Consider the following 64,271-nt stretch of genomic DNA (forward strand, 5'->3'; position numbering starts at 1 on the left):
TCCTGACTACATGGGGAGCAGTGTCAAGATTGTCTGGGCCTTGGTGTCACCCTTACTCCACAAGGGGTACCACTTATACGTGGGCAATATTTACTCAAGCGTGGCCCTCTTTCGGCACTTACATCTAGTCGGAATTCAATGCTGTGGCACCGCGCGACCTAGTCGCCGGGGCTTCCCCCAATGGCTCGTTAATACCCGACTTGCACAGGGGGAGAGGGCTGCCTTGTGTGACCAAGAACTGCTCGCGGTGAAGTGAAGGGACAAGAGGGACTTTTACCTTCAGTCCACCATTCACGCAGACACGACAGTGCAAATTGAAAGGGCAACTAGAGTCATTGAGAAACCCCTCTCTGTCCACGACTATAACCTTCACATGGGAGGGGTGGACTTCAATGACCAGATGTTGGCTCCCTATTTAGTGTCCCGCGGCACCAGATGCTGTTATAATTAGGTGTTTGCATATTTAATTCAATTGGCTGTATATAATAGTTTTGTTCTCTACTGTAAGGCTGGGAGAACAGGATCCTTCCTAAAATTCCAGGAAGAGATCATTTCAAAAATCCTGTATCCAGGAGGGTCCGTGCCCCAAGTCCCTGATGTAGTGAGCCAGCTACATGGCAGACACTTCCCCAGTGTCTATCCTGGTACCCCAACTCAACGTTCCCCAAGAAAAAGATGTTGTGTCTGTAGCAGGGGTGGAATAAGGCGTGACACCACCTTTTTTTGTCCTGACTGTCCTGACCAGCCTGCCCTATGCATAGGGGCGTGTTTCCGCAAGTACCACACACAGGTACACTATTAGTGTAGGGATTGCGTGACACAGGACAGGCACACAGGGGTCTTAGGGCCCTTTCACACAGAGCTGCCACCAACCTAAGTGCATAATGTACTTCGCCACATCTCTGGGCGATTTGCGCTTTGCACATTGTCCCATGGGGAAGGAGAGGTTTGTCCTCTAAAGGTAAAAAAAAATAAAAATCACAGGTAAGCAAAAAAGTTAATGTTCTGTTTCAAAAGTTCAATAAAGTTTATAAAAGTTAATGTTCTGTTCAAATGTTATATAAAGGTAATGTTAATACATTTATTGTGTTGCGACCTGTTTTTTTTTTTGTTTTTTTTTACCTTCTAGGTGGACCAAGCGATCAACCAGCTGCAGCACTGATGTGCATTCTGACAGAAGCATTGCGCTGCTGTCAGATTACACAAAAGTCGGTGTATGCGGTGCTGCAAGACGAGATTTCCCCTCTGCAGTAAATAAAATAATAATTACGGCAATGATTTATTCATCCACATCGATTGATGTGAATGGAGAAATCGGGTTTGCCAGGGCATACGAGCTAAGTGGGTTTGGAGACGCCTTTCCCCTCCTTGTTTTTTTGCACATTTTTTGGCAGAGATTTTTTCATCCACATTGATCGATGCGAATGAAGAAGGCTGAACGGAAAAAAATATCTCATTACCCGTATGCTCAATATAAGGAGAATAGCAGAAACTCCTAATGCTGGCCATACATGTAATGATTGTGGAGACCTTCAAATGCCAGGGCAGTACAAACACCCCACAAATGACCCCATTTTGGAAAGAAGACACCCCAAGGTATTTGCTGAGGGGCATATTGAGTCCATGAAAGATTGAAATTTTTGTCTCAAGTTAGCGGAAAGGGAGACTTTGTGAGAAAAAAAAATAAAAAACTTAAATTTCCGCTAACTTGTGCCAAAAAAAATAATAAATCTTCTATTTATACTGCCCTGGCATTTTAGGGGCCCTAAAGCGTGAGAAGAATTCTGGAATCCAAATGTCTAAAAATGCCCTCCCAAAATGTACTCATTGGAATTTTGGCCCCTTTGCGCACCTAGGCTGCAAAAAAGTGTCACACATGTGGTATGGCCGTACTCAGCAGAAGTTGGGCAATGTGTTTTGGGGTGTCTTTTTACATATACCCATGCTGGGTCAGAGAAATATCTCTGTAAAATTACAACTTTGTATAAAAAAATGGGAAAGGTTGTCTTTTACAGAGATATTTCTCTCACCCAGCATGGGTATATGTAAAAAGACACCCCAAAACACATTGCCCTACTTCTTCTAAATACGGCGATACCACATGTGTGAAATTTTTTTGCAGCCTAGGTGCGCAAAGGGGCCCAAATTCTAAAGAGTACCTTTAGGATTTCACAGGGCATTTTTTGCACATTTGGATTCCAAACTACTTCTCACGCTTTAGGTCCCCTAAAATGCCAGGGCAGTATAAATACCCCACAAGTGACTCCATTTTGGAAAGAAGACACCCCAAGGTATTTCGTGTGGACAGATTTTTGGTGTAAGCTAGAGGCACATTTACACTGCACAACTGTCAGGGCGATTATCAGGAATGAACATAAACGCTCATTTACGATAATTAACCCGTGTAAAGGTGGAACTCATCACCTGGTGAACTGCGATCTGCTGCCCAGGGTGGTAATGTGTGCAGTAAAGTGCACGGTAGTGGTATGGTGGGTAGGGGGGTGTATCTCACCCGGTTTTTCAGTTTAGCTGGGTGAGAACTGAAATCCAGAAATGGTATAGCTTCAGCAAGGAATAGTTGCTGGAGCTGTTTTTTATTTAAAGTTGTATGAGCTGGAATTCTTTGCACTGGGAGACAGGTTGGTAGTGGAAGTCTTCCAGTCCACACCCCTAATCCATTACAGGTTCCCTGGCCACAAGTGAGGCCAGCTGGGTTAACCACTTCAAATCCGGGCCATTTCCCCCTTCCTGACAGAGCCTAATTTTTCAAATCTGACATGTTTTCTCTTGACACATTGTACTTCATTACAGTGATAAATTTGAGTCTATATAGTTCACCTTTATTTATGAAATAATCCAAAATGTACCAACAATTTTGAAAAATTTGCAATTTTCAAAATCTCAATTTCTCTGCTCATAAAACAGAAAGTGATACCTCATTAAATATTTATAACTTAACATTCTCCATATGTCTACTTTATGTTGGCATCATTTTGGAAATGTCATTTTATTTTTTAGGATGTTAGAAGGCTTAGCATTCCAAAACCCACTTTTTAAGGACCAGTTCAGGTCTGAAGTCCCTTTGTGAGGCTTACATAGTGGAAACCGCCCATAAATGACCCCACTGTAGAAACTACACCCCTTAAGTTACTCAAAACTGATTTTACAAACTTTGTTAACCCTTTAGGTGTTCCACAAGAATGAAAGGAAAATGGAAATGGCATTTCTAAATTTCACTTTTTTGCCAGATTTTCCATTTTAATCCATTTTTTTCTTTAACACATCGAGGTATAACAGCCAAACAAAACTCAATATTTATTACCCTGATTCTGCGGTTTACAGAAACACCTCACATGTGGTCGTAAACTGATGTAAGGGCACACAGCAGGGCGCAGAAGAAAAGGAGCACCGTATCGGGAGGCAGGTTTACCTGAACTGGTTTTTAGATGCCATGTCCCATTTGAAGCCCCCCTGATGCACCCTTACAGTAGAAACTCCCAAAAAGTGACCCCATTTTGGAAACTAGGTGATAAGGTGCCAGTTTTATTGGTACTATTTCGGGGTACATATAATTTTTAATTGCTATATATTACATTTTTTGTGATGCAAGGTAACCAAAAAATGGCACTGTTTTAATTTTGTATTTTTTACAACATTCATCTGACAGGGTAGATCATGTGCTATTTTTATAAACCAAGTAGTTATGGACGCAATGATATCAAATATGTCTATTTTCTTTGTTTGTTTGTTTCAGTTTTACATACATAATAAAGCATTTTTGAAAAAAAAAAAATGTTTTTGTGTCTCCATATTCTGAGCGCCATATTTTTTTAATTTTTCTGCCAATCATCTTGTGCAGGGGTTCATTTTTTGGCAGGAAGAGTTGATTTTTTTTTGGTATAATTTTTGGGTACATATGTATTTTTGATCATTTATTATTTCACCTTATGGGGCAAGGTGACCAAAAAATTGGTTGTTTTAGCACAGTTTTTATTTATTTGTTTTTACAGCATTCACCTGAGGTGTTAGGTCATGTGACATTTTAATAGAGCAGATCGTTACGAACGTGGCAATACCGAATATGTATTCTTTCTTTTTTATTTAAGTTTTACACAATAATAGCATTTAGCATTTTTGAAATTATAGTCTGAGAGCCATAGCTTTTTTTATTTTTTGACCGATTGTCTTAGTTAGCATCTCATTTTTTTGATCGCTTGGTGTTGCACTTTATGTGATGTTAGGTGACAAAAAATAGCTTTTTTGGCACTGTTTTTATTTTAGTTTTTACTGTGTTCATCTGAGGGGTTAGGTCATGTGATATTTTTATAGAGCTGGTTGTTACAGATGTGGCGATACCTAATATGTATACTTTTTTAAATTTATTTCACTTTAACACAATGATAGCATTTTTTAAACAAAAATATTATGTTTTAATGTCTCCATGTTTATTTTTTGAGCGATTTTCTTATGTAGCGGCTAATTTTTTGCGGTATGAGGTGACGGTTTTATTGGTACCATTTTGTGGGACATACGCCTGTTTGATCACTTGGAGTTGCACTTTTTGTGATGTAAGGTGACAAAAATGGCTTTTTTTTTACACAGTTTTAATTTTTTTATGGTGTTTATCGGACGGGGTGGATCATGTGATATATTTATAGAGCCAGTCGTTACGGACGCCGCGGCAATACCAAATATGTCTATTTTATTAAAAAAAATATTTCTAACATTTATTTTTAATTACTTAATTGGGGATTTTTTTTTTACATGTGAAATCTTTTTTTTTTTTTTTTTTTTTAAACACTTTATTGTTTGTTTTTTGGGTTTGTTTTTTGCCCTTTGTGTCCCCCATAAGGTCATACAAGACCTCTGGGGACATTTACCTTCACTTTTTTCTTTACCATTTATTTCTTCTGTAACTGGGGCTGACACAGTAGCCCAAGTTACAGGGGAAATACAGCCTCCAGAGAGGCTGTACAGCAGAATACAATGCTGTACAGCCTCAGTGCAGGGCTGATCGAGGTCGGTAGAAGACCCGACAGCTCCTGCACTCTCCCGGCCCTGGCAGTCAGATGACCACCGGGCCAGGACAGAAAGCGTATGCAGCGATCTAGAAGGCAGGGACACCTGGAAACTGTCCATGCCTTCTTTCTGGGTTGCCCTGCTGTCACAGAGAGCAGGCCCTCCGCTCGGCAGCTGCACGATTAGCGTGCAGCTGCCATCTCTGAATGGATGTTCCACTTTGCTAAAGTGCCAAAATAAAGCACAATTTGGATTGAAACCCCGTGGTCAGAGGAGAAATATGTGATTGCAACCCCCTGAGAGAAAGCGATCCCTTACACCAGAAAAAATGAACCATTATGAGGACGAGCAATGGCAGTAACTAGGGATGAGCGAATCGACTTCGGATGAAACATCCAAAATCGATTTGCATAAAACTTTGTTCTAATACTGTACGGAGCAGGAGCTCTGTACAGTATTAGAATGTAATGGCTCCGATGAGCCACAGTTATTGCTTTGCAAAGTCTCGCACGACTTCGCGCAATAACTTTATAAATTAATTTGTACTGTAAAAAAACATTTCCAGAACTTGGGTTCAGTTCCTTTACAGTACAAATTAATTTATGAAGTTATTGCGCAAAGTCTTGCGAGACTTTGCGAAGCAATAACTTCAGCTCATCGGAGCCAATACATTCTAATACTGTACAGAGCTCCTGCTCCGTACAGTATTAGAACAAAGTTTTATGCGCTCATCCCTAGCAGTAACCATTACTCGTCCCCATACAATGGCGATGATCTCTGCATGCAAATACAGCTCTTACCTCTTATGATGAGCAGGCAATTATCGGGAAGTATCAGTTCCTTCTTGATAATTTCCTGCTCAGTCCATGCATGTAAATGCGTCTTTAGTTACCATCATAAAGATTTGTTTGCCTGATGAACGAGTACTTTACTTGTTCATCGTGTGATCGGTAGTACTTTTATATAGACCTATTAGTAGGAATGATTGATACTAAAGTTTGTTCTCAATAATCGGCTCCACAGTAGGCCTAGTAAATCTGCCTTAAAGGCTATGCACACCTTTTAGAGGCAATTTTTTGTTTATGGCTGCATTTTACTCATTTTTGGCTAAAAATCATATTTGCAATTGGCCTTTATTAAAAATATGGAGCAGTTCTGTCACAAAGGGTTACCTGTTTTTCTAGCTGTGTGACTGGTACTTTCACCACTTTGTGCCAATAAACCTTATCTCTAAATTACTAACAGGTCATAAACACTTATTTAAAGGGACACTGACAGGGCCAATAAGCATATTGAGGTCTATATATGTCACTACAGGTTTTATAATGGGTATTACAATCATATAAGTATCCCCCCTGTCCACATTATACAAATAGTAAACTTTAAGTTTTATAACCTGCTCCAACGGTCTGCAATCTGCCCAAGGGGCGGCGTTTCACTTCTCTTGCGCCCAGCCAGCCTCCCCAACTGCCGATTTGAAGCGCCGCCCAGCTCATGAATATTCAGTTTGCTGGGCGGCTTCTGCGGTCCCCGCTCTGAAGCGCTGCGCTGAACAGTGCCCTGCATATGCGTCGGATCTTGTAAAGTCGGGGACAGTAAGCGCCGCCCAGCGAAGTGAATATTGATGAGCTGGGCGGCGCTTACTGTACCGGACTTCACAAGATCCGGGCGCATGCGCCGGGCACTGTTAAGCAAGATAAGGATTGAGCTATAATTAGTGTTTAGAATGTCATAAAGCAGAGATAAGTAGTCCGTCTGTTCCCCAGATGACGGAAAAGACAGAAAATCCATAAGCTGCTACTAGAGCATCTCAGCTCTGTGCAGAAAAAAAGGTTCCATATTTTAATAAAGACCAATTGAAAAAAATGATTTTTAGTTCAAAATAAGTACAATGCAATAATAAAAAAAAATGCCCCCATAGCCTTTAAATCTTGGCCAATGTACATAGACGACTTGTCAGACATTGGAAAATACTGTAGGGTCATTACATTTTCCTAGCATTCATGGGTAATTGATATTCCTGCTTAGCCCAGTCATTTGGAAGAGGCAATAGCAGACACAGTCTAGGGGCAAGAGTTGGCACTGTTTTTGGAGAAAAAAAAATTGCTACATGAGACATTGCCCACCATCACCAATCCAGGAAGCAGAACAAAAAACATCACAGAATTCTGTTTGGGCTTTTACATTGTCACCAGGGTTTATTGCAAGTAGGAAAATTCCCATTTTTATGTTACAGTTTATTTTATTCCACATGCAAATGACCTTATATATATACTTCATTCTATAATAAGACACACATGCAAATGTGCTAAGAGCTATGCATGCTGTATGTATGATACGGAGTCCTTCTCTAGTTTTTTAAAACAACCAAGCTGCTTTGACAGTCAAGGGTTTATTTACCGTAATATGTCCTGACTTGCCATAGTTGGAATATACTGTATGTGCACAAGCTTAGTTCGCTAGATGCAATAGTTGGGTTTCAGCACTCGTTCCAAGTCATGGTGCAGGATGAAAATTTTTCCTTCCTGCTTCTGTGTCTGTGTAGGGAAGAAGGGGATGGGGCTGCAAGTAGGAGCAGGAAGAAAGATCACAGCATGTAACCGGGATAGAGGAACTTTTCTTCATTTTCTCATCCCCTATCTCCAATCAGTAAGGCAAGATTTTTCACCTTAAAGGGGAGGGTTTTTTTTTGTTAAAGGACAAGATGAACATTTTTTTTTTCAATAGACGATGGAGCATAATCAGGTAATTTGTTCACTCTATGACCCAGATGTTCTCAAACTGTGGAAATGTTTGGTCTCTTCAGCTGGTAATCTCCTGAAGAAATGCGTATGTAGACATAGGTAAAAATATTTTGTGTGGACATTTTTTAAGATGTGCATCTCAGGTACCACCAGACTTTTAGCCACAATTTTTTGCACAAAACATAACACAAAAACAATATAGCTCCATCTATGAGTTCTTCTGCTTTGCAGCCTAGGAAACATGAGCAAATAATCACTAGGGTGTCACTCTATGATTAGTTTAAAAAGGAGGCGCTTTCAAGAAAGATTCTTAGAGTCCAAAGTGGAGAACCCTCTTTAACAAATCCAGATACCTTTACATATGTAGGTTGCCGTGTTAGAACATGGGAGGTCATTCCATGATTGAACTCCTCCCATAATTTCTGCACAGTGTTCGTTATTTCGATCATTGTTCGGTTCACCTTCATTCCAGTTACTACAAGATAAGAAAAGTTGCCTATTATTACATAAAAAACTACAATCATGTTATAGGGGTTTGAACAGAGCATATGAAAAGCGCAGGGTACATAGTATGATAATGATGATAATATATATAATGAAAAGCAGGAATATTATAATATAAAAAACTTTTTGACATCAAGCCTTAGGAATTTAAACAGCACATGTAAAAAGAGCAGGGTACATAGGAGTAGTACATTGTACAACAAGACCAATGAGTATAAATGGTCCCTAAATATATAGCACTCTTGGGTATTATAATGTCCACAGAGCTAAACGACACATGCCAAGTGTGCGGGATGTTTCAACCGGAATTGAACCCCCCACTTCCGGTTCACCATTAAAATTTATAAAAATGAGAGATTCCATATATCATAATATAAATACAACAAGAGGGGATTGTACCATCTCCCCCTACCTATGGATAAGCATCTGTTTGTGGGGACATCGCTGGATGCTTTAATGGGGGATCTAAATTATGTATCTGGCTGTGCGTTCCAGCGTGGAACACACCGCCATCTTCTTACTGTATTAGGGCTGTGACCTCCACTGAGGGACAACACATCCTCATGCTTCCCTTGTGCGTTCCACCGAGGAGAGCCACACCCCCCACATTTCCTTTGTGAATATCCTGTCTTAAAAATGGGTATGCCGAGGCATACATAAAAAGGATAAAAGAATATAGAAAGTATATCTTAATCTATAGATGACAAAATATATATATATAGATATATATAGATAGATATATATATATATATATATATATAGCCTCTGGTGTAATATAATAAAATGAATAATGTATAGGCTTATAAATATCCATATTATATAACAATAAAAGATGAATATATAAAATAAAATATATTTTAAAAGATATATATAGAGAATATGTATCCCTGTCTACACTACATTGCCTGTTGTTGATTAGATAATCCGTATTCTATTATGGTGAAGAAACAGCATATGGAATATGTACCTCAGTCAGCACTCTGTTGTCTATATTCCTTCGGAGACAAGATTTTTTGTATAGAATAGACCAATTAGTAATTGGTGTACTCTAATGATTAATTGAGGCCAAAAGGCATCAGGGTATTAAAGCGAAAAATCCAATACATTTCTTTGCGACACAAGGACTGATAGGATTGTGTATCACATTCAATCGGAGTGACTCGTAGGCCTGAAGGGTCCCCATCATGAGATATTCCAAAATGTCAGGAAACACTGTGAGGTATTACTTTTCTGGTGATATTAGAACGATGTTCATTAATCCTTTCACGTAAGGATTGAGTTGTACGCCAAACGCAGAGAAGATTACAGGGGCACTGCAGGAGATAAATAGCGTTGGTGGTCCCACAGTACATTGATGGTGAGACTAACACCACTGGACGGAATTGTGATCTCCTTTACTCTGTGCGTAATCATATTACAGCATTTACATCTGTTTGTTTTACGCTTCAAAATCCCAGGGGTTTTTTGCCGCACGGTTTTCCCTGATACCTTTTTAAGTTTCGGGCATGAAGGGGCTAAAAAAATGTCAGGGTCTTTGCTCTTCGGAAGATAATAATGGGGGCTGGAAGGCTTAATTTGCCCAGGATGGGATCTTTTATTAAAATCGACCAATTTTTTTTTATTAAAGTTTTTCTGATCAGAGCATGTTGGGGGTTAAATCTAGTAACCAGACTGAGGTATTGGAGTACACTCTTACTTTCGTCCCTGGGCATTTTAGTTTTAGGTAGTAGACTTTCTTTTTGGGAGACTTTGGAGATTCTCCTAGTTGAATCCTTCAATAGTCTCCTTGGATATACCTTTTCTCAAAATCTATTCTTGAGTAAGTCTATCTGATTTTTCATAGTTCGATCGTCAGAACAATTCCTCCTGATCCTCTTCATTTGACTATAGGGGATATTGTGCTTCCACTTCGGGTGGTGACAGCTTTTGTAATCTAAGTAACTATTGGCGTCCACGCTCTTGAAGTGTGTCTTGGTAATTACCTTTTCTATTTTTGATGGTTAGAATGTAGATCCAAAGAGACTACTTCTATGGGGTCATACTCCAGGGTAAACGACAGGTTCCAGTCATTTGAATTAATCATCTTGATGAACTGACAAAGTTCAACAATTTCTCCCTGCCAGATGAAGACGATATTGTCGATGAATCGACAATAAAACTTAATTTTAGGATGTGACAGCAGACCAAATTTATCCTCAAAGACACCTATGAAAAGGTTAGCATATGATGGTGCAAATTTGGTGCCTATTGCCGGATATAGAAGGTGTCATTGAATATAAAGTAGTTGTGTTGGAGTATAAACTCAATGGCCCTCAGGCTAAAGTCCTTTTGGCATTCTGGCATATGGGGGTCTTGGTAGAGTGCATGTGAGATGGCTGCAATCCCTAGTTCATGTTTAATATTACTGTATAAGGCAGAAACATCTAATGTTACCCATAGATAATCCTCCTCCCATTGGAAAAACTCAAGTGATGGTACAAGGTGGGATGTATCTCTAGTGTAGGATGGAAGCATAGAGACATACTTCTGTAAATAGCTATCCCCATATGCCGATAGGTTAGATATCAGGCAACCCACTCCTAAGATGATGGGCAAAAAATAAAAACGTGAAATGGACGTGTGTGGAATTTTCAGAAAGGATCTTATTTTTTTTATCAATTTTTGAAAACACTTAGTGGGGTCTTCTTTTAGTGACTTATAATATTCAGGGTCTGACAATATTTTTTGTGCGATTCCGCTAAGTAGTAATTGGAGTCCATAACCACAACACCCCCACCCTTATCTGCACTCTTAATAACAATATCTTTATTCTTCATGAGGTTTTTCAAGGCTAATCTTTCATTGTAGCTAAGATTGTTTTTTAAAAGGGGTTTCATCATAGTCTTTTTTGGTTTTAGTAGATGTTTGAGATGTTTGTACACTTTAAAGGGTTTCTGTCACCTGAAAAATGGGTATTAAGCTGGCTGACATTAGCAATGTGCTAATGTCAGCTGAACATAACTATATTAGTGCCATCTCACTGCCTGAAGCCTTTATTGAGAAAAACAAACTTTTATCACATGCAAATTAGCCTCTAGGAGCAGGGGGGGCATTGCACCCCCTTGCTCTGTTTGCCACCTCTTTTCACGCCCTTCTTCTCTTGATTGACAGGGCCAGGGCAGTGCTGCTCTCCTCCCACTGGCCGTGTCTATTGCGAAAATCTCACACCTGCACCGTCCCGTTCAGTATTCGGCGCAGGCACAGTGAGGGAAGGGCGTTCTCCGGCAGCCGGCTTCCTCACTGTGATTTTTTTTCAGCGCAGGTACAGTGAGGAAGCCTGCGCCGAATACTGAACGGGACAGCGCAGGCGCGAGATTTTCTTAGTAGACACGGCCGGCGGGAGGAGAGCAGTATTGCCCTGGCCCTGTCAATCAAGAGAAGAAGGGCGTGAAAAGAGGTGGGCAAACAGAGCCTCTAGGAGCAGGTGCAACGCCCCCCCCCCCCCCCCCCCCCTGCTCCTAGAGGCTAATTAGCATGTGATAAAAGTTTGTTTTTCTCAATAAAGGCTTCAGGCAGTGAGATGGCACTAATATAGTTATGTTCAGCTGACATTAGCACATCACTAATGTCAGCCAGCTTAATACCCATTTTTCAGGTGACAGAAACCCTTTAAGGTGTACAAACATCTCAAACATGATCAAGAAAAATAGGAGGCCTCCAGAACTACATTTCAAGTGTAATAAAAAGGATCAAAATCTGAATATTTATGTCCATGTGATTTTCCTTTTTAATACATTAGCAAGAATTTCTAAAATTCAGTTTTTACTTTGTCATTATGAGGTTCTGAGTGCAGACTGATTGGGGAACGTTTGATTTAAAAAAAAAATAATTAAGCACAAGGCCGCAATATAACAAAATGATATATCGTATTTTTCGCCCCATAAGACGCACTCCCCCCCCCCAAAAAAAAATGGAGGGGAAATGCCCCTGCGTCTTATGGGGCGAATGCTGACATTTTTACATCGCAGGCCGCTCCAGTGCTGCACTATACAAATATAAAATGTCTAATTCAATTAAAAGTGATTAAACATGCCCCCACTTTTAATATTACCGTACACCCTAGCAGCTTCTGTAGAATGCAGGCGGGCGGCAGCGTAACTCTCACGTGCCTGCGCCGCCTACTTTATGAATGAAGCAGGCGGCCCAGGCACGTGACGCCAGTGAGTGAAGCGCTGGCCGCCCGGCCTACCTGCCTGCGTTGTACAGAAGCTGTTAGGGTGTACGGTAATATTAGGAGTGAGGGGGCATGTTTATTACACTTTTAATTGAATGAGACATTTTATATTTGTATACTGCAGCACTGGAGCGGTGGGTGGGGGGGAATCTGTGGATGACAGTTTTATGGGGACATCTGTTATGGCTGGGGGGTCTGTGGATGGCACTGTTATGGGCTGGGGGGTCTGTGGATGGCACTGTTATGGGGTGGGGGTCTGTGGATGGCACATATATAACAGTGCCATCCACAGATCCCCCATAACAGTGCCATCCACAGATCCCCCATAACAGTGCCATCCACAGATCCCCCATAACAGTGCCATTCACAGATCCCCCATAACAGTGCCATCCACAGATCCCCCATAACAGTGCCATCCACAGATCCCCCATAACAGTGCCATCCACAGATCCCCCATAACAGTGCCATCCACAGATCCCGCATAACAGTGCCATCCACAGATCCCTTATAACAGTGCCATTCACAGATCCCTTATAACAGTGCCATCCACAGATCCCCCATAACAGTGCCATCCACAGATCCCCCATAACAGTGCCATCCACAGATCCCCCATAACAGTGCCATCCACAGATCCCCCATAACAGTACAATACACAGATACCCCCATAACAGTGTCATCCACAGATCCCCCATAACAGTGCCATCCACAGATCCCCCATAACAGTGCCATTCACAGATCCCCCATAACAGTGTCATCCACAGATCCCCCATAACAGTGCCATCCACAGATCCCCCATAACAGTGCCATCCACAGATCCCCCATAACAGTGCCATCCACAGATCCCCCATAACAGTGCCATCCACAGATCCCCCATAACAGTGCCATCCACAGATCCCCCATAACAGTGCCATCCACAGATCCCCCCTGTAACAGTATCCTTCACAGATCCCCACCTCCATAACAGTGTCCGTCGCAGATCTCCCCATAACAGTGCGTCATCCCCATAATAGTGCCATCCACAGACCACGATTAGTTCCAAACCCACCAAAATCACGACGGACCGCCGGTGCATCTTATAGGGCGAAAAATACGGTAAAAGAGAAATGGTCTGAAGATTTTCTGAATGCATTATAAAATTTGTATCACTGCATAGAAGGTATGAATGAATTGCTAGCAGTTGGCAATAAAGGTCCAGATGGGTTGTTACCAGTTGGGGGTGTGTCCCTGCACAGTCTGACATTGGCAGAGCTTATTGGATAGTGGCCGACTGTGCAGGGACACAACCCTAACTGGTAACATTCAGGTGGACCTTCATTGCAAGCTGCTTGCGATTCATTCATAACTTATAGCTGGAACAATAAAGGAATAGTACAACATAGAGTCATAAGAATAGATGCTCCAGAATTATTATTACAAGAGGGGTGCAAGTATTTACTAAAACAGACATGTCAGGGGAGGTGACGGCTCCTCTTTAAATACCTGTTAACTGTAGAAAATACTGACAAAGTTAGAGATTAAAGGGGTTCTCTGGGTTTTTACTATTGATGAGCTATCCTCAGGATGTCTATCAATATCATCAATATCAGATCAGTGGGGGTCCGACACCCGGCACCGCCGCCGATCAGCTGTATGAGGAGACGGAGCACGCAGAGGGCACGTGCCGCCTCCCTTCTCTCTTCCTGTTCACAGCTGCTGTCTATGGCAAAGACCATAAACTCCTTCGTAGGAGGACCCATAACATAGGACAACCCCTTTAATGGTATTTATTTACTCCCTTAGCATGTTGTACCTTTACTGTTTTTACCTGTATGTCAGAGGTGAACCATCTGTCCATTCCCACATGTCAAGATCGTCAGGATTTCGTTTCAGCCCTAGCCAGTATCTTCCTTGTTTTATGAATGGCAATAGAGAAGACTGAAAATAAATAAAATAAATACAAATTATGGTGACTTAAAGAGGACCTTTCACCAGGATACATGTATTGAAATAGTTATATTACCTTGAAGTGCGGCCCCCAGTGATGTCTTTCCGCTTTTTTTTTTTTTTTAAAGGACCCCCCCTTTCGTCCGCTGTGGTCCCCATTAGTTTTGGCGCCTCATATGCTAATGAGGCAATTTGGTTCAACTAGGCGGGGACTTGAATTTGTCCTGGGCGCGGTTTTCTTCTCCCTGGCTGTGAGCACATCCAATCAGAGCACCTCGCTCTTAGCCAGGGAGAAGGAGCTCAAGTTCTCGCGAGAATCACAGCTCCTTCTCCAGCGAGAACTTGAGCTCCTTTTCTCTGGCTAAGAGCGCGGCGCACTGATTGGATGTGCTCGCAGCCAGGGAGAAGATAACCACGCCCAGGAAAAAATCCAGTCCCCCGCCTAGTTGAACCAAATCGCCTCATTAGCATAACAAACGGGGACCACAGCGGACGAAAGGGGGGGTCCTTTGAAAAAAAAAATAAGCAGAAAGACATCACTGGGGGCTGCACTGTAAGGTAATATAACTATTTCAATACATGTATCCTGGTGAAAGGTCCTCTTTTACCCTGGGTTCACACCTGAGCGTTCTGAAAGGAGCGCTCTGTATGCGCGATTGTACCGGCATTTGCAATCGCGCATACAGAGACAAGCGAATACCCATTGTCGCGTGTTCCCGAAATTCTATGTACAGGAACGCGCGACAAAACGCCCCAAAGAAGCTCAAGAACTTTTTTGAGCGTAGGGCGTTTTACAGCGCGTTCAAACGCGCTGTAAAACGCTCAAGTGTGAACCAGGGCCATAGGGAAGCATTGGTTTTAATGTGTTGAGCGTTTTACAGCGCGTTTGAACGCGCTGTAAAACGCTCAGGTGTGAACCCAGTGTAAAGGGATTGTCTTATCTCATACATTGGGGGCATATCAATATCTCAGAAACGGAGCCCGCAAAGAGAAGGAGTGCGGACTGTACATGCACGGCCAGCCTCCATTCATTTCTATGGGACTGCTGAAAATAGCCGAGAGCTTGCTCGGCTTCTTCTGTCAGCCCTATAGAAGTGAATGGAATGGGGGCTGCATTTGCATAGTGCACTTCCCTTTCATTTCAATGGGACTTCCGAAAATAGCTCGGCTATTTTCGGCACTCCCATGGAAATGATTGGAGGGCAGCCGCGCATTGGCATTGTGCCCTCCTTTACTTTGAGGGCTCCATTCTAAAGATAGGTACGAATCCCGGAGGTGAGACCTGCACCTATCAGACATTGGGGGCATACCCTAGTGATATGCCCCCAATGTATGAGATGGGACAACCCCTTTACGGGCCTTTTACATTGGCTGAGAATCGGCAGTTGTTCTGAAAAAATGGGTGTCTGAGGGTCCTGTACAAACAGATACATACCACTTTTGTGGAGTACTGTATATCTGGCGCAGATTCTGTTGCACACCATGTTGCGACAGAATCTGCGACTTCTTCTCCCCTCACGCCAAGTCTAAAAAGGGGCGTGGTGTGGGCAGGGAAGGGGACGGGCCAGCAGGTCCGTCTCATTCATCATTTTCGACGCCTTGTTTAGGTGTAGAAATGGTCTAAATGTAAGACAGCTCGAAAGCTATCTTAGATTTAGAATTGGCGGTGGATATGCCGAACTTACAGATGTAGCAGAGCTAAAATAGACTCTGATAACACATGGCACGCTGTTATCTTAGTTATCTCATGACAAAAGCCATTGAAATCCATTGAAAATTTAGCTAACTTTTTCTTGCCATTCTTTACTTACCGCGTTAACCATCAAGATTAGCTCGGCGCCTCTACATAACTTCGGCGGATCCACCACCAGCGCAGGGGCTAAATAAGACCGGCGTCAAACACTGATCTTAATAGATGTGCTCCAATGTTCCTAAATATGCATTGTCCTGCCGATCACCTGACAAATGAGCAAACGCTCTTTCATCGGGTGATCGCATCTTTTATGCGGCTCATCGCCATCTGGCCACAAACAATGAATCTGTTTGAGAACGAACAGCCACAGTGGTCTCCATTCAGAGGAAATAATCTACACCGCAGGTCAGGTTACAGATGGATATTGTTGCAGAATATTTCTGCATTGTGTAAAGAAATCTCATCCATTTTGTGGCTACTGTGAATGCTGCAGGTTTTCTGTACGCAATTCTGCTGCGGAAAATACGCAGCATATATGATATCAGGCAATTAGGAAATATGGAACTGTCTGAGAAACATTCTTTGTTGCCTCTGGCACCCACTTACGGCGCAGCTTCTATTTCTTCAAGTGTTCTTAAAAAAATAAAAGCCGTGCTGTGATTGGTTGCTTTCGGCAAATTATTACAAATTATTACAAATTCAGGAATCTGCCCCACTATGTTTGGGGCTACATGGCACTAACAGCGGTGGTCATATTAGCAAAGCTCTTTCCACATATGCGTTGTGGTTCCATTTACAACTGTAGTGCCAGATACCGACGGATACGGTCGAGGTGTCTATGTGATGGAATATTTGAAAGGCCTCGGTGATGGTCGTGACCTTCAGGCAGAGCCGGTGCTACCATAAGGCAGAACAAGCGGCCGCCTTAGGGCGCACCCTGGGGGAGGGCGGAAAAATGTGACATGGAGGGGGAGAAATGTGACATGGGGGTCTAATGGCGGACATTGGGGGCTGATGGCTGGGGGATGATGTCTGACATGGGTTTTGATCTGAGGTCTGATTAACATTGGGGGTCTGATTGCTGGTCTGACCTGAGGTGTAATGGAAAATATTTTTTTCTTATTATTCTCCTCTAAAACCTAGGTGTGTCTTAGAGGGTGAAAAATATGGTCCTTAAACCAGCCATTGTCTGAAGCAGAGAGAATATACCAGGACCACAGAGAGGAGAAGCGTGGGGGGGGGGGGGCGCCAAAATGTGGCATCGCTTGTGTTGGCAAAAATCCTTGCACCGGCCCTGCCTTCAGGCTTACAGGACTTACCATTTCAAAGCTGTTTTTAATTACGAGGAGGATCCCATTACGCTCTGCACACATATCTTTGCTCCTTTCCCATGTTTCACTTTTTGTTGAGAAGTAATAACAGTTGGATTTAATCAGTTTCCATCCAGCAGGACATGTTGTGCAGGTTCCTTCTGTGATGTCCACTATAGAGGAGAAAAGATGTGAGGCCTAAGGATGACATGGAAACTGGGAGCTATGATACACACGATTACCTACTTCAGCTTCTTTCACACTCGTTGTATAGTGCTGACAAATAACATCCTGCCGAAGCTCTCTGGTTCCAGGTGTTGCTTTCCAGCCCCATTGACTTCAATCGGGTCCGGTGGAGATCTGGCCACTCTCCAGCAAATATGGCAGGATTTGGCCAGACAAAAAAACATTGCATATAATGTCTGATCCAGAGAGCTCCGGCAGAGAATTATACAGCGAGTGTGAAACTAGCCTTATGGATATTATTTGATCTAGGAACTCAAGTGGTTAGTATGGACATCTCTAACCAAAAAGATCCACAGTTGCTAACAGTCACCTAGAGCCATAGACCTGTGTTTAGTGAAGGTCCCACCTCTAGGACTTCTATACTCTCTGCAGGACCTCAGCAATGTTCAAACACATGTAGCCAAATCTAGTATGGTAACACAGCCCATTCAAGGTTGAGTTTCAGAACCAGACACATCAACAGGTTATACTTGCTAACTGCTCCAGAAGGCCCGGGAGGCTCCCAGAAAAAGAGAAGTTTCTCGGCGCTCTCAGAGGAGCTGGAAAATCTCCCAGGCACCGCACTGAGGGCCACAGCACCCAAAGAAGCATTAAGGGGATGAGGCACCTCACAAATATGGGACCTGTAAAATGGTGAAAGGGGGTGTGCTCCAGAAAAAAGAGCGTGGCAGTGCATGAAGAAGTTTCACCAGTGCATTTTATACACCACACCCTTCTATCCCCTGGATCCCACTTGTGAAAAGTTGGCAAGTATAGTCTAGGTGGGACCCCATCAATCATTTGTTGCTGGCCAGTCCTAAGACCATAAATGTATAGACTCTGAGAAAGCCGTTTAATATCAATAGGAGTTAAAGAGACCTGCTGTACAAGAGATACATATTCAAACTAAGGGGGCATTCTCATTTCAATGGGGCTGCAAAAGAATGTGCTGTCTGCATCCATATATTATTCCCCGGCCAAGTAAAAAAAAAAAAAATAGAACGTCCTATTCTTGTCCATATTGTGGACAAGAATAGGCATTTCTCAAAATTGACAGAACGTGGGGGGGCAGAGCCTGGCAACGGAGCTGAATGGCCGCAAGTTAGATCACTCTGCTGAGGACTGACACAGAAAAGTGCATCATTAGAATTTTCACCAGCAAACATGGGCAAGCCGTTGAGAGATAAATCCAGGGAGAACCCGGCACACATTAAGCATACTTCGGGTCAAGGAGATCTGGATAAATTAGTCAAAAAGACGTCGGCGATGCAGTCTAAGAAGCCAGAGAAAATGGCGCCGCCAGAAGATCCTGAATTACAACCTGATCCTTCGGACTCTGAGGACGGTGAAGGCAGTGAAGTAGCTGCCCCGTCACTGAAGGAGCACCTCCCGGTCTCTAGACCATTCATGAGGAAACTCCTAGCAGAAGCTCTGGATCCGATAGTGCAGGAGCTGAAAGAATACAAAAAAGATCTCCAGCACCTGGGGGAGAAAGTGGAAGCGGTCGAAACTGCTCAGACCGCCATTATTGAGTTTGGCTCAGCGGTGGCACATTCTTTGGATTACACTCAAGCCCACATAAACACGCTGTACACACAGCTAGAAGATCAAGATAACCGGGGTCGCAGGAACAATTTGCGTCTCAAGGGCTTCCCTGAAAGCATCATGCCGGATGCCATTGAAACCGCATTGGTTACCTTCTTCACTCACCTCGTGGGGCCAGCTGTAACTCCGGATTTTACCCTGGAGAGAGCGCATCGGGCGTTGAGGCCGCCGCCAGGCCCTACAGACCTGCCTAGGGATATAATTTGCAAACTTGCAAGTTACCAAGCTAAGGAGTGCATTCTGAAAGCAGCTCGCGGCAAAGCTCCTTTGAAGTTTGAAGGGGCATCGGTAGCCATCTTTCAAGACCTTTCCCCTGTCACGCTGCGCAAGACGAAAGCGCTGAAGCCTTTGCTGGAAGTACTAAGGAAAAAAAGCTTCTATATCGCTGGTTGTTCCCATTTGGGCTTCTCATAAACATGCCTGATAAGAAGTTGGTACTCAGGTCCCATAGTGACCTAAAGCGCATCTATGATTACCTGGGAATTGGTGATCCGGATATCCAAGACTGGAACTTAGCACAAGAGATCGCCGACATTCCACCTTTGCCGCTTCCTGCATCGTGGACCCCGGGACGGCAAGCCAAACCCCAGAGGCAAAGGCAGAGAAGGAGAAGCGGGAACAGCGCCTCAAGGAAGGAGCTTGAAGGAGAGACCTGAGGCGCTAACTCTCTTAAGCTGTAAAAGTCAAGGACTTGAGTATCTTTAATGAGAGGGGGTGAGAGTCTATAGGATTGCTTACAACTTAAATACACAATTTCGATAACCTTCCCATGATCTTTTCCCCCCTCCTCTCCCCCCTCCTCCTCCCTTTTTATCTCCAACCCCCTCCCCCCTTCTCACTCGCGATTACACCTGATCTAGGCTCATAGAGAGCCCCTTCCCTTTATTCTTTATTCTGCTAAGGTCATTCTTGTGTATACGTGGGGAGGACATGAGTTTATCCTCTTCACGGTTACACGATCCGACTTCCTTCTGTTTTGGTTTACACTGTAGAGACATCCTGAAAGTTTACATGTATGACTGTTTTTAGCAGTAACGTGTATTAGCCATATACCATATAACCTAAGTATGTATGTACTCCGAAGTTTTCTGCTGGTTGCTTGTGTGAACAATTCTTACTTTAGCGTACCCAGCTTGTGCTGCAGCCCATGCCGGACATGACCCCAGGTGTGTGAAGATTATAGTCGTTTCTGGGTAGCCTGTTGAGGTTACGGGAATCATGGAGATGTTGGCATGGACTGCAGTACATTTATTCTATGCCACCTTAATATTGTGCAATGTCAAGATACGTTCTGTCATGTGAATGGTCTAAACGGGCCGCAAAAAAGAAGTAGGGTTTTCCAGATGTTAAAAAAAGAGAAGGTAAATATATTGCTCTTACAGGAAACCCACTTTAGACACAATAGGATACCTGCACTTTACACGAAAATGTTTTCCACATGGGTGCATAGTACCCATACATCAGCTTCCAAGGGCGTCTCAATAGGAATTAGACAAGGTCTCCCCTTACAAATTCAGACACAGTTAATAGACCCGTTAGGACGTTTTGTGTTTGTGAAAGGGTCACTCTTTGGAAACAGGATTACTCTTGCCAATGTATATGCTCCCAACATCAAATGGTTGGGGGATACTTTACAAACCCTACACTCGTTCAAAGAAGGAGCTTTAATTCTAGGAGGAGATCTTAACATAGCTTTGGACCATCCTCTAGACTCCACCTCTCTTTTCCCAAGACAACTTGCCTTACAAGTGAGAAAAATGAAGAGAGCCTTAGATGCTCATCAAGTTTCAGATGCCTGGAGAGTATTCCACCCTCAGGGGAAGGATTATACTTTTTTCTCAGCCATGCACGGCACCTATAGGAGACTGGATTACATCTTTTTGTCAAATCACCTACTGGAGAGAGTGGAGTCTGTGAGCATTGGCCCAATTACAGTAACAGATCACGCGCCAGTCTCAGTGGGAATTCATTTTCAGGGAGCCCCCCCCCCCCCTAGATCTTGGACCTGGAGGCTTAATGAGACCCTCCTAGAAGATGCCAAGCATAGGTCCCAGATAGAGGAGAAAATAAACATGTTTTTTTAAATAAATGAAAACCCACAAGTGGCCACACCTATCATTTGGAAGGCACACAAAGCCTTTGTTAGGGGGGAATTAATCGCCTTAGGGTCGTGGGTCCGCAAACAGAGGATAAAGGAGGTAGATTCCGTGATATCTCAAATATCTGTACTAGAAAACCTTAATAAGAGACAGCCCTCCAAAGTAACTCATGATGATATAATCAAACTACGTACGCGACTTAAAGATCTTCTAATTATTAGGTCAGCAAAGATGCTCAAAATGGCAAAATTCCAGACTTATGTCCATGGTAATAGAGGTTCTAAACTACTCACACGATTAATAAAGGGTCAGAGGGAGAAGACGCATATTGCACGCATCCAAAACGGTAAAGGTGAATCCCTGACCTCAAACCAAGCAATAGCAAATGAATTTGCATATTTTTACTCCTCCTTGTACAACTTACAAAAGTAGACCCTAAGGATAAACAAGAGAAAGATGCCTCTTTCATCAATTCAGTAGATGTACCCAAACTCAGGGCAGAAGAGGCAGTTGAGTTGTTAGCTCCCATCACAGAGGACGAAGTGAGTGCCTGTCTTTTGAGCTTTCCCTCGGGGAAATATCCGGGTCCGGACGGTCTTCCTATATCGTACTATAAAAAATTTCAGAAGACATTACTCCCCCAACTCACAAAACTCTGTAACTCGTTGCTAGGGGGGTCTCCCCTGCCCACACAATCCCTGGTGGCCCATATAGTAGTTTTACATAAAGAGGGGAAAGATCCAAGTAGATGTGGCAGTTATAGGCCCATTTCGCTTTTGAATGCTGACGTGAAATTATGGGCTAAAATTCTTAGTCTAAGGATAGCCAAATATCTTCCCCGGCTTCTCAAAGAGGAGCAGGTGGGATTCGTGGGGGGCAGGGAGGGTACACATAATGTTAGCAGTATATTCCATGCCATCCATTACGCCAGAAAAGAGAGGATCCCTTTAATACTTGTAGGAACGGACGCGGAAAATGCCTTTGACAGGGTAAGTTGGTCGTTTATGAAAAATGCACTTTTGCACTTTGGCTTCCCTTCCGCGTTCGTTGCTGCAATCTTCACCCTCCATGGAGGTCCTTCGGCAAAAGTCTTGGCTAATAGATACCTCTCTGCTCCCTTCGAGATCTCCAATGGGACGCGTCAGGGTTGTCCCCTATCCCCCTCGCTCTTTGTACTAGCTTTAGAGATCTTTCTAAATAAAATAAGGGCTTCAGACAAAATAAAAGGGCTTCAGATAGGTTGTAACACACATTCAGTGGCGGCTTTTGCCGACGACCTCCTTCTGCTGGTCACTAATCCGGAAGAAGCCTTGCTAGAAATTATGAAGCTGCTGAACGATTATGGAGATGTCTCTAATTTTAAGATTATGAGAAATCAGAGCTACTTAATGTCTCCATAGAGAAGAAAAAGGCGGATACCCTAGTCCCACTCTCGCCATTCCAATGGCCGAAACGGTCTATAAAGTTCCTGGGAATTCAAGTTCCTTCAGATCCCCAGCAATTCTATAGTCTAAACTATCTTCCCTTATTTGCCAAAATTAAATCCTACCTTAACTCCATAAAAATTCCCTTCCTGTCTTGGCTAGGCAGGAAAAATGTACTTACTACATATGCCCTCCCACAGATCTTATACATCTTGAGATGTTTACCTATAAAAATCCCAGACAAACTTTTTGCAGATTTTAGGAAGCTTTTTACTAAATTCTTGTGGGCCAGTGGGAAATCTCGTCTCTCCTATTCTCTTCTCATTAGGAAGAAAGTAGCAGGAGGACTCTCTTTCCCTGATTTAAGGACTTACCACCAGGCTTTACACCTAGAAAGATGGACTGAACTAGCAGACATGTCCAATAACAAACTACACGTTGACATTGAGCGTAGCTTAATGGTCACAAATTCCACAAGATATATGTGGGTTGCATATAAAGATAGAAAGAGGCCTTTGTTCCTTTCGGAAATGACTAACACTATGCTGTCATATTGTCAGAAAACAGCAGGTCTCCTGTTGCATAATAACCAACTTTCCCCGCTAGCTCCGCTCTCGGTCCTGCCTTATTTTATGAGAGGTAAAAGAAGTGTAAGTCAGCAGTGTTGGTACAATCTCACAGAGTTGAGAATCTCAAACTTGCGCAAAGCTGCTGACTTGGACTCCTTTATAAAGGGCATGATGGAGAGAATCCCGAGACCCCTTAGAAACTCTTTAGCAATAAGAGATCTGACCATTACATGTAGGGAATACAAGAGGAAGTATGCTAGCGAAGCTTTGGATCCAACATGGTTAGAAAATTTATCACTGTCCTCCAATAGACCCCCACCGAAAATCCTATCCTATTTATACTCCCAATTGCTCCTTGTACCACCTTCTGAGAAAACTCTGTATTTAAAAGCGTGGGAAAATGAGCTTGGGATACACATATCAGACTCAGAAGTCAAAACTATCTTAGCTCACTCACATGGCTTCTCAAGAAGTATTCGTTTACAAGAGAACTCTTTTAAAATTCTCACAAGGTGGTACAGGACGCCAGACTTTTTGTACAAAATAAACTTTCTCCCCAATGACAGGTGCTGGAGATGTCTGGTGGATAGGGGTACAATTTCCCACATATGGTGGTCTTGCTCCTCCTTGAAATACTTCTGGGAGGAAATTGGAAGACAGATAAACATTATATGTAACACAAGTATTATACTGACTCCAGAATTAGTATTGTTGTTTAAACCCCAGTCGGATTTTGTGCCCTCGTCTAATAATCTACCCACTCACCTGATAGAAGCTGCAAAAATCCTAATACCAAGGAGATGGAGAGAAACGGAGCCTCCAAGGGTAGAAGAATGGATGGAGGAAGTTCACCACATATGCCTAATGGAAGAACAGGTGGGGTGGAACTCAGGGAATAGGGAAGCATTCCTTAAGAGTCCCTGGCTAAAATTCCATGTAAAGAGAACACAAATTACTAGCCTCTAACAACATACACTTAACTTGCTTCTGACAGAAGAGACATGATTTGGCCTTTATCAGACCTGAAAGGGGAGAATGCCTGCCTCCTGTTGTTAACATGCCTGCCCACTGAAGCTATATTTTCGCTTTGGTCCTTACAGAATATAAATTAAACAGCCGATCCTTTGATGTACCTACTTAGCTACTCGCCGAGATGGTGTTTTGGTTTCTGTTATAAATCTATATTATTTCTTTTCTCTTTTGCACTCTAATATGTTCCTAGGTAATTAATTGTACTCTGAATATTGAATCGCTGAATGTGAGTGTGTATTTGCATTGGAATTTGTACTCATATATAATCTTTTCATGTTTATGACACTGTATCAAGATTGAGATATTGTATCATTGGTTATTGATTTTCCATGTATAGTGCACTCTTGCATAAAGCAAATGTCATTACCCTGCTTACAATAAATAAAGAATTGTTAAAGAAAAATGGACAGAACGTGCTGATCCACAAAATGCAGAACGCACACAGCCGTTATCCATGTTTTGCAGATCCGCATTTTGCAGGCCTCAAAACGGATAAGGTCATGTGAATGTCCCCTAATAGAAGCCAGACACTTTCTACATCTGTTCCTCCCAAGTAGGTAAAGATCTTCAGAGTGGAGTAATGATCACCTCAGAAGGCAGCCATAAATGACTTTATCTTAAGGATGAAACTGATACACTCCAGTAGTTCAGAGCGGCAGAGACAAGTATTACAAATGAACATTACCTCTATCTTTTATCTTTGACAGATCGCCCATGATGTTGGAAACTGAAAACAGATATCAGAAAATTAACTTTCAGGGTGGTCGTAACCCCTGGACATGAGCAGTGTACACTGTGATTAATGGAGTTTTCCCATTTAATAAATCTCATTAATTATTGGGGCTCCGAGGGGTGACTGCTGCCCCACAAGGGGGTGAGTGAATAAAGAGGTGGTCGCACACGTGCGCTTGTCTCTCTTCATTCATGTTTATAGGATTTCCAAAACTCGAATGGAGGGAGCTACCACCTCTTAAAGGGGTCCTACAGTTATTTAAAACTGATGATCTATCCTCTGGATAGATTATCAGCATCTGATCAGCGGGGGTCCAACATCCGGGACCCCCGCCGATCAGCTGTTTGAGAAAGCAGCGGCGCTGGCAGGAGCACCGCAGCCTTCTCGCTATTTACCGCTGGCCCAGTGACATCACGACTAGTATCAACTGGCCTGGGCGCGGCTAAGCTTTGTTCACTTGAATGGAGCTTAGCCCCGCCCAGGCCAGTGATACTAGTCGTGACATCACTGGGCCTGTGGTAAACGGCAGGAAGGCCACGGCGCTACTGCCAGCGCCGCTGCCTTCTCAAACAGCTGATCGGCAGGGGTCCCGGGTGTCGGACCCCCGCTGATCAGATGCTGATGATCTATCCAGAGGATAGATCATCAGTTTAAACAAACTGCAGAACCCATTTAATGCAATCTGTCACTGGATGCACAGCATATAGACCAACATGCTTAAAACCCATCCTTCCAATTCCTGCATCGTCCCCTGCTATCATTACAGCACGCCGGCACACAGTGGAGGCATGGTGGCTGAAGCTGGAGAGGACGGGAGTGGTGGTGGCAATGAGGGTGGTCATAGTTCTCGCTCCATTTATTCCTTAGGAGAACATCCTGGGGGCTTCTGCCTGGTGGTGGCTGGGGTGCCCTAATGGGGGGTCTGGTCTGAGGTCTAATATGTTGGTCTGGAGGTCTAATGGGAGTCTGAGAGGTCTAATGGGGGTCTGGTCTGAGGTCTGATAAGGGGGGTCTGAGAAGTCTACTGTGGGTCTGGTCTGAGGTCTGAGATGGGGGGTCTCATCAGAGGTTTGATATGGGTGTATGATCTGAGGATCTGTTATGGGGGTTTGATCTGAAAGGTAAGGGGGTATTTTTTTGTACTGGGGCACATTATAAGGGGGGTTTTGCACTGATTCACATTATAAGGCGGTAGTTTTTGTACTGGCACACATTATAAGGAGAATAATTAGTACTGAGGGGCTATGGGGAACATGATTACTAGGGGTCATTACTATTGGGGGCACTGTTAACATCATGCATTCTGGCAGATAATTATTTCTATTGGTGGGACTTTGGGGAGCAGTGAGGGAAGGGAGAGGCAAGCTGGGGACCTTTTTGCAGTGTCCGTGAAAAAAAATTAAATTTGTATGTAATTTTTGGGAGGTTGATAGTACTTCAGCAGGTCACTTTGATTGTGAATCTCAGCAGTTAAGACATACAGTAAACTCGGGTAATGTGTTCAGTACTAGCATCTGATCTTTAGTTATCCAATGTGTCCGTGATTTTGGGATAAATTGTCCAGAAAAAATAACAATTTAGGTTGCCAACTCTGGTGGGACCAGACCATCATCCTAGCAACTACACTAAAGAGCTGCCAGTTAACTCCTTGCTGCCTATACACAACCGTTTGGGATATATAGTGCAAAAAAAAAAAGACTACTTTAACCATTTAAGTCCTCAGACAATAAATCACAATATTAACTCTTTAGCAGTGATCCTCGGGGTCACTGCACAATGATGATATATTGTATATGTAGACCTTAGTGTTTGGATAATTACCTGATTTCCAGAGCTCAGAGACATCGTTTTTAATAACTGGATCTGAAACTGGGGATAAGGAACAATGAATAGAGCTTTTCAGTTTCTGGTTTGTATTTCAGGATAGAAAGCACAATATCAACATTGGCACATTGGACCAGACGTATCAAACATAGTGAATTCCAATTTAAGCTGTCTGATTTGATTTGGATGTAGAGAATAATTCGACATGAATCTAAAGTGCTCTGATTGTCTCTGTCTCTATGTCTCTTTCTCTCTTTCATCACTTCTTGTGATGCAGCCTCCATTTTAGCTGGGCAAGACGTGCAGCCGTATTGGTTAGCACTTCTAGGGCTCATGCACATGCCTGTGGTTTTGTTCCGCATCTGATCCGGGGACAAGGATAGGACATTTCTGAAGGAGAAAAAAATGACAGCAGGTTCTCAGCTGGGATCTGCGTTTTGAAGATCCACAATTTGTGGACTGCAAAAAACAGCAAAGACCCTGTGCATGAGCCCTTAGCCCGATGCCTCCTTCTTTTCATTCCTTAACTTTTTGACCCTGGGACTTTAAAGGCCCATTCCCTTCCATTTTCCATAAAAGTTGGCCCCCCCCCTGAGATGTCTCCACCATGTTTAAACAATTTTGCTTCTTTATGATTTTTTTTTTTTTGGGCCTATAATCAGATGGAGCAATTCTATAGAATATTACAATATAACATGATCCATCATATCATATCTTATTTTACAACGTTGTGTTACGTTTTATGAGCTGTAGGGTAGTTACCATTATATTTCAGAACTGACAGTTCATCGTTCATGGTTGAGTCTGGAAAAGGAAGGAAAAGTATGAGTTCCTGTTGACAGATGTACAGATGTACAAATGAAACTCAAACATGTAACTTCAAAAATGATGGAGCAAAAGTCAGATGAAGCCACCACACAGGATGCAGCTGCCTCCATTTTTTCCATACAATGAACACCTAAGTGATCGATGGGCGTTTTGAAGGAACACATCGTAGAGTATTGACAGATGAGAGCTGCTCTGATCTGATGGAAACCATAGCAGATGTGAGGCGAGAGGTATCTCTCTCTGTCCATACTATGCTTATCTCTGAGGTTAAGTGTGGTATGTACTGCTGACATCGTCCCTACGATGTGGCGTCCAAATAATACAGTCATACACTGCTCAAATAACGTTGCCCAGACAATTGCCAAAATAACACTTTCCAATGACTTTCCATAGCTTAAGGCAGAACATGTGGGATCCAGTTGCAATATTTCAAGGCTTAGGCAATCAGGGCCAGTGGCTTCCCCTTCAATAGGGACACATGAAGCAGGAACTTAAAATCTTATGAGGCTGAAACGGCAGTACCAAATCACAAGGGCTTATGAACAAAGCCACAAGGCTGAAGCCCCAGCAAACTTTTCATGAAGGCCTTCATCCTCAAACTACAAGGGAAACTGCAGCATAGGCGGCAAAGCTCTTCAACACCGAAGGGGTTTGCTCCACCACTGGTATGTACTCCCCTATTGTACATCTTCATGTTTAATACTTACAATGTCCAAACAGGATTCCAGTGAGGATACCCAAAATGATAAATATGATGCCCAGTATAACCATGAGAGCTAGGGTCATCCATCCATGGCTCTTCTTTGTATGTCTTCCTGGTTTAAAAAAAAAAAGGAGGAAACAGACAATATTCAGTATAATGAGTGTAAATCTAGACAGTTCCTCCAAAAACCCTTAGGAGTTTTTTCCATCTCAGACAATGGGGGTATATTGCTAGGATATGCCCCCATTGTCTGATAGGGGACCCACACCTACAATGAGAACGGAGCGGGAAAATGAACGGAGGGCACACTGCGCATGCGCAGCCGCCCTCTATTCATTTCTATGGGGCCAATGAAAATAGACGAGCGCTGGCTCGGCTATTTCCGTCTGCCCCATAGAAATGAATGGGAGCACGGGCCGCGCATGCGCGGTGTGCTTCCATTCACTTCTATGGGAGCAGCGCTTGCTGGTGGACGGACCCCAGGAAATCCGGGTTCCTCCAGCCACAGCTCTCCCTGCTCCGTTCTCGTTGTAGCGATATGCCCCCATTGTCTGAGATGGAAATAACCCTTTAAAGTACAGACGCACAATCTACTGGAGAGGTCATACTGACCTGTTGTAAAGCAGGCCAGCACTAAAGAGGGTGGAGGGGCCTGTTTGCTTTTTTTACACCCCTGCCCCTCATCCTAGGATACGAGGACAGTACTGGAGCGAGAGGTGGAAGAGATGATTGCAAGAATAGTGCAGTCTGCAGCACTGGTCTTGCCTTTTAGCCAGTTAATGGGATCTCTCAGGGTTTGCTGAGATTTGATTGAAAAGGGATCATAAGACATTAGTTTGAAAAGAGCCTACAAATGGTAGAGAATGACAGTAATGTGACTTGCTAAATATCTTTGTGGCACTGGCACATCACATTCTTCCAAATTGGGGATGGCTCTTTAGTGGTCCTAATAACAAAGACTTATAAAGGTATTCCCATTTATAAAATGTTTGTCATTTTTCTAGGATATGTCACCACTTAAAGAGGACCTGTCATCCACCCCTCCTGACATGTCTGTTTCAGTAACTACTTGTATTTCCATTGTAATAATTAATAACACTTCTGGATCATACAACTCTATGTTGCGCTATTTCTATATTATTCCCGCTAGACGTTTATGAATGAATTTCTAGCAGTCTGCAATGAAGGTGCATCTGGGTGTTACCAGTTGGGGGGTTGTCCCTGCACAGTCTGACATTATCCAGTCAGTGCTGTCAGTGTCAGACTGTGCAGTGGACTATGCTGGACCCAGAGCACTAATGTCTATAACGCTGGTGTGAAGGTAGCCTTACCTGTCAGTTGACTGCCTAGCAAAAGGCCCATTCATAAACCTTTGTTCTCACCTGTGTGGCTAAAAAATGCTTCATTGAAGTAAGCCGAAGATCCATCCAGATCTAGGAGAAAAGAAAAATGTACATAATTATGTAATTAAGTGTTATATCACTTATGGGCCCGGATTTATCATGCCTTCACTCCAGAATTCTGGCTTCAAAAGGTCACGAAATGGGGGCTTGGCGACTTTGCACAAACATTTTGTGACTTTTTGCATCACTCACTTTGAATTATGGGTGGTGTGGCGAAACCAACCTCGCCACTGGGTTTTGGAGGGGGCTGTTTAAAAGCCTCTTGCCCCAGGATTATGGCCCATAGTAACTTTTAAACCCCTGAACCTATTCCAGGGAATTTTGGATAGGTTTGTCCCCCAAGTTATACTGTTTAAATTGATGTAAGTTATATGTATGGACAATGTAACCTCACAAAGTTATAACAACTTATAATAAGTGTAACTTGTCAGCTTGGGAGGAATATGCTGGGTGTGGTTCTATTGTCCCATTGTCCCATTGTGTGTTTAAATGGTGATGTCTGTCCTGTTGTCTCCACATATGTATTGGCGATCTCCCTTTGTCCTGAGAGATAATTGGATTGTCTTTGGTCGTCTCCCAGGCAGAGAGGAGGAAACCATGATGCATTGTGGGGATATGTTGTATCTGTTCTGTGTCGCAGTCTCCCTTCTGGTCCTCTAGGGGGCGGGAACGATTGGTTGCTGTATTTACATTGTGTGTGTTGTGAATTACTGATTGGTTGGATTTCAAAACCCTGTGGGCAGTACTATGTTTGGTTTTTATCAATAAAAGAGGCTGTACTTGAAGTACAGTCAGACCACTGCTTGACCCTGATCACGGAGCCTTGTCTCGTTATTGGGGGGATTCCCTGTATGCTGTTGGAGACTGATTGCCAGGAGTGTAAGCTGACTGAATGCTTTTCCTGTTCGTCTGCTGACAGCTATTTGCGAGGTTCCAGTTTGGAGTGCTATCTTGTATCCAGTTTGGGAGGTTGGTGTTCTGCAGTAGCTGTGCCTGTCTCTCGGAAAGGGGCATATCGCCTAAACGGATTTTAACCCCTTGTCTGCTGAAACGGTCCGTTACAGGTGGGAACATGTTATCTATATTAATGAGCTTCACTCCAGATTTATCATTGAGACTTCTTTAAAAAGTTGCAAAAAAGCCAAGGTCTCACTCCAGTAGGAGGGTGGAGTGGGAAAAGTGGTAGGTTTAAATCATACCTGAGTAGTCTTGAGCGAATTTAAAATTAGAAATCCGAAGTCGGGTTTGGTACCATGGTACCAACCGGTACCAAATCCGACTGCGGATTCCTAATTTTAAATGTTTTTAAATAAATGCAGAAATGAATACCAAATTATTTCACCGAACTCTTGCGCAACTTTCGATGAAACGAGTAAATTCATTCTAATGCTGTATGGTGAGAGCATTAAAATCGAAGATTTTGAACAAATCAACTTTGGATCAACGATCTGAAGCTCGATTCGCTCAAGACCATACCTGAGTTTGCATAATAGCTGTGTTTTTTTGTACAATCATAACTGTGAAAGAACAGTTATGTTTGGGCTTCCCTAAAGCCTCTTTCAGCCCTATTAATCCCTGTTTCAGCTGCATAGCTAGATACATTTCTCTCAGAAGCAGTGGGTATATTCCTTCTGCCAGTACTGTGTGCAGTGACCTTACTTACCTTACTTCCCACTATGTTTGTTTTCTTCTAGGGAGCTCAAGAAGTTGATAAAGAGGGATAAATCACACAGAAAAACAAGAGGCGCTCAGCTAGCTCTAAACCCCCCCCCCCCCCCCCACACACACACACACACACACACACACACTTCCTCTCAACCATCTTCTGAATGTCTGTTACTAGGGATCTTGCCTAACAACAGGCAAAGGACTGTAAGTTACATGGAAATGTGACTCCTAGTGGCCATAACTTTGTAGCTTTTTTTTCAGGAGGATTCAGGCAGATTTTGTAAAGGAAATGTGTCATCAGAAAATGAACTATTGTTTAAATCAGGTTTTTATGTTTAACATATTTTTTAAGTATTTGTAATGTTATTTTTAATTTCCCATGTCAATATCTATCTAATATATTATTAAAACCACAAAAATCTAGTTTTTTCACTGGCCTCTAAGCCAAATAATAGGCGCCACTTTTTGGTCTGTACAGATCACTTTACTGCAGTTACCTGCTTATCTGTCATTCTTATCCTGTCTGTAATTATATCACCCCTGTGTATAGATAAGGCTACTTTCACATTAGTGGCAGACCTCTCTGGCAGGCAGTTCCAGCGGGTGAACAGCCTGCCGGATCCGTGCTGCCGCTAGTGAACGCATGCCGCCAGAATTCCGCTCCGGCCCCATTCACTAAACAAACATGCTGAGAGGCGGCTGGAATAAAACTACGACGTGTCCTGCCGGAGAAGGCTGCTGCTAATGTGAAAGTAGCCTAAGACAGGATCCACCATTCACAATAGGTGATATCACATCTTATCTACTCTCTCCTTGCACAATGACCACTGCGCAGGTTACAGAGCATGCCTAGAAAACTCTCCCATAGAAGTCAATGAGGTCCCCTCCTGTCCATTGTGTCCATGGGCAATGGGGCTGCCAAAAAGCAATTTTTTTTATGCTGTGTAAATGCTGTTAAGAACAGCTCAGGCAAGATGGCTGCCCCCATAATTATGTTAAGAAAATAAAATTAAGAAATCTGAAAATAAAAACAGATTAGAAAAAAGGAGATGTGTTACTATCTGGTTTTAACTGTCAAAATGGTTTTATAAATTTGCTAGCTACACCTTTCTCTATTAACTAAAATGAAATTATGTGAAAGTACAGAGAATCATTAAACAATGTGCGACATTCATAAATGTACACCAACACAGACTGACTTCAAACATTCCCTTCATGATAAATTCCCTCCATGGACTGCATCATCTTGTCCCCCAACCATGATGAAGGCAGCGGTTTAATCCAATGTACATAGGCAATGTGTATTTATTTTATTTTTTTACCTGGGCCGGCGCTGGACAGAATTTGAACTATTTCTCCATAGGTTTCTCTATACCTTATAGCTGATCACTGGGGATCCCAGCAGGTTTTTTTTTGTTTGATTAACAGGGTTGTCTCACTTCAGCAAATGGCATTTATCACGTAGAGAAAGTTAATACAAGGCACTTACTAATGTATTGTGATTGTCTATATTGCTTCCTTTGCTGACTGGATTCATTTTTCAATCACTTTATACACTGCTCGTTTCCATGATTATGACCACCCTGCAATACATCAGCAGTGGTTGTGCTTGCATACTATAGGAAAAAGCACCAGCCTATGAGCACTCTCACGGCCCTGGGCACCAAATAGGCCGACACCTTTTCCTATAGTGTGCAAGCACGACCACCACTGATGGATTGCAGTGTGGTCGTAACTAGAGATGAGCGAATTTCTAGTCAAAGTGTCAAATTGGCCCAGTGACATAATGTTGAGGTGGCAGCAGCATGAGGAGACCACAGAGTAGTGATGTGGCAGAAGCATGAGGAGACCACAGAGTGGTGAAGTGGCAGCAGCATGAGGAGACCACAAAGTGGCCCCGTGACATAGTGTTGAGGCAGCAGCAGCATGAGGAGACCATAGAGTAGTGATGTGGCTCCAGCATGAGGAGACCACAGAGTGGTGAAGTGGCAGCAGCATGAGGAGACCACAGAGTGGCCCAGTGACATAGTGTTGAGGTGGCAGCAGCATGATGAGACCACAGAGTAGGCCAATGACATAGTGTTGAGGTAACAGCAGCATGGGGAGACCACAGAGTAGTGATGTGGCAGCAGCATGAGGAGACCACAGAGTGTTGAGGTTACAGCAGCACGAGCAGACCACAGAGTAGTGATGTGGAAGCAGCATGAGGAGACCACAGAGTGTTGAGGTAGCAGCAGCATGAGGAGACCACAAAGTAGTGATGTGGCAGCAGCATGAGGAGACCAGAGTGGTGAAGTGGCAGTAGCATGAGGAGACTACAATGTGGCCCAGTGACATAGTGTTGAGGTGGCAGCAGCATGAGAAGACCACAGAGTGAAGTGGCGGCAGCATGAGGAGACCACAGAGTAGTGATGTGGCAGCAGCATGAAGAGACCACAGAGTGGCCCAGTTACATAGTGGGGAGGTGGCAGCAGCATGAGGAGACCACAGAGTGGTGATGTGGCAACAGCATGAGGAGACCACAGGGTGGCCCAGTGATAGAGTAGGGAAGTGGGGGCAGTACCAGCTGAAGATGGTGGCTGGCAGTAGAAGCACCTGGCAGCAGGTGTGGCATCAGGCGGTTGGAAGCATCAGAATAGTAGCTGAAGCAGGTAGCCAGAAGAAACAGGTCTCTTTTGTCAAAGTGTTGGTGTGGCACCATGGATGATCTAGTCTGATGCATCAGGCACTGGTGTTTGAAAATCCTATCTGATCCACGCCTGATTCATCTTCACAAAAGTCAGTTTCTCCATATTGTGAGTGGACATGCGAGTTCTTCGTGGGGTAACTATGGCTCCCGTCGCATTAAACACCCGGTCTGATGCCACACTGCTGGCCGGACAGGAAATCTTCTCCAGGGCAAACTCGGCCAGTTGGGGGCACAAATCGAGTTTGGCTTCCCTGTAGTCCAGGGGATCTTTGATGTGCTGTGGCAGGGTGCACTCCAAGTATGCCACAACCTGCTGGTTCAGGTTCTGCTCTATGTGTAGCTGCTGCTGATGGTGAGTAGTTTCGTCAGTAGGCGGGTGAAAAAAACTGCTCATTAGCGACTCTAGACTTAAGTTGCTGCTGATGGAGCTGGTACTGCTACTGCAACTCCCAACCCCACCCCAGCAGCCATGGCAGTGGAACGTGAGCACAGAAGGCCCCCTGGTCAGACCTGCGTGAGGATGGGCGACAGCGCACATAGGCAGCGGCCAACTGACTACATAGGATGTCTCTATAGTAGTTCAGTTTGTCCTTCCTCTCAGCGGGTGTATAAAAGGCCCCCATTTTTGATCGGTAGCGAGAGTCTAACATGGTGGAGAGCCAGTAGTCATCCCTCTGCCAAATGGGGACAATTCGACTGTCACTAAGCAAGCAAGTGAGCATGCATTGGGCCATTAGCGCAAGTCACTTGGAGGGACTCCCTGCCTCCATCTCCACTGCATACTGCCACAGTGTGTCTGAGTCCTCTGCCTCATCTTTCTCATCGCCCTGTAGCTCCTCTGGCTGTTCCTGCTGTCCTATCACCTGTGTAGAAAAACCACTCATTTCTCTACACATTGCTTGTGCTCGAATGTCCTCCTCATCCTCCTCTAGTTCAGCCCCCACAGGGCTGATGTGGCCTTGAGATGTAGTTGCCACGTCTCCTGTCCAGCCAGATTTAGAAACATCTGTTCCAGGACATGAAGCAGTGGAATGACGACGTTCATTCCTGGTGACTGACAAATAAAGTGGCCTCCTCAAAGGGCCCGAGCAAATGGCAGGTGTCACGCATGAGCTGCCACTGGCTAACATCAAAGTTACACAGGGGAGTACCTCTGTCCCCCTGTATCATCAAGAAATCGTGTATGGCATTTCTCTGTTCATATAATCGATCCAACATATGGAGGGTGACATTCCAATGGGTAGAAATGTTGCATATCAGCCTATGTTGGGGGATGCTGTTCTGCCGCTGCAGCTCAAGGAGGGTGTGCTTTGCGACGTACGAATGGCTGAAGTGCATGCAAAGTTTCCTGGTCATTTTCAGGATGTCTTGCAGATGGAGTGAAGACTTCAGCAACCACTTTACAACCAGATTGAACACGTGTGCCATGCAGGGCGCATGGCTCAGCCCTCCTTGACGCAGCACTGACACCTTGTTCTTCCCTGTTTCGGTCACCATGGTTCAGATTTTGAGTTGTCGAGGAGAAAGCCAGGATTCGATTTCTTGATGAAGGACTCTCCACCTCAGCTCGGCACGAGCCATCAGTTCTATGAAAGATGCAGAGTCCACCAGTTGGAAAGGTAGGAACTGCAGCACTAGCAACTTGGAAAGGAGCACATTCAGCTTCTGCGCCGTTGGATAAGTGCACGCATACTGTTGTCTCTTGGCAATAGCTTCGCTGATCGATTGCTGACGGAATGACTGACGAGCAGGAGGAGGAGCAGGAACATTAGGACCAGCAGATGATGGGAAGGAAAGACAGCTCCCTTCGGCTGAGGTGGTGGAGCCTTGACTGCCTGAAATCGGGTGCGTGCCACTGGGTGATGCAGCGGTTCCTGCGGCAGGCTGGACCACCACATCAGAGCCACGGTTCTCCCAGGCTACTTTATGGTGATGCTGCATGTGTTGACGCAGGGCAGTAGTGCCAACATTGGCACCCTGGCCACGCTTCACCTTCTGCCCACAAATTTGGCAAATGGCCATAACAAAAAATTGCCACACCGCCGAGTATGGCATTTTCCCCCCAAAACTCCACGCTGACTGCCTGCTACCGCTGCCTCCGTGGACCCCTGCACCACTACTTTCTCTAGCTGGTAGGCTCCTGCTAAGTGGGGGGGTCTACCCTGGGCACGTTTGTCTCCTTACCTCCCACTGCTGCCACCCTACTGACTCATTGCCATGCTGCCACCCTGTTGGCTCAGCAGCTGCCTCACGCTCAAGCTGCCACCCTCTTCTTCTGATGATGATAAAGCCCCTTCTTCACCCAGCTCCAAAGTGCGATCGGCTACATCATCATCATCCGCTACTGTCTGCACGTCACTGATGTCCCCCTCAACAGGCAGGAGTCTGACCGCTCGCAACACCTGCTCCCACGCGACTCTCATCACCACTACTTGCCCGCCTACCGAAGGAGGCAGCAGATGTCTCCTCCAGATCTTGGCTGGGCAGTAGCTGCTGACCAGGGGCAGACATATACATTCAGCTGTACAGGGGCCCAGCAAGGGAGAAGGCCCATCCTAGTGCCAGCAGAGGCGTTTATTTTTTTTATCTTATCATATTTTTCATTCCCTACCTCTGCCAACAGAATAGCCTGGGCACCTTGGTGTGGAGGTCGGGAGGGGGCGGAATTTTTGGGGGGAGTGGGGGGGCCTGATTAGCACTTACTGCGATTCTGCTGCCGTTTGTGTCTAAACTTCATAGCTGAAGGAACTTCAATTACATCATAGTCATGTGATCTTTTCAGCAGTGGAAGTGGAGGTAGGACCTGTGATGAGGTCACCGTCATGTGACCAGTGCAGAAAGAGGCAGCGCTCAGCAGTGGAGACCTGTGATGCCATGGAATGAATGTAAGTGCCAGAGAAATGCTGGGAGATGTGGTTCTCCCTATTATAACTTCTAAAGGTGTGTCAGTTACATAGGACTGTATGTTATAGAAGACTGTAAGATATGTTTTTTACATGGAACTGGATAGAAAATTGGAGGGAGATGACTGGTGTTATTTTCATCGGACTGGATATTTTAGAAGACTGGAGGGTAAGGAGTGATGTTATTTATATGGGACTATGTGTTGGAGGGGGGTGAAGGAGGGGATTTAAGTTATTTACATGGGACTGTATGTTATAGAGAACTGTAAGGAAGAGAAGTTGTTTACATGGGACTGTAGGGAGAGGACAGGTGTTATTTACATGAGACTGCATGGTATAGAAGACTGTAAGCAAGATAATTACATGGGTCTGTATCATATAGAAGACTGGTGGGACACAACTGGTGCTATTTACATGGGACTGCATGGTATAGAAGACTGGAGGGAGAGGACGGGCATTATAATTTATGGGGGCACTACAAAGATGATTATAATCCCGGGGGTACGGCAGGAGGTATTATAATTACAGGGGGCACTGCAGGGAACATTATAAATACTGTGGGCAGTGGTGATGGGGGGCATTCCTACTACTGAGGGCTCTATAGAAGTGCCTTATAGATTATAAGAGGTGCCCTATAGGCCTTATTAGTACTGAGGGCAGTGTAGGGAGCCTTATTACCACTGGGGATACTATTTGGGGGAGGCTTCTACCTGACAGTGAGACCGGTGATGTCACTGGCACTAATGGACATTCTTTAGCGCTGCCTTAGCCTGTAAAATGGCTAGGGGTTGGGCCCATGTTCATATATGCCTGCATTATTGAGGGAAAAAAATAATATTTGAATATATGCAAATGATCATCTAGGAGCAACGGGGGCGTTACCATTACACCTAGAGGCTCTGCTGTCTCTGCAACTGGCGCTCCCTGTCTACTTTGACAGGGCCTGGCAGTGAAAATGTCATCCCACCAGGCCATGTTAAAGTGCAGAGGGCACGGCAGTTGCAGAGAGAGCGGAGCCTCTAGGTGTAATGGTACCGCCCCTGTTTGTATATAATAAAACATCATTTTTCTCAGCAATGCGGGCACATAAGAACATGGGACCAATCAGCTGGCAAGCGCACACGTAACAGGTCAGTCCTTTAATTGTCCAAGTGTATGAGGGAGTCCTGAGGGATAGCTGAAGGAAGGCCTAGGGAGCATTTTACCATCATCTATGGACTTCATTGGGGGGAGAAAGCTGGCACTAAAGCCCTAGGGCAGCATCAAATCTGAATATGGACCTGGCTCCACAGCAGCAGCAGGATGTAGTGTAACACATCACACTGCCGGTCTGTGTACGAGGAGGAGCGGTGCGGCCAGGAATCTTCTGTGCTCCTCCTCCTACACAGACCAGCAGTGTGATGTGTGACACTACATCCTGCTGCTGCTACGGAGCACCAGCGGCTGAACTGTGATCCTGAGGAACTAGGTGAGTATATTTTTTAACGTCCTGTGAAGGGGGCACATATCTGACGAAGAGAAGGAATTGCCCACTGAGAAACCCTGGCGTCTCTTCCTCCCTGTACTGATGCTCAGTATTAACATGCTGGGCACGAAAACTGCAGGGGGGCACAGTTGGCATGCCGGGGGTATTTGAGGAGAAAAAATAACAAGGAGGGTTTTTTGCTTTCCTCTGGACCAACTTTGCAGGATAACAGGCTGAACTTGATGGACAGATGTCTTTTTTCAGCCTTATAAACTATGAGGGTCATTTCTGAAGCTAAAATACTCTGCCTTGTGGGTGTTCTGAGGAGATCTGTCACAATTGCTGCACGTGACTCGATCTGACAGTTTGTTTTGTTGTGGGTTTGAGCAAAATCCCACCTCCTCCCAGGTGTTATTCTTTAGGTAATTGGTGAGGCTATTTATTCCTCTCTCTCCCTATAGCCTTTGCGGGTTATAGTTCTGCCTTGTGTGAGCTCTGAAGTTTGGTGGATAGTCTGCTCCAGCTCATCTCTAGATAAGTCCTTTTCCCTTTTTCCTTCTGTGTCTGTTTTGACTAGGCCTCTAGGGAGACGCTAGCTTCTTTGGTTGTTTGAAGGAGCTGGGTATTTCTTTCCCTCTTCCCTACAGATGAGGGTTTTCTTTCAGTGTGTTTTAGTCTTAGGTACGTGGGCATATGCATTTCTACCACCGAGATATGCACATGGGCATAGCAGCTTAGGGAAAGTTTTTAGAGATTGCTAGGAGGTGACCCCTTTGTTCCCTAGCTTTTGGGGCCTAGTCAGTTGTTTTGTTTGCTTTGCCGTGTTCTGTTTCCTTCCCTTATCTTACCTACCGTGACATACACCTATATTAGACATATTTCGGGAGCAGATTGCGGTGCAACAGCTAGTTTCTCTGCAATTTGCGACTTCTCCCTGCTCACGCCAGGTCTAAAAAAGTGGGCCTGACGTCGGTAGGGAAGGGGACGGAAGGCCCATCTCATTTACCATGAGATGGGCCTGCCGTCAGGCATAGAAAAAGGTCTAAATGTAAGACAGCAAGGAAGAAATGGTATATGAGGTATGAGGTAAAGGTTCCAGGGAGCGAATGTGTTACGGAGTGGAAAACAAGTTTGAGGGTAAGATAACTCACTGAGGGGTTATGCTTTCCTCCACTAGATTGACTTTTAAAAGGGTTGTCTTCTCAGAGAAAACCCAGCAGACAGAGCAACCAGCCAGTGCAGTAAAACTGTAGTGGTGATCGGTGGCCATTCAGATGAATGGCCATGTATGTATTACATGGCCAACTCAAATCCACCTCAGAGAGACAGCCCTCCTCTATGACATCCATAGCCCTAACAGGGCATATTGAGAGGGTTTACCTTAATAAGAGAAGGAAATTCAGCCAAAAATAGTCGTGACGTGTCAAAGGGAAATGTGGTATGTTTGAAATCCATGGGTTTTAGACCCAAGGGTTACAACTTTTTAGAATGTGTCTGACTCTGGTTACTAGTTCAGATATTTCCATTAGTGCAGTAGACAACATTGTTAATAGAGTTCCAGTGACTTGAATTCTTGTGTCCAAATATCAGTTTTGGTTGGATTTTTATTTTAATTATTAAGAAGAGGTTTACACTGAAGGATGTTGACTTTTTTGAACCTCAGGACAGGAGCCATGATCATATGCTTAACAGCAAAATTAGCAAGTAGACGTTGACTTGACATGGCAATGGATAAGAATGATGTAAGAAAGTATCTCCCCCACATTGATGCAAAATTTCTCATCAATCTTATAAGTATTACTTTTGCATCCATTATTCTAGTTATGGAATATGGGATATGATGAATGAGAAATGAAATGGTCAAAGACTTGAAGGAACCTTGAGGGCATCAGACAATAACATATCTGAGATGTTCAGTAGTCTACAATTCTCTGTCCCTTTATATAACCAAAAATAACATGTTAAGCAAAATTAGGATAGCACTTAGATGTCAGAGGGTGGCAGAGATTGATAGTGCTATCCAGAAGCACTGATGATAAGGGCATTGTCAAAATAATAGGAAGGAAAGAGGATGAAAAATAGAAAGGAAAAACAATTTCCCATTAAGAGCAGAGGAGCTTATCTTGTACTCCTGCACAGTTTCTATTTTTTTTTTAAAGGGAACCTGTCACCTGGATTTTGTGTATAGAGCTGAGGACATGGGTTGCTAGATGGCCGCTAGCACATCCGCAATACCCAGTCCCCATAGCTCTGTGTGCTTTTATTGTTTAAAAAAACTGATTTGATACATATGCAAATTAACATAAAAGAGTCATATCTTACTTGTGTGACCAGAGAAGAGTCATATATTCAAGCTATGACTCATCTCAGGTTAATCGCAAATCGCATTTTATACACAATAAAAGCACACAGAGCTATGGGGACTGGGTATTGCGGATGTGCTAGCGGCCATCTAGCAACCCATGTCCTCAGCTCTATACACAAAATCCCGATGACAGGTTCCCTTTAACATTGACTGTTGGACCTTTAACCCTAAAGCAGGAGAACTTGAAATACTGTAGAAGGGTTGAGGTTTGATTAGGACACACAATGGTCCCCAAAAAAATTACACTTTACTGAATTACATGTTCATTCTCTACTCCATAGGCTTTGGGAATAAATGGTTACCTTGGCTCAAAAGTTCCTTAGATTGAAATCCATCAAATGAAGGATTGACTAGTCATTGTAAGGAGCTCTTTGGTGAGGCCTTTGCTCTTCATATATTAGTAGTTGAACACAGGGGCCTAGCTAAAGGTTCATGGGCTGTAGGCTCAAGAGTTCAGCTTGAGCCCCCCTTTCCTCAGTGCTTTGTGGCAAGGGGCAGGGGAGCACATAGCCTTCCTGCTGCCTGAGGCAAAAATTGAAACAGCACCCCCTCCCCATGCCAAATTCTTGACCTACCCCCTTCCCTCCAGCCAGAGGACAAACTTAAGCATTATGGGCCCCAGTGCAAAATCTATAACAGAGCCCTCCCAGCATGCACTTTCTATAATACTGGTGTCTTCTTATGCACCACAAGGGTCTTTGGGCCCCCTAGCGACTGGGCCTGGTAGCAACTGCTACCTTTTGCACCCCCTATAGCTACGCCCCTGGTTGAACAGCATGGAGCTCACATACATTTCTTAAACAGCGGCCCTCCTCATGTCCATGTGCAAAATGTCCGCCACTGCCTTTCTTTCTACCTTATTGATGCCCCTCAAGACTTTTTATACGGTTTTCCCAGATTCATGGATCTCACTAATTGTGCATGTATAGATAAGTTGGGCTGTATTGCAATAGCAAAAGATTAGTTGTCCAGAACCCTGAAAACTAGGTTTTAACCGCTACAAAAACCATACTGGCAGTTCCCAAAACAATTTTATTTATTTTTTATTTATTTTTTGCACTGTATGTCCCCCAAGAGGTCTTTTTTTTTCCTTTTATTTGTATTTTATTAATTGTGTTTTCAACTTTTTTTTAACTTTTAATACATATATTTGCCACATAATTTGTCCCCAAAAGGTCCATAAAAGACCTTTGGGGACACAGACATTTTTTTTGCACTACCAAAGGAGCCCCATTTACAGAGAAAACCAGCCTGCTGAGGGGGACTTTGTACAGAGCAGAGCTGGTGAGGCTCTGTACTCCTCTACCCCTGACACCTGGTGATCTTGTGATCGCTGGGTCTAAACGGCACAGCGCGCCGCTCACCCGTGTGAGGAGAAGGCAGAAGTGCTGATACACTGCTTCTGCCTTCTCCTCGGCTTCCCTGCTGTCTCTGACAGCCAAGGACCCGTCCTGCTACAGTGCGGGTTGCAGGAGATGTAACCCTGCAATTGTGCGGTTCCCGCACACGATCAGCTGTGTTTCTGCTCAGCAGGACGGGGGCCGCAAACCATGTCTCTGAGGCCGCTGGTCTATGGCCTTTGTTACAGAGGTAAGAGGTCCATAAGTAGATCTAGTATTCTACTTAGGGCTCATCCACACGACCGTATGTATTTTGCGGTCTGCAAAAAACGGATCCGCAAAAAATAAGAATGACGTCTGTGTGCATTCCGTATTTTGTGGAACTAAACAGCTGTACCCTAATAGAACAGTCCTATCCTTGTCCGTAATGTTTTTGGTGGAATGGAAATACGGACATACGGAAACAGAATGCACATGGAGTAACTTCAGTTTTTTTTGCGGACCCATTGAAATGAATGGTTCCGCATACAGTCCACAAAAAAAAATGGAACGGACAAAGAAAGAATATAAGTTCGTGTGCATGAGCCCTTAGGGTGTTCATACAGCTATCCAAGCCTATGGCCCAGTTTTTCCTTTAAGCTCTGGAAAGATGAGTGTTAAAACAACATGCTTACGAGGACTGAGGAGCCCACTAACAGCTTTACCTGCTACAGAGTTTGAGATTTTTTTATCTCTTTCAATTCCAGAGAACATAGCTCAGAGGGAACTAATGAGATCCAAAACACTTATAGATCCAAAAATAAAGTTCTTAAGAACTTAAGAAATGTCCTTCAATGAAACTGGTAATTATGGTCTCCCATCAGACAATCACATCTAACCCTGTATCTTTATCTGTTACTCCACCTTTGGTTCCCACCAGCCATACATCTTCTTACCTGTGTTGGATTCATCCAATGATTGCTCATAAGAAGTCTTCATTTTTTCCAGTGGTAGCAAGCTACGTCTCCCCTGACTGTCACTGTCTTCTGTATGAAGAGTTATGCGCACCTCTGTACCACAAATACATCAAATGGCCAACCTCCTGTCCATTTGCCCCTTTATACTTCCTGTGCACAGTGAGAATAATACACAAGCAGATAAAGTGTAGAAAGACTAGAGGAAGCTGGTGGAAAATGCTGATTCGGCTGAGCATGGACAAACATGAAGTTTTGCTTATGTTACTCTAATACTGGACATTCACAGGGATAGAGGAGTAATCTTAGGAAATAGGTTTAAATCATATTTACACAATTCTATGATATTCAAGAAGCTTCACTTCCTTTATTAGGTTCCACTTTCACAACCATTTTTTTATGGTTCCAAAACATCTCAAATGAAAAATGAAGCAATTTTGCAATCAATTTCCTTTTTATTCTGAATTTAAAATCAATTTCTATTTTATATTTAATAGGTAAAAATGAATTGTTGATTTTTTTGGAATTGTAATAGTGCGGTTATTATAGGTTATAGGTTTTATTGCTATTGTTTACCTTCAAATTATATTATTTTGGTCCTTTTACACCTTATCATGAGCTAAAACTGCAGCAGGGGTGTTCTATTCGAGTGAAACCCTGTTTTGGGTATTTTAGATTGTATTCTGTTTTTTTACTGTGGTATAAGGGCTCGTTCACACGTACCGTGCCGTGTTTTGTGGTCAGTAAATCGAGTATCCGCAAAACACAGATGCCGCCCAGGTGCCTTCCGCAATTTGCGGAACGGAACAGGAGGCCCATTATAGAAATGCCTATTCTTGTCCGCAAAACGGACAAGAATAAGACATGACTCATAATTTTTGCGGGCCCACGGAAGGGAGCAACGGATGCGGACAGCACACAGAGTGATGTCCACATCTTTTGCAGCCCCATTGAAGTGAATTGGTCCGCGCCCGGATGCGGACCAAAACCACGGGTCATGTGAACAAGCCCTAACAATGTATATTAGATCGATATATTGTCATATTGGACAGCCCTTCCAGGACCACCAGATCACAGGGGGTCAGTGTGTGGCTGTCACAGTACAGCGGCAGAGCGAATGAGGCTGACCAGTGATGAGCCCTACCGTGTTTGCTCTGCCTCCCTCCTCTTCTGTGATTCCCGCCGCTTGCCTTGCCTGCCTCAACTGCCTGGTGTGGTGGTCCATGCATTATATTACATATATACACAAGTTGTATGTGGTGTGGTGGACTGGAGTGTAGACAGGTGAATGCGTTAAATCTAGAGACAAGTCTTGACCTGACCCATACAAATTCTGCTGCTATTTGTTTTCACCCTCTCCGATATGGTCACACTTCTGGCCTGTGCAACACAGGTTGCCACTTGCCAGCATCTTGACACCATCTGTGGGAAGAGCGAGGGTAAAGCGGATCCACTGCAAACTTTCTGTATTGAAAAATTCTCAGCATATCTGGCCAAAATCCATACCAGCAAATTGTGCAGCTATTGGCTGGCTGCAGACTTGCCACAGATTTAACCCTTTACATTGTAAAATGTAAAATCTGTGGCGAAAAAGCCCTCCCATGCCAAATTCTCAACCTAGGCCCTTCCCTCTTAACCTTACATTCAGCACTACAAAACATACAGGGTAATACAGTGTCACATCCAGTGATGTCTACTTTGTTGTAGATGTTCTTTTTCCTCATCTTCTCCATTCAGACCAGACCACCATGATGATTGCTTTCAGCCATCTCTTGTCTCTGCAGAGCTTGACAGACATCTTAGTTTCCTAATTTTCCATCATCCTCCCCACCTTCTGAACTCCTCATCCTGCTACCCCTATGGTGCCTTCTGGGCTCCCCAATACTAAACTGCAGAAACAGCCCCCCTGAAAATACAAGTACCACACAGATAGTGCCCCCTTCAATAACTATTGACATGCAGTGCCCTAAAAATAACTGCCATGCAAATAGTGTCCCTGACACTAGTAGTGCAAACATAATGTCCCCCAAAAATAATTGTGGTAAGCAGTGCCAGTGCCCACCATAATAATAGCACTCCCAAAAGTCCCACCGATAGTAATAATTTTGTGCCAGAGTGCACTTAGTAGTAATAGTGCCCCTACAGTGCCCCCAACAGCAATATACCCACTGTGCCCCAGAAGTAATAATGCCTCATAATGCCCATACTAGTAATCATGTTCCCCTTCGTCCCACAGTAGTAATAAAGCCCACCATATAGCCCCTAATAGTAATAATTATCCTTTTAATGTGTGACAGTAGAAAAATGTCCTCTAATGTATAGCAGTGCAAAAAAAATACCCCCTTATAATTTGATCCAGGGCAAAAAATGTCCCCTTATAATGTGTGCCAGTACAGAAATGCACCCTTACAATGTGCGCTAGTACAAATAATCCCCCTTATGTGTGCCAGTGCAAAAAATGTCTCTTTAAAATGTACAAACAATGCCCCTGTTCTGTGTGACAGTATAAAAAATACCTCCTTTTAGAGGCAATGTCCCCATAGTGCCCCCATAATGTGTGCCAGTACAAAAAATGCCCCCTTTTAGTGCCCCCAGTTGAGCTAAAGTCCCCATAGTGCCCCCATAATATGTGCCAGTACAAAATGCCCATAGTTAGTACCCCCAGTTAAGCTAATGTCCCCATAGTGCCTCTATAATGTGGGTCAGTTCAAAATGCTCCTATATAGTGCCCCTAGTAGATGCCTCCATAGTACCCCCTTTTCCCCATAGTGGCTCAACAGCATGGTACCAAATAAAATAAAATAAACTTACATCCATGTTGTGCAGGCCTCTTCCGGCCTGTGTCCCGCCCTGTACGTTGCCTGCCTCAGGCGGTGCGATGATGATGAGATAACGTCATAGTGCCACCTGCGCCACCTGCACTGGCCTCTGATAGGCTTCAGGGCTAATGCTTGTAGCCTATCTCAAGGAAAGGGGCAGGGAGACGTCCCTTACGTGCCCAGCCCAGCATTCAACTGTATCGTCGTCCCGAGGACAGCAATACAATTGAATATAAAGGGATGAGCGCTTCCACAATGGAAGCACTCATTTCCCACGGCCCTGTCTACCTCTGCCCAACTGAGGCGGTGGCCTCACCTTGCCTAATTGGCAGTGCGGCCCTGCCAGTAGAGGAACAGCTTGCCGGAGTTCATTGTATCTGGCGTAGTCCATTGACTATAATAAGACTAGGTGGGGATTCGGTCTGACAAAAAACTATATTTGTCCGGCTGAATCTCAGCAGTAATGCCGGGAAAAGGGTAGATCCTTACCAGGTCCCATTATAGTCACCTTAATCTGCAGATTTGATCAAAGAAACTTTCTGCAGTGTGAGGATGAGATTTTTTAGATTTTTTTTTACATTCTCATCCACCTTACATTTTCATCCACCTTCCTGCTACTGCAAATGCTGCAGAATTGACCTGTGGTGTGGATTTCAAATGCACTAATAAACCTACCAAGAAGGCTCCACCTACTATTGGACTTTTGTCCACCTACCAGCAATGTGCCCATGCCTAACGGTTTGCTACCCCTGCCTACTTGGGTTGGGTCTACCTTTTGCCAGTTTAGACCCACCTATAACATAGGACCAGTTTTTGACATTTTTCTAGGGCCACTTTAAGTTCCCAGTCCACCCTCTGCACTTTGTCTTGGCCAGGATATTTAGATACAAGGCTAAGAGAGCAAACTGAATCTTTGTCTGAGGTGAAGAAAAACCTACCCATGATACTGGGATGGCAAATTTGTCAGGAAGGTCAGCAAGGAAGGGACAAGCATTCATTATATCCACCAGCAGGGTTACAGTAGGTGACAGCGAGGGCTTAGTTATCGAGAGGTAGGGTTGCCCCTTTCGGGGCGGGTGCTCCGCCTCTAGGCAGGGGTAGCCTTTAGGAATACATCAGGGAATATCCCCCCCCCCCGTCCTGACCTCACTTCTCGTATACTAATTATCCAAGTCCGCCGTCTCCAAACTGTAAGTTGTTGCATCTTTATTTATTTGGATGGTATTATCCTAGACACGTCCAGAGTAAAGCTTTGCCTATTTATCTGGCACAGTATGTTATCATATGTTCTACAATGTATGGGGTATTATTTTAATATCTAGAATTAAAGTAAAGTTTTATATGAAAAGTCTTTTTTCTCTATTATTTTAGTACTTTTCAACCTTATCGTTTTTGTCAGTAATAGCCAGAAGAAGGTTAGCGTGCATATATACGAATGCCCAGTCCAATATACTAGGTAAGCTAGGGAAAGGCTCTTCATATTTTCCTATATACTATATGAATAAAAAGGTGGTTTAAATAAACTAAACTATGTCATTTATTAGAAAAGCATATGGATAATCAGAGTTTTAACCTGACGTTTCTGGGCCCCAATATAAAATCTGTAAGAGGGCTCTCCGCGTACATGTCCCATGCTGGTATCTTCTTAGGTAACACTTGGGACTGGTGTTATTGCTGCTTACGCACCTCGGCTATATAATGCAAACTGGATCATATTCTATAGGGGCCCCAACAAGAACTACTTAGGACCCATAACTTCGCTGGGGCTTAAAGGGCATCTGTAAGCAGATTTGTTCCTATGACACTGGCTGACCTGTTACATGTGCGCTTGGCAGCTGAAGGCATCTGTGTTGGTCCCATGTTCATATGTGCCCGCATTGCTGAGAAAATTAGTTTTACTATATGATATATGAGCCTCTAGGAGCAATGGGCTCAGCTCTCTCTTTAATGACAACGCCCTCGTTGCTCCTAGAAGCTCATTTGCATATAGCAAAACATCATTTTTCTCATCAATGCGGGCACATATGAACATGGGTCCAACACTGATGCCTTCAGCTGCCAAGCGCACATGCAACATGTCAGCCAGTTTCATAGGTACAAAACTGCTGACAGATGCCCTTTAAGGAATCTGATTATCTCATATAACTATTTTTCCTTGGTCTGAAAACCCTGATGTGCAGAACTTCATGCATGTTCCAGGAAGCAGTACTTACAGGGCAGCAGAACATACCTGACATTTCGGAATGTGAAGGTAAAGGATGGATAACATTAGTCTGTGTGTGATCATCTATCTTCGAGGCGTATAAAGTACATTTACTACTCAGATAAGCACCAGCTGCAGAATTGTAGCATCGTGCAGCATACGGGTAGGCTACCCGACACTGCTAGATTTGAGTGTGTAGTTCCCTTTAAGCTAGTCAGGCCGGTTACCGGCAATCCTTATCACAGCCAGCAGAGGGAGCCCCCAGTTCAGTATAAATAGGCTAGGGCCTAGCTCAGGAGGGGGAGAAGTTTCCAGACTCAGTGCAGAGAGGGTTCCCTCCTGAGTCCGTATGCATAGAAGTCAGAAGGGCCTAGCTAAACAGCCTGAAGACACAGAATACCACAGAGGCCGATCAGATAAAGCAAGAGGTACTCAAGATAACAGAGGAGGTACTAGATAAGGACAGCTTCAAGGGTACGCCAGATAAAGGGCATTAGACCTTGGAGAGAAAGTCACATGTAGCAGGACCAGTCAGGAATAGTGTGTAAGCCGCCTGTACTGCATCTCCTGTAATCAACACTCTGTATAATGCCTTGCTAAGACCGGCCATTCTGTACTCCCAAGAACCAGCTGTATTCACTGATATTCAGTAAAAGTTCCAGTTTTGTTGGCTATCCTATGCTTGCTTCATTCTTCTACAATACCATACACGGCGTGTCACCGTTTAATTGACACTGGCGTCACGAACTGTTAAATACCTGCCTGTTCCAGTATTTGCCCCAATTGAAGACGACAGTGGATCCCAGGTTAGTGGTCAATCTGCACTACAAAGCCCAGCATACACTACTGACCCCCTGGGACACTGCATCGCTCTTTTTGGCGTCACGAACAGGATCCGCATACTTCTACAGTGCAGAGAAGTGTGAACTGTGTGCTTTAACTATTCCACCACCGTATTGCGAGGACTGTACCCTTTATTTCCAAGCCGGTGGATTGAAATTGTGCCTGGGAGGAATCAGAGACGCTGTACTGTGTTGCGCTACCCCCAGAGAGAAAATCGTATTTGTGGACTGTGATTTATTGGACTTTGCAACACCCTGCTTGCTGTCAGGGAATCGTGATCAAGATGGCCACCGGCCGCCTGGAGTAAAGTTTCCCGCGCTGCTGAGGACCTCCGTGGGCGGATCCCTTCAAAGACACAGAGAATCCCGCCCCTCTTCATCATCGCACCGCCGCGGCCCTGCTTTTCCTGCGTCAGCAACGTCACCGCGTACACAGGACGTCCGGAGTCTCACGAGATTTGGCCTGCGCACACCCGGCGAAACCGGTAAGAACTTGTATCCGGAGGGAAGGGGATTGTTCCGGCCCCTTTAGTCACAAGCGGCCACCTCGTAATAAGTTAACATGTCAGATCCGGGAGTTGCCGAGCGGCCGGACCCGGGAGAGCTTGCGGCTCCTAATCATCCTATAGCCCCCAGCATGATGCCTTTTACCATGCCTTACTACTTTGGGGCCCCATGGTTTCCCCGCTATAACGGAGAGGTCCATACCCTAAGAGACTTTAAAGAAAAGTTGCTGGCCTTATTCAAACTGTACCCCATAAATGCCGATCAGCAAATGGAAATCTTGCTAGCGCAACTGGAGGGGGCTGCCCGCAGAGAGGTATTATCCTGGCCTGCTGCTGAAAGGAGTACTCTGGAGCAGATATTCACCCGCCTCAGGGCCACTTTTGAAACGAGGACTGCCTCAGAGATAAAGATGCACTTCTTTGGCAAGAAACAGAAGTCCGGTGAGTCCCTCCGTGACTATGCCCTATCACTTCAGGAGGCTTTGGGGGCTGTAATCCAGATAGATCCCAAGGAAGCTGATAATCAGGATCAGACCCTGAGGGAACAATTTATTACCGGAGTGTCTAGTGAGCAAATAAGGACCCAATTAAAGATGCTGTCCGCCCAACACCCTAACAGTACCTTTCTGGACTTTAAAGAACTGGCTATAAAAATTCTGGGGTCAGCAGTATCTACAGAGTTGAGCACCCCATCTGAGTTATCAGCCTGCAGGTCAAAACCGTTTATTATTAACCGAGCTGAGGCCGGTCAAGCTGTTCAAGCTACAGCTACCGATACTATCGCCATGCTGACAGAGCAAGTAAATCACCTCACTAAAAGCCTAGAGAGAGTGTGCAGAAAAATGGAGGAATGGGAAAAACCTATGATGTCAGAAGAAGAGTTCCTGTCACCCTCTAAGCCGTTCCCACCTCCATACCAAGAGACTCACCCCAGGGATCCTGGGAGGCGCAATAGGGGTCGCCAGCGGCCCGTGTGTACATACTGCAAAAAGATGGGACACACAGAATCCACTTGCTGGCAGTTAAACGGGCAACCCCTGAGGCTGAGGACCACCCCTCGGGAGGTAGAACACTAGGTCCAAAAGATCCAAATTGGATGCCACGGTATGTAGGATCCAATCCTAAGATCAATGTGGAGATTAACGGGGTCCCCTTTGAAGCCCTATTAGATACTGGGTCTCAGGTCACTACTATTCAGCTGCCCGCCTTTGAAAGATTCTGGGACACCAATCAATTGACCCAGCCGCCTGAATCCTGGGTAGAGATTATCGCCAGCAATGGCAAACCGGTAAAGATCCATGGATACTGGGAACCCACCCTGCAGGTGGGAGAAGTAACCTTGCCTCAACAGGGGGTGATAGTAGTACAGGCCGGCGACAGAGGAGGACATCCTGTCATTCTAGGCACCAATGTCTTCAAAAACTGTTATGCTGAAATACTTGCCGTATTACACCAGACTCTGCCCACCGCTTCCTCTGCGTCCAAGAGGGTGATTCAAAAGACTATCACTGTGTTAAGTGCCCAGCAGAGGTTTGCTAACGGGAAAGGAGAAATTTGTACTGCCAAGATTCGTGATAATAAGCCTGTGACTTTGCCTCCTAATTCCCAAACTCTCTTATGGTGTCGTGCTGTCCTGGGAGTCCAAGGCCAAGATTATCCAGCCCTGGTGGAGCCAATCCAGATGGAGAACTACCCTTATGTGAGAGCTGCCAAGTGCCTGGTGAACGTCTCCCAAGGTAAAGTACCTGTCCGTCTGATTAACCTGAGTGATCATCCTGTTGCGCTTACTAAGCATTACCCTGTTGCCCAGCTTTCTCAGGTGTTCTTCCAAGACATCATCCGTCTTCCAGTGACAGAAAAGCCGCCAGCTGCAGGCAGCGGATGTCCGCCGGTGCCCCAGTCACAGGTACCCTGGTGGGAAGAGCTACATGTCGGGGACGAGACTACCCCCCAACATCAACAAGAAGGGATACTACGGCTTGTCAAAGAGCACCACCAGGCCTTCAGTAAACATGCTGCTGATTATGGAGAGGTTAGTGCCATACAACACACCATACCCACTGGCTCTCATCCTCCTATCAAGGAGAGATACCGACCCTTACCGCCTACTTCATATCAGACTGTAAAAGAAATGATCCAAGAGATGAAAGACTCTAATGTAATCCGGGACAGTCGTAGCCCGTGGGCGGCACCCCTGGTCCTTGTAAAGAAGAAGGATGGTGGTATCCGTTTCTGCGTGGACTATAGAAAAATTAACCAAATAACCCACAAAGACGCGTACCCACTGCCCCGCATTGAAGAGTCACTAACTGCTCTGGGCTCCGCTGCCTATTTCTCCACATTGGACTTGACCAGTGGCTACTGGCAAGTACCCATGGCCCCGGCAGATAGGGAAAAGACTGCTTTCACCACTCCCATGGGCCTGTTTGAATTTAATTGTATGCCGTTCGGGTTATGTAATGCCCCAGGAACTTTCCAGAGACTAATGGAGCGGTGTTTGGGTCACAAAAACTTCGAAACAGTGCTGCTGTATCTAGATGACGTCATTGTGTACTCAAAAACATATGAAGACCACCTGAAACACTTAGCAGAGGTCTTTGAAATCCTTGTCAAATATGGCCTGAAGGTAAAGCCATCTAAATGCCACTTGCTCAAACCTGCGGTAAAATACCTGGGGCATGTGGTAAGCGGAGAGGGCGTACAGCCTGACCCTGATAAGTTAGCGGCTGTCCGTAACTGGCCGGTACCCACTACCGTCAAAGAGGTGAGGGGTTTCCTGGGTTTTGCCGGCTACTATAGACGTTTCATCCCCCATTTTGCTCAAATAGCCGATCCTATCCAGGAACTCTTGAGGGGGCAGCCCAAGAAAAGTCCTAGAACTCCAGTGCTCATTGAGTGGAATGAAGAGAGAGAGATAGCGTTCCAGTTGTTAAAAAAGAAACTGACCGAGCCTCCCGTGTTAGGTTATCCCGACTACAGCAAGCCCTTCCATCTGTATACTGATGCTAGCAAGCGAGGCCTGGGGGCTGTGTTAGCCCAGATTCAAGAGGGAAAAGAAAGAGTGATAGCTTATGCAAGCCGCTCCCTGAAAGGAGCTGATAAAAATGACCAGAATTATAGTTCCTTCAAACTAGAGTTCCTGGCATTAGTGTGGGCAGTGACGGAAAAATTCAAAGATTATCTAGCCGCTACCCCATTCATTGCATTCACTGATAATAACCCTCTGGCACATCTAAATACAGCTAAATTGGGGGCTTTGGAGCAAAGATGGGCCTCTCGTCTCGCCAACTATGATTTCTCTGTAAAATATCGCGCTGGACGTACTAACGACAATGCTGATGCTTTATCCAGACTTCCCACAGAGACAGCTCCTGATGATGTGCGAGATGCTTGGGAAGATGTAGAAATGCCGGCCTTCTACCATAAATTTGCTCAACAGGATCAGGCTCGGGCTACCAGTAACAGAGCTGCAGTTCCTTCACCCCCCAGTAGGCCGGAACTCAAAGAAGAAAGGTGGGTGAAACTACAGTCTGAAAGTAGAGTGCTGGGTGAATTGTTGGACTTCATTACCAGTGGCAGAACCCCTGAGAGGATTCGGCGTAAGAGTACAGATCCTGAGCTCATCAAACTGTGGAGACAGCGCCATCAACTCTTCATACAAAAGGGCCTGTTGCTACGGAGAAGCCTAGACCCAGTGTCCAACGAAAGAGTGCATCAAATTCTCATACCCCGACGAGATGCAGGTATGGTGTTGGAGATGTACCACAATCAATCCGGTCACTTTGGGGTCCAAAAGACTGAGGCAAATATCCGCCAGCGGTTTTACTGGGTGGGCATGAGAGAAGACATGGAGAAGTGGTGTCGGAAGTGTGTAGCCTGTGCCTTGAAACGAGGTGAACACCATGATCAGAGGGCACCACTGAGACCCATTGTAAGTACTCGTCCTCTTGAACTTGTCGCCATCGACCATGTGAAACTGGAGCCTAGTCGCTCAGGGTATGTGTACGCTATGACTATTATTGACCATTTCACTAAGTTTGTTGTAGCGGTGCCTGTGAGAGACCAGACGGCCAAGACTACAGCCGAACTGTTCTGGAAACACTTCCTCCTGCCCTACGGTTGTCCAGAAAAGATCCTCACCGATCAAGGTCCTGCTTTTGAGTCCCACCTGTTCCATGAACTGTGCCGCCTGCACAACTGTAAGAAGATCCAGACGACGGCCTACCATCCGCAAGGTAATGGATTATGTGAAAAAATGAATCAGACCTTGATAGAGATGCTGAGGACCGTGCCTCCTGAAACCAGGGGAGATTGGCCTAATCTGTTGCCACAGCTCATGTTCACATACAATCATACCATACACTGTTCCACCGGGTATACCCCCTTTTATTTGATGTTTGGGCGCCAAGGGTTATTGCCTGCTGACCACTCCTTGGATGTACACCTGATTGCATCAACCCATTCCCTAATACCGACTGGGTTGCTGAACACCAAAGGCGATTGAATACGGCCCAAGCTATTGTTCAGGAACGTATGGACTATGCTAGAGACCGGCAGCAGAGAGACTATGACCAAGCAGCCCATGCAGAACCCTTGACAATAGGGGCTGTGGTATGGTTAAAAAATAACCGCCGTACCAGTAAACTGGACAGTAAATGGGAGCAAAGTCCTTATGTTGTCACTGCAATCCCAAATGTTGGAACTCACACTTATGAGATCACCCGGGAGGGCAGGGGATCCCAAATTGTACACCGAAACCGGTTAAAGCTCTGCCTGACACCAGGACCCAGTGCCGAGAGTTCTATATCTGAAACCCCTGTGTCAGAGTCATCGATACAGCCCGAGGATCCTATGCAGGCTGTCCGAAATCTAAGGTATGACGCTGATCCCATGCATTGGCTTCTGACACCATGGTTGAACTTGTTGGTGCCCGCTCCGGCACCTACTGTACCTTTACTTCCAGAAGAGCCGGTTCAAGATGCCCCGGATCCAGTTCCCCCTCTAGTGGATCCTGTTGTTCCTGTTGTTCCCGTTGTTCCTGACCAAGGTCTCACGGATGGAGATCCTCCTGTTGCTCCTCTCTCTTCTACCTCGGTGCTAAGGGAAGAGGAAACCCCTGTGTTGAGAAGGTCCACCCGGATGACCAGGGGACGTCCGCCAGTCCATTTAAGAGACTTTGACTATGCTGGTGGTGTCTCCTCCCGAACAGTTACTATCGGAAATAGCCTGCTTGATGTTTGTGCGCACGAATGGACTCCTCCACGTGAGCCCTTGCCTGTTCTACACCCACGGGGAAACCCTGTGTAGTTCCTTATTATACTTCAGTCAAGAAAAATAGACTAACCTGGTTCACCTTAAGTCCGCTGTGCCAGGTCAGCGGCCGTGCCTAAGAAGAAAGAAGACGCCCCTTTTTCTTGCGTCCTTTGTTGCAAATGTTATATTTTTGTGTGAAATAGTTGTTTATTATATTTATAATGTAATGGTTAAATTATGCATCAGCTTATGTTGGTTCAGGCATGTGTGTGAGTACGAGGCCTTACTCATGTTAAAGTCTGGGGGTGTGCAGCATACGGGTAGGCTACCCGACACTGCTAGATTTGAGTGTGTAGTTCCCTTTAAGCTAGTCAGGCCGGTTACCGGCAATCCTTATCACAGCCAGCAGAGGGAGCCCCCAGTTCAGTATAAATAGGCTAGGGCCTAGCTCAGGAGGGGGAGAAGTTTCCAGACTCAGTGCAGAGAGGGTTCCCTCCTGAGTCTGTATGCATAGAAGTCAGAAGGGCCTAGCTAAACAGCCTGAAGACACAGAATACCACAGAGGCCGATCAGATAAAGCAAGAGGTACTCAAGATAACAGAGGAGGTACTAGATAAGGACAGCTTCAAGGGTACGCCAGATAAAGGGCATTAGACCTTGGAGAGAAAGTCACATGTAGCAGGACCAGTCAGGAATAGTGTGTAAGCCGCCTGTACTGCATCTCCTGTAATCAACACTCTGTATAATGCCTTGCTAAGACCGGCCATTCTGTACTCCCAAGAACCAGCTGTATTCACTGATATTCAGTAAAAGTTCCAGTTTTGTTGGCTATCCTATGCTTGCTTCATTCTTCTACAATACCATACACGGCGTGTCACCGTTTAATTGACACTGGCGTCACGAACTGTTAAATACCTGCCTGTTCCAGTATTTGCCCCAATTGAAGACGACAGTGGATCCCAGGTTAGTGGTCAATCTGCACTACAAAGCCCAGCATACACTACTGACCCCCTGGGACACTGCACGTACAGTTAAAATCTACATAAAATATTGGTCAAAGGGTTTATCTTAAGAAAACCCCATTCCATATGCTGTCTTTGCACGTAGTGAAGCCATGAAAGGGGTTCCTCTGTAAACCCCTCCTGACAGTCACTAAGTATGAGCAACTTCTGCCTAGAGATGGTCGTTTTGCGGCAAACTTTGCTCGGTCGCGATTTGCCGAACATATGGCAATATTCGCATGCGTCATATTTTTTTGCATAGCGCCGAACTTTGACCTATGACACATCCATCAGGTGGGACAGGACAGCCAATTGAGACGTTTCAGCACATGGACATACCCCTACCTTATAAATAAACCTGATCTGGCCGCCATTTTACATTCAATTTTTTGCCAGTGTAGGGAGAGGTTGCTGTGTGGAGCAGGGACAGGCTGTTAGGGACACCAAACGCTAGCTAATAGGGCCACAAAAGTCCTTTTAAGGACTGGTATAGGTGTGCTATCGATAGGTGTGACATACAGACTGGTGTGATATAATTATAATATACTTCTAACATAGAAAGGTGTGATATACCTATTGCCCCCCAAAAAACTGATTAAGAGGTGCGATATACCTGCTTACACCAAATATTGATAAAGGGTATTGATATACCAGCTTCCACCAAATATTGATTAAGGGGTTTTATATACCGGCTTCCAGCAAATACTCATTAAGGGGTTCTATATACCTTTTTCCACAAAATACTGATAGAGGGGATTGATATACCGGCTTCCACCAAATATTGATTAAGGGGTTTGATTTACCGGCTTCCAGCAAATATTCATTATTTGTTTCTATATACCTGTTTCCACAAAATACTGATAGAGGGGATTGATATACTGGCTTTCACAAAATATTGATTAAGGCCTGCGCTATACCTGCTTCCACAAATACTGCTCTTCTATAGGGACTATGTGACAGGGTCATTTTGAAAATGACAGGCAGAGGAAGAGGCAGGCCATTCCCAGAGGGGTGATAGGGGTTGGACAGGTGCACCAGGCCGGAGCCTAAGTGGGAAGTTGGAGAAGGTGCATGCGATTACATCAAAGGACACACCAGAGTTGGTTGAGTCGCTCACTCAGCTTTCCGATTCTGCACCCTTCTCATCCACTGTATCAGCACCCTTCTCACTCTCTGCTGTGTGCACCCCCAAAGACACCACCACCTCCATCACCACCATAGCCCCTCCACTCGAGTCAGAGGAGTTATTTTCCCATTCATTCACAGACCTTACCGATGCGCAGCCATTCTTGGCATCGGATCAGGAAGAGGAGGTAGCAACAGCCTCCACCCAGTGGTCTGACGACAGTACCTAGATCAGCCCAAGGAGGGTGGTCCCCGCTGTTGCTGCCTACTCCGAGATCTCTAATGTCAGGGGTGGTGAAGGTGATGATGATGACGTGTCGATGGATGTCACATGGGTGCCCATAAGAGAGGAAGAGGAGGGGAGTTCAGAGGGAGAGACGGAGCAGCAGATAGGGAGGAGAAGGAGGAGAATCAGGCAGAAGTCTCAGTGCACAGCAGGCAAAAAGGAGACTGCAAATGTATCTGGAGCGAGCCATCCACCATGCACGGTCACATCTGGCGCTCCCAGGACGCTGGTACATGGCTCCGCAGTGTGGGCTTTTTTTAAAGTGTCAGCTGCTGACAATAGTGTTGCTATCTGCAGCCTATGCTGTCAATGCATAAGTCGCGATAAGCCCAACACTCACCTTGTGACGACCGCCTTAAGAAGGCACCTGGCCGCCCATCACCGAGCCCAGTGGGAGCAACACCATCAGAACCCACAAAGCCACACTCCCGGCTTGACAGTTGGTAAAGTGGTGTGCGACAACGGTGCCAATCTGCGGAGCACGCTATAACAGGGCAAAATGACACACTTGCCGTGCATGGCACACGTCCTGAACTTAGTCGTGCAGCGATTCGTTGCCAAATACCCCGGGGTTCAGGACGTCTTGCGGCAGGCCAGGAAAATCTCTGGCCATTTTAGAAGATCTTACACGGCCATGTCTTGCCTTACTGACATTTAGCGGCGACACCACTTGCCCCTCAGACGTCTGATTTGTGACTGCCCGACGCGCTAGAACTCCACCTTGTATATGATTGATAGGCTGCTCCAGCAGAAATGTGCCGTTAACGACTATCTGTATGAACTCTGCAGCAGGACAGGTTCGGGGAAGTTTTTTTTTTTTTCACCGCGCCAGTGGCTGCTCATGCACAATGCATGCAGACTTCTGCGCCCATTTGATCAGATTACCAAACTGGTCAGTCGCAGCCAGGGCACCATCAGTGACATCGTACCTTACACCTTCTTTTTGGAGCGTGCATTTTGCGTTGTGTCATTGATCAAGCCGTCGAGGAGCAGGAGCAGGAAGATGAGGAAGTCGCAATGCTGAATGAATTCCCAGGGGGCTACTCCATCTGAGACAAGTCAGCAGAAGTCTGAAGAGGAGTCAGAGGAGGATGGTGCCTGTGGGAGGAGGAGGAGGAGCAAGAAGAGTAGGCTTTAAACTTTTCTGGGATCCCTGGTGTTGTCCGTGGAGGGGGGGAGGAGACCGAGGACTACATTATCCTGGGCGATGAGCAGAAGCCAGGCTGTTCCACCGCTTCCAATTTAGTGCAAATGGGGGCCTTCATGCTCCAGTATTTGAAGAGGGACCCTCGTATAAAAAGCATAAAGGGCAAGGACCAGTACTGGGTGGCAACGTACTTAGACCCGCGGTAGAAACACAAAATGGTGGACATGTTACCAGCATCACAGTGGGTTGTCAGAATGCAGCATTTCCATGCTTTGCGTCGAGAGATGCTGCATTCTGCTGTTGCGGGCACTGGCAGAGGAATTTTTACCCACGGAGAAATAGTTGCAGGTACCAATCCTACAGAAGAGGGCGGTTTGAAGATGTGTTGGTCACTTCGGATATGAGATCATTCTTGCAGTGAACCCATCGACAGCCGCCCTCCGGCTACAGCCTCAGGGAACGCCTAGACCGACAGGTGTCCGACTACATCGGGTTAACGGCCGATGTGGACGCTCTGAGAAGCAAGCAGCCCCTTGACTACTGGGTGTGCAGGCTTGACCTGTGGCCAGAGCTGGCACAATTTGCCATGGAACCCTTGGCTTGCCCCTCGTCAAGTGTCCTATCCGAAAGGATGTTCAGCGCAGCAGGGGAAATCGTGACCGATAAGCACACTCGCCTAGCTCACGACAGTGTGGACTACCTCACATTTCCAAAAATGAATGAGGCGTGGATCCCAGAGGAATACAACACCTGTGACGACCACATTTAATTAAACTTCCTCATGCCAGCCCACACATATCCACCACCACCCAAAACAAATAATGGTCCCTGTCTTATGTAAATACAGCGGCATAAAAGGTCTTTTCTGTCCGGTGAATGCCTAATGTTTGGGGCAACGGAGGAATTCAACACCTGTGACGACCACGTGTTATCGAATTCCAACTATTATCATTTTTTTTTTTTTTCAAGAGGGGGGATTTCGTTAGCTATGTTTTTAATCCAATTTTAAATTTTTAGTTCTTTTAAACATATGTATTTGACATGTATTTGTACTGGCCTGCAGTAAAATTGATATCCAATAACCGTCTAATGTACCTCCAGCCACATAATCACTTGTTCTTTTCTGTACGGTGAATGAATAATTTTTGGGGCCTAAACTCCACTGGCCTGAAGTAAAATTGATATCCATTGACCGTCTAATATACTTCCAGCCACATAATCACTTGATCTTTTATGTACGGTGAATGCATAATTTTTGGGGCCTGTAATCCAACTGGCCAACAGAAAAATTGTTATACGGTGTCCGCCTAATGTACCTCCAGCCACATTATCAATTGTTCTTTTATGTACGGTGAATGAATATTTTTGGGGCCTGTAGTCCACTGGCCTGCAATAAAATTGATATCCATTGACCATCTAATATACATCCAGCCACATAATTACTTGATATTTTCTGTCCAGTGAATGCCTAATGTTTGGGGCCCGTACACCCGTGGTCTAAAATAAAAAATGTTTAGGCTCCAGCAGGGCACATTTTTGACAGTTTCCCTTTAAGACGCATAAAAATGGCCCCTGATTAAAATACATATTTTTTGAGGGAATTTTTGCCATTGATCCCCCTTTGTTATGCCACTGTCCATGTTGTGGGATGATTTGTGCACTTCTAGTAATTATTTTGTGGCTGCAAATATGACCTGAAGGTTGTTCAGGTTAGCCTGCCATTAAAGTGAATGCTTGCGAACTTGCGGTTTGCGAACATCACTACTTCTGGCTATCTATATATTGCAGGGTAAAAGTATGGCTCGCAAGTTCTCTGGGTGATAGCAGCTGATCCCTGGGTTTGTTGCCGTAGTCCAGAACAGGGTAACCGCAGAAGGGCAAATTGTACTAATGTTGTATTGTTAAAAGAGTATTCCCATCACATACAATGGGGACATATCGCATGGATATGCCCCCATCATCTGATAGATGCGGGTCCCACCTCTGGGACCGCACCTACAATGAGATTGGAGCGGGAGAGCTGTGTCCACCATCAAGTGCTGCTCCCATACAAATGAATGGAAGGGCACCACGCACGTTCATTTTTATTTTCGACGGCCCCATAGAAATGAATGGAGGTTGGCTGCGCATGCGCAGTGCACCTTCCGTTCATCCCCGCTTCATTCTCGTTGTAGTTGCGGGTCCCAGAGGTGGGACCCGCACCTATCATACCAAGGGGGCATATCCTAGCGTTATTCCCCCATTGTCTGAGATGGCGAAACCCCTTTAAGTGAAATGTTCTGATTTACTGAATTTGTATACCCAATAGCATTGTATGGATAAGTCAGGGTTAACACCTTCACTCAACCCCTTAGATTGCCAGGAGATGGACCTGGGTATGCCCCTGCTTAGGGAGAGAGTTGAGTTGAGTATATGTGCTTTCTGTTTAAAACTAGGCCTTAGCTCAGAGAATCATCAGCTCTGAGGTTTCTGTAGCTAAAGAACAACTGCTGCATTAAAGTGCCTCAGTAAGAGAAGAAGTTAGAAGGTCCAGAATCTACAAGGTTGTTCATTGGAGTCAGTCAGCAAGGTATCATACCAGTCTATGCAGGCTCGGACTGGCTCACAGGGGAACAGGTGAATCTCACAAGGTGGGCCCCTAATCCCCCAGCCCCTGCACAAAGTGGCACATGGCACTACATACAGATAGGAAGAGTACAGAATCATAACCAGGCTTTCTCCCAAAAAAGTGAGTAGTTTATACTAATTATGCAGAGAGTGACTGAGATGATGTCTACCTACAGAGGCTGGCCAGCAAGTATCCTCTTTCCCCTGGGACCTACCCTCTCAAAGTCACTGCAGAGACCCCCAAAATAAATCATCTTCAGTGTCTTGCTCCTGCTGCCACTGTGCGAGCAGGTAGTTTTTGCAAATACCTGTACAGTAGGCCCCCAGAATGAATTTTACTGGTGGGCCCTAGGCCCCCCAGTCCGACACTGATAGCAGCAATGATGGGGGTTGTGGAAGGGCCAGCGTCAGCGTCAACACCTGGCATACCCGGGCAAGTGCCGTGGCCCGCTGCTCCTGGGGGGAGGCACTGCGCTGCTATGAGCGCTTCCATCAATACTCTTGGAAGCGCTCATTGCTGGAGTGCAGGGGAGCCAGCGGTCCTTGCATTCACTAACCGCAGCTCCTTCTCTCATCCAGGCCCGGCCCAGCTGTGACGTCATGACGTGTGTATCACTGCTGCAGCCGGACGGAGGAGAGAAGAGTGCAGAGAAATGAGCTCCGGTTAGTGAACGAAAGGACCGCCGACTCCCCTGCACTCCAGCAATGATAGGTATGTGAGGGGGGCCACTGGGAGGTCATTATACTGTGTGAGGGTCTTTAACACAGTATAATGACCCCCAATACCCCCCATTTAGTATAATGACCCCCAGTACCCCCCATTTAGTATAATGACCCGCACTGACACCCATATAGTATAAAGACCCCCAGTGCCCCCTCTATACAGTATAAGTCCCAGTGTGGGGGCTGCATTTGTTTCAGCCCGGCTCACGCACAGGCACAGGTAAGGGCTTACCTGTGCATCGCCGGACTTGTTAGTTTAGATTGCAGCCCGCATGTGTTCGCGGGCGAACACGGCGAACTGGCCATCACTGTTAGAAATGTTCCCTCTCACAGCAGTAAGGTATCTTTCTGCCATAGACTCTGTGTCTGACTGGGGTACCTAGGGCCCACCAGTAAAATTAATTCTGGGGGCCCACTGAAGAGTAACATGCAAATACTACGTACCTGCTGACACAGCAGCAGCAAGATGTTACAATATGATTTATTATGAGGGCCCCTGCAGGGACATCAAGAGGGAAAGTCCCTGGGGAAAGAGGAAACTGGCTAGCCTAGTCTGTAAAAGTCATCCTCATAATAATAAACTAGGTACTTTTGTAGTGTCCCACTCCAGGTATATGGGAACACTCTAAATTGCTACATGTTATTTCATGCCATTTTATGCATTTCCTTTGTCACAGCTGCTAAATTCCTATTTCAGGCTGGTGAATGCATTACATCCATCTAACGCTAGAGGTCTCTGTAACATCATTTATGTAGGTCAGCCACAGGAAGTTAGAGGGAGATTAGGAGTGAGGAGTTAGGAGGAAAGGAGACAGACTTGGCTCTGTTCTCCTTGGCCTAGCCCAGGGGACCATACTACTGCAACCTTTGTAGTCCAAGACAAGGATGTTTTGATCCTTTACTGTAATACCCCTTCCAGGGATCCCTTCCGGAGATTAAGAGAATAATTGCTGTATCTTGTGCAACCTTTTCAAAGAATGGAGCAGAGAGTTTGCTTGCCATGAGGGAGACCGCCCTTGGGTTGCTGAATCGCTGAAGCACAGAATATTGCTGAATTGCTGAGTGCTGAATATTTATTTACAGAGGATCCACACACTATATTGAAAGGCTGAGTAAACAGAGCAAGATCAGGAACCAAGTATAGTAATATCATCATTCCTACACAGTTGAGCTGGAAACCTATCTACACCACCTCACTAAGCCTGCTATTGGGATTTGCATTTCTACCATCTTGATGTATGACAAAATGCTGCTTTTGGATGAGACTTCTTGCAAGATTAAAATTTACAAGTAAAGTTCTTGTTTGGTTCAACTACTGCCTCTCTCATCATTCTACTCTATCTCCTAATTGCATTTAACAGTGCTGGCATCACGAACAACACAGGGGCCCAGCCACCAAAGCACCCTAAACACCTACACCATCAAGGGCACCTCAACTTCCATCTGGCTGGTGTTCCCTGCAATAGAGAGTGCCCCGGAGGATTTAGTGCTGTCTTCCCAGGGAGACTCTGCTAATCTTGAGTAAATGAACTACTACCCCCATCGGCCCACTGTGCCTCACGGTCCAGTCCGCTGCACTTTGTTAAATAATCTGCCCGTTAGAGGATCACATAGGCTGGTTAATAAGTTGTACACTGCCTTTCTATATGCAGTGCAGTCACTCTGCTGTGCCATGTGCCACTGGCGCAGGGAGTGAAGGATTAGGGGCCCACCTTGCGTAGAAGCCCACCGGGTGATCAACCTGTTCTCCTGTGGGCCAGTCCAAGTCTGGCTGCTATCCATTCATCGCAATTAGGGAAGATTAGCACTGTGCACTGCTCAGAACCGTGCCTTGATGCTGTTGGATGTACTACTTCTTCTATCCTTAATGTTAGTAAAGAGAGACTTATTTATTTACTACAACTGTCCGGGTTACTGATTCCTCAACCATCCGCTGTCCACAGCACCTACACCTCCTGCCGTGCACCCCAACTACCAACAGGCAGGAGCCCCAACATCAGGGTGTGCCCTCCTGTCACTGCACAGCCCCAGGAATCATCGGTGTGAGGGTTGCTGCCGTGATCTGTGTGTATCATCATTGCCAGAGTCACTACCACTCCCATTCTCCACTCGCTTTTCCTGCAGTATTCTCTCTCCTCAGTCTGCCACTTCCCTATATAGGGATAGGAGCTTGTCACACAGGACTAGACCTTTCCGTAAACTGCCCCCTTCTTCAATGGTTGGCTGTCTTCTCCTTCCAGCCCTTGTCCTTTCCTTGCCAGCTTTCTTCTCAGAATTTAGATTCTCTATGGAGACCATTTATTGCCTATTTTACTTTATTCCACTACTTTATGCACCTTTGGTCTGATTTTATCCCTATCTATACCGCCTCACCAGCATTTGTACATAGGGCTACAGCACTGTTATGGTTTTTATCCTGATCCATATGATGCCTGTGACTATTATACCATAGTCTGTTTTGCTGCGTTATCGTCTTTGGTTTTAGGTATGTTCCTGTATGTTTATGCTATCTGTGTATTTTTATG

The 64,271-nt window shown here is 45.1% G+C and overlaps 1 protein-coding gene across 1 annotated transcript; it reads right to left on the reverse strand.

Moving 5' to 3' along the window:
• Window positions 1-7,185: 7,185 nt before the first annotated feature.
• Window positions 7,186-43,395, reverse strand: LOC122927341 (perlucin-like protein). Its single transcript, XM_044279094.1, has 9 exons — window positions 43,217-43,395; window positions 29,831-29,881; window positions 28,453-28,560; window positions 27,680-27,721; window positions 26,915-26,962; window positions 25,046-25,087; window positions 17,416-17,579; window positions 14,285-14,394; window positions 7,186-8,238 (listed from the first exon to the last, which is right to left on the reverse strand). The coding sequence occupies exons 1-9, from the start codon at window positions 43,257-43,259 to the stop codon at window positions 8,100-8,102; spliced, it is 747 nt and encodes a 248-aa protein (XP_044135029.1). The 5' UTR covers window positions 43,260-43,395; the 3' UTR covers window positions 7,186-8,099.
• Between the last annotated feature and the right edge of the window lie 20,876 nt (window positions 43,396-64,271).

The sequence above is a fragment of the Bufo gargarizans genome, chromosome 2 (assembly GCF_014858855.1).
Source record: "Bufo gargarizans isolate SCDJY-AF-19 chromosome 2, ASM1485885v1, whole genome shotgun sequence".
Taxonomy (NCBI): Eukaryota; Metazoa; Chordata; class Amphibia; order Anura; family Bufonidae; genus Bufo; species Bufo gargarizans.

Bases quoted from the DNA above. Each gene is read 5' to 3' on its own strand.
- LOC122927341 (XM_044279094.1), bottom strand. From the start codon at position 43,259: ATGAAGACTTCTTATGAGCAATCATTGGATGAATCCAACACAG. The intron at 27,722-28,452 runs GTAAGTATTAAA...TTCCTTTTCCAG, and splicing joins TGGAATCCTGTTTGGACATT to ACTCAACCATGAACGATGAA. The intron at 26,963-27,679 runs GTAACTACCCTA...CCTTATCCCCAG, and splicing joins GTCAGTTCTGAAATATAATG to TTTCAGATCCAGTTATTAAA.